This window comes from Denticeps clupeoides, chromosome 14, assembly GCF_900700375.1.
Source record: "Denticeps clupeoides chromosome 14, fDenClu1.1, whole genome shotgun sequence".
Taxonomy (NCBI): Eukaryota; Metazoa; Chordata; class Actinopteri; order Clupeiformes; family Denticipitidae; genus Denticeps; species Denticeps clupeoides.
This window is the reverse complement of record NC_041720.1, coordinates 3,034,528-3,105,557: the sequence shown is the minus strand read 5'-3', so window position 1 is coordinate 3,105,557 and position 71,030 is coordinate 3,034,528. Positions and strand designations below refer to the sequence as shown.

General features: G+C 44.6%; 4 protein-coding genes and 1 pseudogene across 10 annotated transcripts; 2 read left to right on the top strand and 3 right to left on the bottom strand.

Annotated features, from left to right (window-relative positions):
* Positions 1-11,667: 11,667 nt before the first annotated feature.
* Positions 11,668-13,778, bottom strand: LOC114763644 (zinc finger protein 345-like; annotated as a pseudogene).
* A 7,427-nt stretch (positions 13,779-21,205) lies between these two features.
* ndufaf4 (NADH:ubiquinone oxidoreductase complex assembly factor 4) lies at positions 21,206-25,126 on the top strand. Of its 2 annotated transcripts, XM_028953239.1 has the most exons (4): positions 21,206-21,405; positions 22,575-22,663; positions 23,938-24,238; positions 24,392-25,126. In XM_028953239.1, the coding sequence occupies exons 1-4, from the start codon at positions 21,273-21,275 to the stop codon at positions 24,424-24,426; spliced, it is 558 nt and encodes a 185-aa protein (XP_028809072.1). In that variant the 5' UTR covers positions 21,206-21,272; the 3' UTR covers positions 24,427-25,126. The 2 variants fall into 2 exon arrangements, with proteins under 2 accessions (XP_028809072.1, XP_028809073.1); XM_028953240.1 differs by lacking the exon at positions 24,392-25,126 and having other exon boundaries at positions 23,938-24,363.
* Positions 25,127-27,569: 2,443 nt separating this feature from the next.
* Positions 27,570-32,547, top strand: gpr63 (G protein-coupled receptor 63). Of its 2 annotated transcripts, none has more exons than XM_028953069.1 (2): positions 27,570-28,169; positions 31,186-32,547. In XM_028953069.1, the coding sequence occupies exon 2, from the start codon at positions 31,288-31,290 to the stop codon at positions 32,515-32,517; it is 1,230 nt and encodes a 409-aa protein (XP_028808902.1). In that variant the 5' UTR covers positions 27,570-28,169; positions 31,186-31,287; the 3' UTR covers positions 32,518-32,547. The 2 variants fall into 2 exon arrangements, with proteins under 2 accessions (XP_028808902.1, XP_028808901.1); XM_028953068.1 differs by having other exon boundaries at positions 27,571-28,190.
* Positions 32,548-36,418: 3,871 nt separating this feature from the next.
* Positions 36,419-46,245, bottom strand: ufl1 (UFM1-specific ligase 1). The gene is made up of 19 exons (XM_029002951.1): positions 46,027-46,245; positions 44,985-45,130; positions 44,861-44,889; positions 43,254-43,351; positions 43,021-43,135; positions 42,427-42,557; positions 42,249-42,307; positions 42,037-42,183; positions 41,246-41,421; positions 40,906-41,085; positions 40,575-40,698; positions 40,191-40,316; positions 39,962-40,082; positions 39,722-39,888; positions 39,256-39,386; positions 39,100-39,180; positions 38,938-39,023; positions 37,675-37,855; positions 36,419-36,955 (listed from the first exon to the last, which is right to left on the bottom strand). The coding sequence occupies exons 1-19, from the start codon at positions 46,101-46,103 to the stop codon at positions 36,752-36,754; spliced, it is 2,379 nt and encodes a 792-aa protein (XP_028858784.1). The 5' UTR covers positions 46,104-46,245; the 3' UTR covers positions 36,419-36,751.
* A 693-nt stretch (positions 46,246-46,938) lies between these two features.
* On the bottom strand, positions 46,939-50,567 carry LOC114803282 (alpha-(1,3)-fucosyltransferase 9-like). 5 transcript variants are annotated; one of them, XM_029002752.1, is made up of 3 exons: positions 50,494-50,567; positions 49,386-49,438; positions 46,939-48,743 (listed from the first exon to the last, which is right to left on the bottom strand). In XM_029002752.1, exon 3 carries the CDS (start codon positions 48,733-48,735, stop codon positions 47,653-47,655), a length of 1,083 nt encoding a protein of 360 aa, XP_028858585.1. In that variant the 5' UTR covers positions 48,736-48,743; positions 49,386-49,438; positions 50,494-50,567; the 3' UTR covers positions 46,939-47,652. The 5 variants fall into 5 exon arrangements, with proteins under 5 accessions (XP_028858585.1, XP_028858586.1, XP_028858588.1 ...); XM_029002753.1 differs by lacking the exon at positions 50,494-50,567 and adding an exon at positions 50,286-50,305; XM_029002755.1 differs by lacking the exon at positions 50,494-50,567 and adding an exon at positions 50,096-50,264 and having other exon boundaries at positions 46,939-48,786.
* Between the last annotated feature and the right edge of the window lie 20,463 nt (positions 50,568-71,030).

Here is a 71,030-nt window from a genome sequence, read left to right as displayed (position 1 = left end):
AGATTCATATTTAAAAAAAGTACATGAATTATTACAAAAGTTATATAACATAGATTGATACAATTTATATACACAGCATGTGAGAAAACCAGATCTAACGTGTGGCGTCAATTCTTCTTCACTAGGTGTATCAATACTTTTATAACACCCCTAATATTAAGTCTCGTTTTTATTCGACAACAATACTACACCAAAATATTTTGTTATAGCTAATGATATTTATGTCACATCTCACCCGTCACGTCACGTTTAATGGACTAGGATATTTAGTCATAAATTTTGTTCAAGAAATCACCTGAAATATGCACAAAGAACATGCCGTGCACTAAACTAATGAAGATTAGCTTTTAGTGGAAATGTAAAACATTTTGCACACTCAACACACCTTTACAGCTTCTCTCCAGTATGTATCCTCTGGTGTTTTTTAAGGTGTGATGACTGTGTAAAACTCTTCCCACACTCCACACACTGGTAGGGCTTCTCTCCAGTATGTATCTTCTGATGTTTTTTAAGGTGTGGTGATTGTGTAAAACTCTTCCCACACTCCACACAGTGGTAGGGCTTCTCTCCAGTATGTATCCTCTGATGAATTTTAAGGCTAGATGGTTCTGTAAAATGCTTCCCACACTCCACACACTGGTAGGGCTTCTCTCCAGTATGTATCTTCTGGTGCATTTGAAGGTGTGATGCTCGTGTGAAACTCTTCCCACACCCCACACACTGGTAGGGCTTCTCTCCAGTATGTATCCTCTGGTGTTTTTTAAGGCCAGATTGTTCTGTAAAACTCTTCCCACACTCCACACACTGGTAGGGCTTCTCTCCAGTATGTATCCTCTGATGTATTTTAAGGCTAGATGGTTCTGTAAAATGCTTCCCACACTCCACACACTGGTAGGGCTTCTCTCCAGTATGTATCTTCTGGTGTTTTTTAAGGCCAAATTTTTCTGTAAAATACTTCCCACACTCCACACACTGGTAGGGCTTCTCTCCAGTATGTATCCTCTGATGTTTTTTAAAGCTTGATGCTTGTGTAAAACTCTTCCCACACTCCACACACTGGTAGAGCTTCTCTCCAGTGTGTATCCTCTGGTGTATTTTAAGATTCCATACTTGTGTAAAACTCTTCCCACACTCCACACACTGGTAGGGCTTCTCTCCAGTATGTATCCTTTGGTGTATTTTAAGGTGTGATGATTGTGTAAAACTCTTCGCACACTCCACACACTGGTAGAGCTTCTCTCCAGTATGTATCTTCTGGTGTATTTTAAGATTCCATACTTGTGTAAAACTCTTCCCACACTCCACACACTGGTAGGGCTTCTCTCCAGTATGTATCTTCTGGTGTTTTTTAAAGCTTGATGCTTGTGTAAAACTCTTCCCACACTCCACACACTGGTGGGTCTTCCCTTCAGAAAGGATTCTCTGTTGTGTTTGAAGGTTCTTCTCTTGTCTTGAACTGTAGACACAAGTGTTGAACTGGTGCATCTTTTGTTCAGCTTCCATTTTACATGTTTGATCCATGAATGTGTTCCCACTTCCTGCAAATATAGGAACATTTTTAAAGGTTTTATTTATACTTCATAAAGTGCACTAAATTACATTACAATACTATAATTTAAACTATAACGATGACATAGCAACAGCAAATCGCTGTTGCCAATTTACTTTGTAAATCTACTGATCTACGTGTGTATGTGTGTATTTGTGTGTCACCAAACAACAAAATTAGTCCGTGGAACAGATACATAACAGATTTTTTCTCTAGAAGCCTCACAGAAAGAGCTTCATTTTCATACATGAACATAGTCTATTTCACCTTTCAAAATGTCTAATTCTCAACCTCTTTATTAATAATCAAACTAAAAACTTGTAATAAAATGTAATTTATTTAAACAATGTGGAGTTGATTGTATTCCTTTCTTAAAAAATAAATTCCATTTGTTGCAAGACTATTTGAAAGGATTGTGCTTCACGGAGCAGTGGTGGCCAGTGGTTAAGGAAAGTAAAGGAAGCGGCTAAGCAGCTACGGTTAAAATCCTGATCCACTTGTTGCAAGACTATTTGAAAGGATTGTACTTCATGTGTTTTTAATCTTCACACAGCCATCTGATTCTTGGCATATTGAGAAAGCTAAAATTCCTTCTAAAATCCACGGAGCAGTGGTGGCCAGTGGTTAAGGAAAGTTAAGGAAGCGGCTAAGCAGCTACGGTTCAAATCCTGATCCACCAAGGTGCCACTAAGCAAAGCACCGTCCCCACACACTGCTCCCCAGACGCCTGTCATGGCTGCTCACTGCTCACTAAGGGTGATAGTTAAATACAGAGAACACATTTTGTTGTGTCACTGTGTGCTGTGCTGCAGTGTTTCACAATGACAATCACTTCACTTTCACTGATATCACTATAACGCCCTCCAATCTTTTTAAATCCACTCACCTGAATAGTCTTCATCATCTGACTCTTTCTTCACATGAATTCCCGTTGGTTCCAGTGTTTCACCACAGTTCAGAAAAATATAATAAAATTGACAAAACAGTTTTCTGGGAATAAAAAGTCACACAAAGACACGCAGTCACCTTTAGAAATGTTTCCCGGAGATTCCTCAGTTCCAGCTAATTTTACACTGAGCACAACAAACTCCAACTTCTCTCTGTTCGCATATAAAGGCTTGTAGAACACGTGAGCTGCTGCAGTCTTTTACAGCCAATCACAGCAGAGTTTTTTCTTATTTAAATTTGATTGGGGGAAGTGGGCTGGACAAAGAATAGTGAAGAATTCGGCATTAAAAGTGAGAATGATCCCAGACATCAGTCTGAATGAGCATTTAGCTGCTATTTAGCATAACTGTATCTGTGATAATGTGTAGAAAGGAGAATCACTCACAGAAAACAAATTCGAGATTAAAATAAATATTTTAAAAAATCCTGAATTATTACAAAAGTTATATCACATAGATTAATACAATTTACATACACAGCATGTCAGGACGTGTGTCCTGGATCTAACGTGTGGCCTGCCGTACTGGTAGGACGAGAGACATGTTGCATAATGTTCATATTTACATTTACAGCATTTATCAGACGCCCTTACCCAGAGCGACTTACAACCAGTAGTTACAGGGACAGTCTCCCTGGAGCAATTTAGGGTTAAGTGTCTTGCTCAGGGACACAATGGTAGTAAGTGGGATTCGAACCCAGGTCTTCTGGTTCATAGGCGAGTGTGTTACCCGCTAGGCTACTACCACCCTATGTGTCATGTGTCATATGTGTTCAAAAATGTCAGATGATGCACTACAAGAAGTGTCATATGCATGAATATTAAAATACACTGTGATTATGGCTCTTTTCAGGTTAATAATGGAAGACAAAAAAAATCTGCAAGAAATGTAGCAGGATGGACTTATGGATTTACAGTCGGTTTGCGCACCCTTGTTTAATAGTCTGTTGATCAAGAGATGAGTAAGAGGTAGTGTTTGTGACATAAAGAAGAACTGCAGCGCTCCAACCGCCATGACATTTACAGCATTTATCAGAGAGCCAAAGAGCCATGGTACAAACTTCCTTCTCCAGGTGGACAGAATAAGACTAAAAGAGGGGAAAGCACACAAATCCCTCACGTCCAGGAAAACTGCCAAGTGTTTAAGAAAAATGTACTATTCTGATGTGGGCGGGTGGGGCCCACATCAGAATAGTCTGTCAGCTGTCTTTTTGGTTTCATTTACAGAATTTTTTTATCAGACGCCCTTTCGCTGCACTAGAATGTCTGGTCTTTAGAAGTCTTATATAGAATATCTGGTCTGTAGAGATGGCATTGTCGCGTTAGTGAGCTCACCATTAACATTTACATTTACAGCATTTATCAGACGCCCTTATCCAGAGCGACTTACAATCAGTAGTTACAGGGACAGTCCCCCTGGAGCAACTTAAGGTTAAGTGTCTTGCTCAGGGACCACAGACATCAGGCACCACAGACATCAAACTCTTGGCAGCCTCCCTCCTCAGAGAATTTCCACAACTCTTCCTCATCCTGGTCCACATCCACCCCAGATACTGCCAATAATGCCACTGCTACTGAGCATAACACACTTAAATAAATTCAAACAGTTATCACCGGACTCGCCCAAATTCATTTTGGGTCACTTCAACCACTGCTCTCCTGATAAGTCACTGAAAGGATTTCAGCAGTACGTCACATGCCCCACCCACATGGGGAAGATTCTGGACAAATGCTTTGGTTCAGCCCCTGATGCATACAGATCTCTACCCCTCCCCCCTCTCGGCTTGGCTGATCATTTTACAGCATTTATCAGACCATCATACCATCCTGATCATCATACCATCCTGTTTGCACCAGCATACACACCAATCATCAAAAGCACAAAGAAGATTGTTAAAAACGTCAAACAGTGTCCTGAAGAAAGCATGCAGCGGTGTTTTGAATCCACAGACTGGGACAACCTGCTTTCCTCCAACAATATTTGTGAACAGGCAGACACAGTCTCATCATACATCTCCTTCTGAGTTGACAACATCATCCCATCCAAAACAGTCACCATCTTTCCTAACAATAAACCGTGGATCACCAAAGAACTCAAGGGTATCCTAAACAAAAAGAAAAGGATCTTCTTTACTGGCTCAGAATCCACAGAGAAATCAAGCTTGGAATTAAAACAGCAAAACTAAAAAACAAAAACAAAGCGGAAAAGAATTTTTCTGAGGGGAACCTCGGCTCTGCCTGGCAGGGACTGAAAACCATGGCCCCCGCAAACACAGTAGACTCCAGCCCCAGAAACATACATGTGGAGAGCATCCCTGACTGATGACCTCAACTCATTTCACAGCAGCTCCAGAGTTTTAGATCCTCACTCAAACCAGGCAACTCTTCAATCGTCTTCACCACACTGGAGGTAGTGAGAGCCCTCAAGAGCACTAGAGAGAGAAGCTCACCCGACCCAGACCACATCTGCGGCCGAGTTCTGCGACACTGTGCTCAGCAACTAGGTGGCGTATTTCCAGTCCACAGTCATCCCCATTCCCAAAAAAAGCTAAATCAAAGACCTTACCTCTCTGGTTATAAAAGTCATGGAGAGGGTCGTAAAAAAAAAACACATAATCAGAACCACCAACTCACAGATGGACTCATGTAGATGTAGATTATGCAAACTCTTTCATCATAGACACCATACACAAGTATCTGGAGCAGCCCAACTCCTTAGTAAGACTCCTTTTGACTTCTCCTCAGCTTTCAACACAATGCAAACCCAGATCCTGGCTAACAAACTTTCCTCCAACTTCCATCTGGACAACCAGACAATACCTTCTGACCAACAGACCACAGAGTTCTGGTTAACAACACTATCTCAATCGGATCACCCCAAGGCTGCGTGCTGTCTTCATCTTATCCACGACTGCATGACCAGACAGCCCAACTGTCACCTGGTAAAGTTTGCTAATGACAGAGTTCTCCTGTCCCTGCTGTCAGGTCCCTCTCTCAACCATGGTCCTGTTCTGCAGGAGTTTGTGGACTGGTGTGACACTTCACGTCTGGAACTGAACGTCAGTAAAACCAAAGAGATGGTGGTGACCTTAACCAACAAACAGAGGGACCTGGCTGTGGCAGTTACCTCCTCCATCCACGGGAAACCGTGCATGTCTAACCAACATCTCGTCTTGGATGGCAGCCCATCACCTCAAACTCCATCCCACCAAAACTGAGCTAATATTCATTCCAGCAGATTCTTCACCACATCAGGATCTTACTATTTATCTGGACAACTCACAGCTCTCTCATTCTACAACAGCCCGCAACCTTGGCATAACAATAGACAACCAACTCCTTCTCGACTCACATCAGCAGTGTTTCCCGCTCATGTAGATTCCTTCTCTACAATATCAGATGAATCCTCCCTTATCTGTCGACCCAGGCCACCCAGATACTGGTTCAGTCCTTAGTAATCTCAAGACTGGATTACTGTAACTCCCTTCTAGCTGGTCTACCACTATGCACCATCCGACCTCTACAACTCATACAAAATGCAGCAGCACGACTGATCTTCAACCTTCCCAAATTCTCCCACACTGCCCCTCTGCTACGTTCCCTCCACTGGCTCCCAGTAGCTGCACGAATTAGGTTCAAAATACTGATGCTGGCCTACAAAGCCAAACATGGAGTTACACCATCCTACCTCACAGCCCTTATTACACCTCGCACTGCACCTCGTATACTCAGAGCCTCCAGTACTGCTCGCCTGGTCCCTCCATCTCTGAAGGTAAAAGGAAAACATTCATCTAGACTCTTCTCCGTCTTGGCCCCTCGGTGGTGGAATGAACTTCCCTTTGAGGTCAGAACCTCAAACGACAGCTCAAGACCTTCCTCTTTAAAGAATATTTAGATTAACTTGTAACTTTCTTATTGTCGAACTTGTGTACAGAATCTACAACAGAGTGAATAAAAAGATTGTATTCATAGTTGGGGTCCTAGTGAACCAGAATTGATCTCTTCATCGATGGTAACTTGAAAGCACGTTGTAAGGCGTCTGCCAAATGCCTTAAATGTAAATGTGAACCAGTATCTGGGTGGCCTGTGTTGACAGATAAGGACAGATCCGTCTGCTATTGTAGAGAAGGAATCTACATGAGCGGGAAAGGTTGCTGATGTGAGTCGAGAAGGACAGTTGGTTGTCTATTGTTACTCCAAGGTTGTGGTCTGTTGTAGAAGGAGAGAGCTGTGAGTTGTCCAGGTAGATAGCAAAATCCTGATGTGCTGAAGAATCTGCTGGAATGAATATTAGTTCAGTTTTGGTGGGATTGAGTTTGAGGTGATTGGTTGCCATCAAAGAAGAGATAAGTGTTACATTAAGTACAACTGTGTGTAAACGCTGGGGGCTGAGTGGGAGTGATAAACACCTCCTAAGTTTTGTGGAACGTTTGTAGGTTTTTGAATATTTTTTCATCAGCTGAGGGTCTTCCATGCTTACCAGGGAGGAAAGGGCACTTTGTGGTTGGGAATTCCCCCTAGAAGTAACTTTTACGCTGTCTGGGGTGTATGCACAAGAAGTTTATTATGTGTGTGTGAGCAACAGGGATCCTTGTGGCCTCTTTTATTTTGCCCCCTTCCCCGGATGACCTGGCAGGATTGCATGGATCAGATCCATTCCAAAAGTGGAAGAACTGGAAATTTACCCTGGTTTATATAATACAGTGTGTATTCATCTTGTTTTTTTTATCATTGGATTTTACTTAAATAATCCCTGATGAGAACCAAAATCCAACTCTCTGCTCTGCTTGTTTGTATTGTTTGTGGTTTGAGGTTCCTAGGGGACCTCTCCCCTAGGTGGCGTAGTCACGTTTTTTAGTTTTCCTTGTCCTGACTTAAAGACAGGTTCACAACTATCACAATCAAGATGATAAAATAAAATCTTACATTATGGAGTCACGTGATGCCTTCGACCTAAGTGGCACGGATTTACTGAGCTCCCGCGAACACCGCGCTATTTCCACTTTTTTACGCTGAAATAAGTGGCTATTTTATTGTGGAATTTTCAGCATTACAGCCTTAACCATGTCAGGAGCCGGTCCAGGTTCCTCACAACCAGAAACTAGACGGGGCCACGCGACAAGTCAAGCGGCCGCTAATCAAGCTAACAAAGATGTCGGCTCCCCGGCCGAACAGCCCAGCCTAGCACAGACGGTAACTGATCATTTAAGTTCCTTATTGGATGAGAAATTCACTCGTCTTGAAGCGACGCTAAACTCAATTACAACCCGTCTAGAGGATAATACAAAACGTATCACAGAAGCGGAGAGTCTCTCATACTGAAGACGAAGTAGCGGAACTTCGTAACAAGATTGCGGTGCTGGAAAAAGCTGTACAGTCCCTCTCCGAGAGGGCAGAGGACGCCGAAAACCGCAGCCGGCGAGACAACATCCGCATTGTAGGTCTGAAGGAAGGAGCGGAGGGTGGCAGACCTGTCGAGTTTTTCCAGACTTTTCTGCCGAAACTGCTGGGAATTGAGACCAAACAGGAAGGGTCATCTCACATACGAGGGCAGTAATTTTTTTATCACACAGGATCTGTCTGTGAGGGTCAGGGAGGCGAGACGGGCATTTAACAACGTCTGCGGTCAGCTCATTCAGAGAGGATTCAGTTTCGCGATGCGATACCCTGCCAACCTCCGCTTCAACTTGAACGCATCGGACTACTCCTTTCACTGTGCACAGGATGCACAGACGTTTCTGAGCAGGCTGGACTAATATTGCTCCGTTTACATGGATGAAGGGGAGGAGTATACAAGAGGTAAAAAACGTGGACAGACAGGTACTTTAAAGACACTTCACAGTTCATTCATAGTTGTTCTCATTTTTGTGCCTGTGCTGACTGTTCTATAATGAGCGATCTTAATTTTTTCCTCCCATTCCTGGTTATAGCACATATGCCATAGCCGCTTAGTTACTGTTGTACAAAATTTAGCGCAGTGGGAGCGGGGGGGTAGATAGAGTTTTTTTTACACTGTCTTTCGGTGTGGTGTGGCTACCTTTTTTTTCACGTTCTCCATACTTTGGGATTTGAGTTTGTTTGTGGGGGTGGTAGTAGCCTAGTGGGTAACACACTCGCCTATAAACCAGAAGACCCGGGTTCGAATCCCACTTACTACCATTGTGTCCCTGAGCAAGACACTTAACCCTAAGTTGCTCCAGGGGGGGACTGTCCCTGTAACTACTGATTGTAAGTCGCTCTGGATAAGGGCGTCTGGTAAATGCTGTAAATGTAAATGGTGTTTATCAAAATTCGTTTTTGATAAGGGGGTGGGGTGGTTATGGTTCTGTTTTGTGTGTTTTGTTGTTTTCTATTTTGACCATTCTCTGCTGTTCCAACAACACAAAGCCCTTTCATGCTTGGACTTCTATATTATAAAGTCTATTTCAATATAGTGGTACATTCTGAATATAAGTGACCTTAAATGTATAAGCCTTAATGTAAAAGGTATTAACCATGTTATTAAAAGGCAAAAACTTCTTTCTTTTTTCCAGAAGGAAAAATGTCAAATTGCATTGTTGCAAGAAACTCACCTCTCTGATACAGAGCATATGAAGCTGCAGAGAAACTGGGTTGGCCAGGTTTTTTTTTTCCTCTTATAGGTCTAATAGTAGGGGAGTTGCAATTCTTCTCCATAAAAATCTGTCATTTAAATTTGAAAAATCTATTACAGATAATGAAGGTCGTTATGTATTGCTCTCAGGCATTTTATATGGGGATTATGTTGTGATTGGCTGTATCTATGCTCCCACGGTAATTTTTTTCTAAATTATTGGCTGACATTTCCTCATTCTCATGCTCTCGTATACTCTTGGGAGGTGATTTTAACTGCGTTCTAGAACCATCCATAGATCTTTCCCCTCCAAAAGGAGTTAGGCAAAGGAAAAGTCTTAGGCTCTCAGAATTTTGCAAGGATCTGGAATTGTTTGATGTTTGGAGGTTAACTCATATGAGTGAAAAAGATTATACTTTTTATTCTCAGCCCCATCAAACATTTTCACGCATCGACTTATTCCTAATATCGCAAGAGTTATTGGATAGAGCAGGGGATTGTTCCATCGGGATTAGGACTCTGTCTGACCACTCTCCAATTACAGTGATTGTCTGTCCTCCATATAGAGATCCATATTGTAGACAGTGGCGACTTAACCCCTCATTATTGAGCTGTCCTAAGTTTCTGCAGCTTCTCAAACAACAATGGAATTTCTTTATTGAAACTAATAAATCTCCTGAAGGCACTCCGTCAGTCTTATGGGAGTCAGCAAAAGCTTACTTAAGAGGTATAATTATATCTTACACCTCAGCCAAAAAGAAAGCGGCAATGAAAAATATAGTGGAACTTGAAAAGAAAATTCTGATTCTGGAAGGAGATTTCAAACTGTCACCTTCCAAAGGTGTGTCCCAGCAGCTTACTGCAGCCCGTCTGGCTTTAGATCAGCTATTAACCAAGAAGGTTGAACCATCTCTCTTCTTTGCCAGGCATAGACTCTATGAGACAGGGAATAAACCTGGTCGACTTCTTGCACGTTTGGCTAGAGGGAGGACGAAGACTAATGCAATCTCATCCTTAAAAGATACTTCTGGGACTCATAGGTTTGAAAACAAATACATTAATCAAATTATGAAACAATATTACCAGAATCTTTACTCGTCAGAATGCCACTCGACAGAGCAAAGAATGGATTTTTTTTTTATAAAATTGGACTGCCCTCTCTCACAGCTGAAGAGCAAGCAGACCTCTGTAGGCCAATTACAAAAGAAGAAGTTCTTCATTCTATAAAGTCTCTTAGAGGTGGAAAGGCCCCTGGGCCGGATGGTTATTGTCCAGAATTTTATAAAAAAATGGATAAAGAAATAGCAGGATCACTTACTGAAATGTTTGTAGACTCGTTGAAAAATGGTCGGCTTCCACCCACTTTGAACTTGGCAAATATTTCTTTAATTCTTAAAAAGAATAAACCACCTGACTCATGCAGTTCTTATAGACCTATTAGCCTAATTGGGGTTGATGCTAAGATACTTTCTAAGTTGCTGGCTAAAAGACTTGAGGTGGTTCTTCCTCACCTTATAAACCCAGACCAGACGGGATTTATACAGAAACGTTTTTCTATCACAAATATAAGGAGACTCTTGAATGTCATAAAATATACTAGTCAACAAAACTGTGAGGCAATTTCTGTGTCTCTGGATGCAGAGAAGGCTTTTGACAGAGTTGAATGGGGATACCTGTTTGGGACTTTGCAGAGATTCGGTATAGATGGAGATTTTCTAAGATGTATTCAAACTATCTACCATTCTCCTATGTCTTGTGTTATTACTAATGGCCTATGGTCTGATCCTTTCCCACTTGCCAGGGGCACCAGACAGGGATGCCCGCTGAGCCCTCTCTTGTTTGCGCTGGCTCTGGAACCCCTGGCAGAGGCTATCAGACAGAACACAGATATAAAGGGTATATCGATAAGTGGCCTTCCCTCCATGGAATAGGGAAACAACAAAAACTAGCAAAGAACAAAATGGCTGAAAGCCATTGTTGAGGGCAGCAGCGAAAGTCATGGAGATGATTGGAGAAGTCATTGGCAAAGCACCCACTAGGTAGCGGCCCATGAACCAGAAGACCAAAGTCCCAGGTTCAAACCCCACTTACTACCATTTAGTCATTGACATTGTCAAGTATGAACAGATGTCAATTCCAGATTCATATTCAAGTACATGAATTATTGCAAAAGTTATATCACATAGATTGATACAATTTACATACACCGCATGTGAGAAAACCAGATCTAACGTGTGGCGTCAATTCTTCTTCACTAGGTGTATCGATATTTTTATAACACCCCTAATATTAAGTCTCATTTTTATTCGACAACGATATTACACCAAAATATTTTGTTATAGCTAATGACATTTACGTCACATCTCACCCGTCACGTCAACAATTTTTGTCATAAATTTTGTTCAAGAAAACACCTGAAATATGCACAAAGAACATGCCATGCACTAAACTAATGAAGATTAGCTTTTAGTGGAAATGTAAAACATTTTACCCACTCAACACACCGTTACAGCTTCTCTCCAGTATGTATCCTCTGATGTTTTTTAAGGTGTACTACTTGTGTAAAACTCTTCCCACACTCCACACACTGGTAGGGCTTCTCTCCAGTATGTATCCTCTGGTGTTTTTTAAGGCCAGATTGTTCTGTAAAATACTTCCCACACTCCACACACTGGTAGGGCTTCTCTCCAGTATGTATCCTCTGGTGTTTTTTAAGGCCAGATGGTTCTTTAAAATGCTTCCCACACTCCACACACTGGTAGGGCTTCTCTCCAGTATGTATCTTCTGGTGTATTTTAAGGGTTGATGCTTGTGTAAAACTCTTCCCACACTCCACACACTGGTAGGGCTTCTCTCCAGTATGTATCCTCTGGTGTTGTTTAAAGCTTGATGAGTGTGTAAAACTCTTCCCACACTCCACACACTGGTAGGGCTTCTCTCCATTATGTATCTTCTGGTGTATTTTAAGATTCCATACTTGTGTAAAACTCTTCCCACACTCCACACACTGGTAGGGCTTCTCTCCTGTATGTATCCTCTGATGAATTTTAAGGCTAGATGGTTCTTTAAAATGCTTCCCACACTCCACACACTGGTAGGGCTTCTCTCCAGTATGTATCCTCTGATGAATTTTAAGGCTAGATGGTTCTTTAAAATGCTTCCCACACTCCACACACTGGTAGGGCTTCTCTCCAGTATGTATCTTCTGGTGTATTTTAAGGGTTGATGCTTGTGTAAAACTCTTCCCACACTCCACACACTGGTAGGGCTTCTCTCCAGTATGTATCCTCTGGTGTTTTTTAAGGCCAGATTGTTCTGTAAAATACTTCCCACACTCCACGCACTGGTAGGGATTCTCTCCAGTATGTATCCTCTGGTGATTTTTAAAGCTTGATGCTTGTGTAAAACTCTTCCCACACTCCACACACTGGTAGAGCTTCTCTCCAGTATGTATCATCTGGTGTATTTTAAGATTCCATACTTGTGTAAAACTCTTCCCACACTCCACACACTGGTAGGGCTTCTCTCCAGTATGTATCCTCTGGTGTTGTTTAAAGCTTGATGAGTGTGTAAAACTCTTCCCACACTCCACACACTGGTAGGGCTTCTCTCCATTATGTATCTTCTGGTGTATTTTAAGATTCCATACTTGTGTAAAACTCTTCCCACACTCCACACACTGGTAGGGCTTCTCTCCAGTATGTATCTTCTGGTGTTTTTTAAGGTTTGATAAATTTGTAAAACTCTTCCCACACTCCACACACTGGTGGGTCTTCTCTTCAGAAAGGATTCTCTGTTGTGTTTGAAGGTTCTTCTCTTGTCTTGAACTGTAGACACATGTGTTGAACTGAAGCATCTTTTCTTCAGCTTCCATTTTACATGTTTGATCCATGAATGTGTTCCAAATTCCTGCAAATATAGGAACATTTTTAAAGGTTTTATTTATACTTTATAAAGTACACTAAATTACATTACAATACTATAATTTAAACTATAACGATGACATAGCAAGAAACAGCAAATCGGAGTTGGCAATTTTACTTTGTAAATCTACTGATCTACTTGTGTATATGTGTGTGTTTTTGTGTCACCAAACAACAAAATTAGTCCGTGGAACAGATACATAATACAGATTTTTCCTCTAGAAGCCTCACAGAAACAGTTTCATTTTCATACATGAACATAGTCTATTTCACCTTTCAAAATGTCTCATTCCCAACCTCTTTATTAATAGTTAAACTAATAACTTGTAATAAAATGTAATTTATTTAAACAATGTAGAGTGAATTAATTTTCTTAAGAAATAAATTCCACTTGTTGCAAGACTATTTGAAAGGATTTAATCTTCTGATTCTTGGCATATTGAGAAAGCTAAAATTCCTTCTAAAATCCACGGAGCAGTGGTGGCCAGTGGTTAAGGAAAGTTAAAGAAGCGGCTAAGCAGCTACGGTTCAAATCCTGATCCAACAAGGTGCCACTACGCAAAGCACCGTCCCCACACACTGCTCCCCAGACGCCTGTCATGGCTGCTCACTGCTCACTAGGGGTGATAGTTAAATACAGAGGACACATTTTGTTGTGTCACTGTGTCCTGTGCTGCAGTGTTTCACAATGACAATCACTTCACTTTCACTGATATCACTATAACGCCCTCCAATCTTTTTAACTCCACTCACCTGAATAGTCTTCATCTTCCGACTCTTTCTTCACATGAGTTGCTGTTGGTTCCAGTGTTTCACCACAGTTCAGAGATGTGATGGTATCTGATGATATTTCTGGTTTAACATCTGTGTTGTTCTGTTCTACACTCCATAGATCAGTAGAAAACAGAGACAGACTGGGATCCATCTTGAGACCTTGGAATTAAACAGAACACCTTGAAATCATTCTACATTTATGTCCCCACCAACAACATAATTCTAGAATTATTCCTGAGAGAAAGATATTCTTTGACAAAAAAACAAGTAAAATATAATAAAATCGACAAAACAGGTTTCTGGGAATAAAAAGTCACACAAAGGCACGCAGTCACCTTTAGAAATGTTTCCCCGGAGATTCCTCAGTTCCAGCTAATTTTACACTGAGCACAACAAACTCCAACTTCTCTCTGTTCGCATATAAAGGCTTGTAGAACACGTGAGCTGCTGCAGTCTTTTACAGCCAATCACAGCAGAGTGTTTTCTTATTTAAATTTGATTGGGGGATGTGGGGAAGTGGGCTGGACAAAGAATAGTGAAGAATTCGGCATTAAAAGTGAGAATGATCCCAAACATCAGTGTGAATGAGTATTTAGCTGCTATTTAGCATAACTGTATGTGTGATAATGAGTAGAAAGGAGAATCACTCACAGAAAACAAGTTCCAGATTAAAATAAATATTTTAAAAAAGTTACAAAAATTATTACAAAAGTTATATCACATAGATTAATACAATTTACATACACAGCATGTAAGGACATATGTCCTGGATCTAACGTGTGGCCTGCCGTACTGGTAGGACGAGAGTCATGTTGCATAATGTTCATATGTGTTCAAAAATGTCAGATGATGCACTACAAGAAGTGTCATATGCATGAATATTAAAATACACTGTGATTATGGGTCTTTTCAGGTTAATAATGGAAGACAAAAAATATGCAAGAAATGTAGCAGGATGGATTTATGGATTTACAGTCGGTTTGCGCACCCTTGTTTAATAGTCTGTTGATCAAGAGATGAGTAAGAGGTAGTGTTTGTGACATAAAGAAGAACTGCAGTGATCCAACCGCCATGACATTTACAGCATTTATCAGAGAGCCAGAGAGCCATGGTACAAACTTCCTTCTCCAGGTGGACAGAATAAGCACACAAATCCCTCACATCCAGGAAAACTGCCAAGCGTTTAAGAAAAATGTACTATTCTGATGTGGGCGGGTGGGGCTCTCACAGGCTGTCTTTTTGGTTTCGCTGCACTAGAATGTCTTGTCTTTAGAAGTCTTATATAGAATATCTGGTCTGTAGAGATGACATTGTCGCGTTAGTGAGCTCACCGGGACACAACACGGAGGAGGAGTGTGTCTCTATGTAAACACTCGCTGGTGTTCCACAGTCTGTGCACCACAGACATCAAACTCTTGGCAGCCTCCCTCCCCAGAGAATTTCCACAACTCTTCCTCATCCTGGTCCACGTCCACCCCAGAGCCAATAATGCCACTGCTACTGAGCATAACACACTTAAATAAATTCAAACAGTTATCACCGGACTCGCCCAAATTCATTTTGGGTCACTTCAACCACTGCTCTCCTGATAAGTCACTGAAAGGATTTCAACAGTACGTCACATGCCCCACCCACATGGGGAAGATTCTGGACAAATGCTTTGGTTCAGCCCCTGATGCATACAGATCTCTACCCCTCCCCCTCTCGGCTTGGCTGATCATCATACCATCCTGTTTGCACCAGCATACACACCAATCATCAAAAGCGCAAAGAAGATTGTTAAAAACGTCAAACAGTGGCCTGAAGAAAGCATGCAGTGGTGTTTTGAATCCACAGACTGGGACAACCCACTTCTGAACATTATGTCCACGTGTTCTACAAGACTTTATATGCGAACCGAGAGAAGTTGGAGTTTGTTGTGCTCAGTGTAAAATTAGCTGGAACTGAGGAATCTCCGGGGAAACATTTCTAAAGGTGACTGCGTGTCTTTGTGTGATTTTATTTATTCCCAGAAACCTGTTTTGCAGGTTCAAATCCCGATCCGCCAAGGTGCCACTGAGCAAAGCACCGTCCCCACACACTGCTCCCCGGGCGTCTGTCATGGATGCCCACTGCTCACTCAGGGTGATGGGTTAAATGCAGAGGACAAATTTCACTGTGTGCTGTGTATCACATGTGACAATCACTACACTTTTTTTATTTTATTTCCTTAAGAAGCTAAAGTCCTTGGGAGTCAGGAAAAGCATTTTACCCACCTTTTACTACTCCTTCATAGAGAGTGTCATATCATTCTCCATCATCTGCTGGTCCATTCCAATCCCACTTCTGACAGAAAGCCCTGTTTTACTTGGTTATGTTTGCAATATTTGCATATTGGTTCACTGTTTACTTGCAACATTTGCAATACTGTGGTCTGTAGCAGTTGCAGAAAGCATTTCACTGCACATCATACCGTGTATGACTGTGTATGTGACAAATAAAATTTGAATTTGAATTTGAATTTTGAATTTGACAACCTGCTTTCCTCCAACAATATTTGTGAACAGGCAGACACAGTCTCATCATACATCTCCTTCTGAGTTGACAACATCATCCCATCCAAAACAGTCACCATCTTTCCTAACAATAAACCGTGGATCACCAAAGAACTCAAGGGTATCCTAAACAAAAAGAAAAGGATCTTCTTTACTGGCTCAGAATCCACAGAGAAATCAAGCTTGGAATTAAAACAGCAAAACTAAAAAACTAAAACAAAGCGGAAAAGAAGTTTTCTGAGGGGAACCTCGGCTCTGCCTGGCAGGGACTGAAAACCATGGCCTCCGCAAACACAGTAGACTCCAGCCCCAGAAACATACATGTGGAGAGCAGCAGAACCACATCCCTGACTGATGACCTCAACTCATTTTACAGCAGCTCCAGAGTTTTAGATCCTCACTCAAACCAGGCAACTCTTCAATCGTCTTCACCACACTGGAGGTAGTGAGAGCCCTCAAGAGCACTAGAGAGAGAAGCTCACCCAACCCAGACCACATCTGCGGCCGAGTTCTGCGACACTGTGCTCAGCAACTAGGTGGCGTATTTCCAGTCCACAGTCATCCCCATTCCCAAAAAAAGCTAAATCAAAGATCTTACCTCTCTTGTTATGAACGTCATGGAGAGGGTCGTAAAAAAAAAACACATAATCAGAACCACCAACTCACAGAGGGACTCACTTCAGAGGTGTAGATTATGCAAACTCTTTCATCATAGACACCATACACAAGTATCTGGAGCAGCGCAACTCCTTAGTAAGACTCCTTTTGACTTCTCCTCAGCTTTCAACACAATGCAAACCCACATCCAGGCTAACAAACTTTCCTCCAACTTCCATCTGGACAACCAGACAATACCTTCTGACCAACAGACCACACAGAGTTCTGGTTAACAACACTATCTCAATCGGATCACCCCAAGGCTGCGTGCTGTCTTCATCTTATCCACGACTGCATGACCAGACAGCCCAACTGTCACCTGGTAAAGTTTGCTAATGACAGAGTTCTCCTGTCCCTGCTGTCAGGTCCCTCTCTCAACCATGGTCCTGTTCTGCAGGAGTTTGTGGACTGGTGTGACACTTCACGTCTGGAACTGAACGTCAGTAAAACCAAAGAGATGGTGGTGACCTTAACCAACAAACAGAGGGACCTGGCTGTGGCAGTTACCTCCTCCATCCACAGGAAACCAATAGAGCTAGTCGAGGAGTAAAAATACATATTTGACCACATATTGAAGTTCCCCTTAAACACAATCAGAAAGTGTCATCAGCAGCAATACCTCCTTAGTGGGGCAGTGGTGGAGTGGGGCAGTGGTGGCCTAGCGGTTAAGGAAGTGGCCCCGTAATCAGAAGGTTGCAGGTTCAAATCCCGATCCGCCAAGGTGCCACTGAGCAAAGCACCGTCCCCACACACTGCTCCCCGGGCGCCTGTCATGGATGCCCACTGCTCACTCAGGGTGATGGGTTAAATGCAGAGGACAAATTTCACTGTGTGCTGTGCTGCTGTGTATCACATGTGACAATCACTACACTTTTTTATTTTATTTCCTTAGGAAGCTAAAGTCCTTGGGAGTCAGGAAAAGCATTTTACCCACCTTTTACTACTCCTTCATAGAGAGTGTCATATCATTCTCCATCATCTGCTGGTCCATTCCACCAGTATGCAGACCAGAAATCGGCTACAGAGCACTGTCAGCGTGTGCTCCAAGATTATTGGACCAGCAGACATGCAGACTGGCACTCAAGATCATTGGAGACCCCTCACACCCTCTGAACTCTGCCTTTGAGTGACTGCAGGACACAGAGGAGGAAGGTCACCTTTGTTCCTAAAGCTGTCCTTCTATTGAACTCAAAAAACAACCATTATCATCTCACACACTTTTTAAATGATGCACCTTACTGCTCCTGTTATGTACACATTTATCATTGTTCATAGTGCAATACAAACATTTATTGTGTGTCATATGTTGTTGTAGCAAGTGTTATACGTGAGCTTCTCCACTGTGGCCTCTAAATTGCCCCTTGGGGACAAACAAAAGTTTAAAATCGCTGTGCCCCGTTTGTTTCGAGTTCTGATTTCGTGTCAGCAAGTCAGAGAGACGGATTCGTTCCATCCAACCGGACAACGTTACCGACAGAAGACGGCGCCAAGCACAACGTGTAACTGCAGCAGGGGCCCGGAGTAACGTGGCAGCCGACGGAGCCGCAGATTTACTTGTTTTAAAGTTCTTCAAAATACAAATTTCTCATTGAAATGAATCTTGCAGGGTGTTCGTCGTATTTGAGTGAACCAGATTGCGCTCATACTGCTTAAACAGGTTTATTTCTCGTTTTCGCGAGGTGCACCGGGATGGGGAGACTCCATTTCCCACGAGGCATTGCGTGCCGTACTGTATAGAAGCTCACTGAACAGGCGTGCAAAACGTCAGAAATAAATGCAATATAAGATCTGGGTTTATTATTAGAAATAACGTGTTTTACAAATCAATATACTGTAAAGACATGTTTAAATAAACATCTAATTTTATTTAATGGCTACATGCAAGCTCTTTTAAATAAAATGCAAATTATGTTAAATGAAAAGTGATGCGATTGTCATTGTGAAACACTGCAGCACAGCACACGATGACACAACAAAATGTGTCCTCTGCATTTAACCATCACCCTTGGTGAGCAGTGGGCGGCCATGACAGGCACCCGGGGAGCAGTGTGGGGTGACGGTGCTTTGCTCAGGTGCAGCTTGGAGGCTCGGGATTTGAACCGGCAACCTTCTGATTACGGGGCTGCTTCCTTAACCGCGAGGCCACCCCTGCCCCGTGTTATGTTATGCACCCATGTATAAAATAAATAGTTACAGTTATTTGCAATTGGGGCCACTATCTGTGCAGCATTCAGTAAATGTGTTTTACAGTATTCAGGTCTTCAGTTTTACAGTTGTTCTCAAACAGCCTGTTTTAAGAACTCATGCGTATTCTCAGGCTGCCTTCATCTGTTACCTGGGTCAAGTTCCTCCAGCCCGGACAGGAGAGACAGGCCCGCCCTCAAAAATCAGGTATGTTGTGCTGGCACTTCTGAATCAGAATCACATTTAGTATGTGAGCGGAATTAAATTCTGTCTAATGGTGTCTCTCATGCACATTAGCATAAAGCAACAGCAATATAGTAGAAGAAAATACAGAGATTACAGAAATAATATAACAAGTGTACATAAAGTGCAGCTGCAATGTGACAGTTCAGCTGTTTAGAAGGGTGACGGCGAGAGGAAATAAAACTGTTCCTGTGTCTGCTGGCCCTAGTCTGCAAGCATCTAGATCATCTGCCAGCAGGTCAGAAAGTCTGTGTCCGGGTCGTGAGGGATCTGTGATGATTTTCCCTGCCTTTTTTCCCCCATTTGCATAGTAACTAACTGCCGCAGTAAATGCCAGTGAGAATTGCATGGAAATGCAGGCGAGGTCAGAGATGCTGATGGCCTCTGAGCCTGCGTTTCCAGAGATGTTTGTCTGAAACACATTTGGACTTAATTCTTTTATATTATGGTTATGTTTACTGTGTCTCTATTTGTGTATTTCCAGCCTCCTCCAGACCAGAGGAGACCCAGACCTGGTCAGGGCAATAGTTCAAATAGCAGCTAAATTAATTAAATTCTTAAACTTTCACCCTCATTTTATAATTTCCCCCTCAATACATTTTTCTGTCTTTAGAAGGATGGAAAGGCACAAGGTGGCTTCTATTAAAACCAGGGTGAATTGCAGAGGTCTTGGAAAAAAGGACCAACACTGCAAATATCGACTCTTTGCTGGATGTAAACTGGATGTAATTGTCAGTAAAAGCCTTTGAAACGTATAAAATGCTTGTAATTATACTTCAATACTCCACAGAAACAACTGACAAAAAGATCTATAAACACCAAAGCTACAAACTTCATGAAATCAAGTATTTCTGTCATTCTCAAAGCTTTTGGCCATGACTGTATATGTGAGTAATTTGTATTCATGTAATATTTTTATAACTGATTATATTATTATTATATCAACATAAATATAATAATCAGTAAAATAATTTCTCCACACTGTTTTTTTATGACATTTAATTACGACTATCTGTTGTAAAAACAGCACACTGGGGCCAGTGGTGGCCTAGCAGCTAAGGACGCGTCCATGTAATCAGAAGGTTGCCGGTTCAAATCCCGATACACCAAGGTGCCACTGAGCAAAGCACCGTCCCCACCTGTCATGGCTGCCCGCTGCAGTGTTTCACGATGACAATCAAAGTTTTTAAAGTGAAGTGATTGTCACATTTTACATTTACATTTACAGCCCTTATCCAGAGCGACTTACAATCAATATTTACAGGGACAGTCTCCCTGGAGCAACTCAGGGTTAGGTGTCTTGCTCAGGGACACAATGGCAGTAAGTGGGATTCGAACCCGGGTCTTCTGGTTCATAGGCGAGTGTGTTACCCACTAGGCTACTACCACCCATGTGATACACAGCAGCACAGCACACGGTGCACACAGTGAAATTTGTCCTCTGCATTTAACCCATCACCCTGAGTGAGCAGTGGGCAGCCATGACAGGCGCCCGGGGAGCAGTGTGTGGGGACGGTGCTTTGCTCAGTGGCACCTCAGTGGCACCTTGGCAGATCGGGATTCGAACCGGCAACCTTGTGATTACGGGGCCGCTTCCTTAACCGCTAGGCCACCACTGCCCCCAATCACTTCACTTTCACATTTTTTTCTCGCTGGAAAGGGCCCGCTTCCTCCTACTCCTTCCACGGAGAAGAATGGCCAGCATCTTTGTCATTGTGCTTGGTACATTGTACCCTGTACGTGTATTACTGAACTGTGTACTACTCCGGCCCACCAGGGGGCGCTCGCTGCCGAGCCGCACTGCCTTCGGCGCGGTGCAGGCCGCCGCCGCTCGCCGCATTAGCTGCCAGGCTCGCCCGCCGGAGCGACCATGGGGGCGCGGGTGGGCCGCATGTTCCGAAACTTCAACCTGGAGAACCGGGCTCACCGCGAAGTCGGCAGGGCCAAGCCCGTTCCGGCCCCGCGACACCAGGGCCCGGGGAAGCCCGTCGGCGGCACGGAGGGTACGTTCCGACCCAACGGTTTAACCTCCGAGCTCCGCGCCGGCGCTGGGACGACCCGGCGCCGGCTGCAACGACGGGAAATAATCCCGATAATTTCACGCGAGTGGATTCCTCGACTGTATTAACTGTATATAACCACACAAACACGTTATATAAAGGCTTTAATGTTAAGAAGCTATTTCTCGCAGCTTTTCAGGCAGTTCAAAGCATATGGCCGCTGCTGCTGGTCGCTCTGCACGGCCGTTTTACGACATTTTATTTTACGCCACTGGCAGTAAGACGACAACGTCACGATTGTGCGACACCGCGTCACTATGACCTGCGACCTCGGCCCGGGGCCGAAATACTCCTGCGGGGGGGGACTTTGTAGACTTTCGTTACACAAACACACGTGGAACTGACAAGCATGCATTTATACAACTGAAAACTCGCACACACACATATACATGAAAAACTCCCTTCCTGACGGAAGCCTCTCTGTCTCCCGAGCGCCATGAATATTCTTTTTTTTTTTTTTTTTTTTTTTTTTTTTTTTTAAAAAGCTTATTTCTTGGAGTTTGGGCCAAAGAAGACATGATACCTTTTTCACGAGCACACTGCGATGTATTGAGATGAAAGAGAAGGCAGAGCGCCACACAAGAATCCACAGAACCGCCTTCCGGATACAGTGAAAAGTTTTCTCTCACTTTTTCACCCTTTCTGTGATGTCACCGAGCCAGGTTGACGTGTTAGGGGCAATATTTGTTCCAGCAAGTTTACGTTCATTGTTACGATCCACGCATCCCTAGTTCCCACACAGGAAAAATTAAATATTTATTAGTCACACACACAGTCATGCACGGTATGATATGCAGTGAAATGCGACTGCTATTGCAATATTGCAAATATTGCAAGCATTCAATTGTTTTACACCGCGGTTAGACGTCAAGCTGGTTAGGGTGATAGTAGCCTAGTGGTTAACATACTCGCCTTTGAACCAGAAGACCCAGGTTCAAATCCCGCTTACTTTGATGTGTCCCTGAGCAAGACACTTAACCCTGAGTGTCTCCAGGGGTACTGTCAATGTAACTACTGACTGTAAGTCTCCCTACTACTGACTGCTCTTCACTCATCTACCAATTGTCATGTGGACCTCCATTCCTTCGCTAACGTGTGTGTTCTGTTTGTAGACGTTCCAGAGAAGATTCGCCAGAAGGACGAGTCTCTGGCGTCGCTCTTGAAGTCCGTCTACGTGGAGTCCACGGAGCCCGTCCCTCCGGTAAGTTTGTCCTCTCGTTCGAACTGACGCGACCACTTGCCGGGTGATTTGTGTTGGAACCCAGGCCGTACGTTTACACGCAGCGTTGTTCAAGTCAGTTTTCCCCATCTTCCCTACACTGACTAGTTGCAATAATGTTGATGCTGATGTGTAAAGATGTTCTAGAAGAACTAGGACTTGGTGTCTCCCAAAAAAAAAAACAAATCTGCAGATGGAGAAGCTCTGAGAACAGAGAACATCTGCACCCGTCATGTCATAGTTTCATGATAATAAGGAAATTCTGCGATTAACACTTTATGCAGAATCAGTATTTGATCGGCTTTTGGAAGAAAGTGAAGTGATTGTCGTTGTGAAGCACAGCAACGGTATTTAACCATCGCCTTTAGTGAGCAGTGGGCAGCCACGAGTGGCACCTTGGTGATTCGGGATTCAAACCGGCAACCTTACGGGCCTGTTTCCTAACCCGCCAGGCCACCGCTGCCCCATGGTTTGTTACGTTAACTACGTATGACTTGCGGCTACTGTACAGTATACAGTACCATTCAGAAGTTTTGAAATGTCCTTGTTTTCCATTTAAAAGAAAAAGATTAATATAAATTGACGATTAGATTATATATAAAATGAAAGATTAATATAAACTGCACTCCAGATACTCAACCAGTTTTATTGTGCGTTTAATCAGCGAAACAATTTTTGGGCTCCACTATTATCGTTGCAAAAGGCTTTTTTAATAGATAGATAGTCACTTTATATGCCGTACTTGGCACTATACAAGAACAGCAAGGTAGCTGGGGTTGTTACTGAACATAACCCAGGGGACACATGTGACACACGTGAAAGTAAGGTTATTGTCATTGTGAAACACTGAAGCACAGCACACGGTGACACAACGAAATGTGTCTTCTGTATTGAACCATCACCCTTGGTGAGCAGCCATGACAGGCGCCCGGGGAGCAGTGTGTGGGGACGGTGCTTTGCTCGGTGGCACCATGGCGGATCGGGATTCGAACCCACAACCTTCTGCCACCACTGCCCATCTCTTTGTTTCTCCTCTGTTAGTCAAATACAGAGAAAAAAAAAACTAATTACAACCTCTCTACATGCATGCAGATACTCCATCGTCTACAGACACTTACCGGAGCGATTTACCACGTGAGCACACACGGCGGCACGTCCACGGAACGTCACCTGACCGCCTCAGCGTTTCTGAGCTGCACGGTGCTCCCTGTCGAGTTTGATGTGTTTAATCGTGTCGCTTGTGTTCCGCCCCTCAGACGCCGCTGCCGGCGGCAGCAGAACGTGCAGAGGTTCAGCGACGGCCCCTGAAGGCCGCCCTCCCGGGCGACCCGTATGGCATCTGCGACATCACCGACGTCCCGAAAGGGAAGCTGTCCATCGTGGAGGCTCTTACGGCGCTCAACAACCACAAGCGGGAGCCTCGGACGTGGACGGCCGAGAAGGTGGCCCAGGAATACTCTCTGGACCTGGCCGAGACAAAGGCGCTCGTGCAGTTCTTCATCCCGTTCGACGTCAAAATGATTCCACCCAATTCGGCAGGAGCCAAGCAGATAAAAGGTTCCTAGGACCAATACTCAGCAACATTGATATTCTGTGAATATTGATGAATGTGGTTTATTCTGAGGAAATATGTATAATTATTTATTGATGTGCATTGTCTTTGGATTAAATGTTGCATTTAATCTACGTGCTTTTTTTTTACATTTACAGCGTTTATCAGACACCGTGGAGACACTCAGGGTTAAGTGTCTTGCTCCTTGCTCGGGGACACAATGGTAGTAAAGTGGGGTTTGAACCTGTGTTACCCACTGGGTTACTACCATTTTTTTTTTTTTTAAACTATGCTGATCGAGCATAAACTCATGGTCATGGTTTAGGTCTGGTGTCACTTATCACTGCTTTCAAACTCAAATTTTATTTGTCATGTAAACGGTCATACACTGTATGAAATGCAGCAAAATGCTTTTTTTAAAATGCTTTTTTCATGGAGAAACCCAGCATGAACAGACCGTATAAAATGTATAAGATGTTCGTGTGCTTTTAAAGATCCATGTACACACAAACTTTTTAACAATTTACAACAGCCACGTCACAGGACGTGCAACGCAAACGAACTTGTGGTATCGTACATCCCTTTAGCTAGTTACTCTGCATAAAGTGAAAGTGAAGTGATTGTCATTGTGAAACGCTGCGGCACAGCACACGGTGACACGTGTCCTCTGCTTTTAACCATCACCCTTGGTGAGCGGTGACAGGGGACAGTGTGTGGGGACGCTACCTTCGTCAAGGGAACCTCAGTGGCAGATCGGAAATCGTACCGGCAACCTTCCTATTACGGACAAACCACTGCCTGTAATCACTCGTGATAACCAAATCACGTTAAGACGATGATTTATTTTCAAATGGAGCTTGATTATAAAATGACAGTATGTTACATTTCTCAGGGAAGCTGGTGTGTCCATTTATTTATTTACGTTTTTGCATCCCACGACGTACCTGCAAATTTATTGACCGCGTTAGGTTCGGTACATTTTACTTTACTTTACTTTATTTAGCAGACGCTTTTATCCCAAGCGACTTACAAGAGGAAGACACCAGCAATTCTCGTTCGATTTCTATAGAATATTGAGTTTACAAACTAAGAGCCCTGATAAGGCTCAGACTTGTCAGTGAAGAGCATGCTCGGAGATTGTTGGGTGCTAAGAAAAATTATAATGTATTTATACATTTTGTATTTGTTTGTTCAATGTGTACGCATGTGCTTGTGTAAGTGTTAGATTTGTCTGTAATATTTTTTGAACAAGAGGGTTTTCACCTGCTTCTTAAAAGTGGTGATAGTCTCGGCTAGTCGTGTGGAGGAGGGCAGGTTGTTCCACCAGCCAGGGACAACAACGGAGAACAGACATGATTGGAATCGGAGACCCCGTGAAGAAGGAATTTTTAGTCTCCTTTCGTATGCAGATCTGAGAGAGCGTGCAGGAGTGTAGCTAGGTAGTAGTGTGTTGATGTAGGAGGTAGTATTGTAGCTTCTGTGCAGGGGTGTAGCTAGGTAGTAGTGTGTTGATGTAGGAGGTAGTATTGTAGCTTCTGTGCAGGAGTGTAGCTAGGTAGTAGTGTGTTGATGTAGGAGGTAGTATTGTAGCTTCTGTGCAGGAGTGTAGCTAGGTAGTATTGTGTTGATGTAGGAGGTAGTATTGTAGCTTCTGTGCAGGAGTGTAGCTAGGTAGTAGTGTGTTGATGTAGGAGGTAGTATTGTAGCTTCTGTGCAGGGGTGTAGCTAGGTAGTATTGTGTTGATGTAGGAGGGCGCAGTTCCATTTACAGCCCTGTAGCAAGCATCAAGGATTTGAACTCAATGCGAGCAGCTACCGGGAGCCAGTGGAGGGAGGTAAGAAGAGGTGTAACATGGGTGTATTTTGGCTGATTGAAGATGAGACGAGCTGCCATATTTTGGATCATCTGGAGTGGTTTTATGGTGACTGCAGAGGCTCCAGCCAGGAGAGAGTTACAATAGTCGAGTTTGGAGATGACCATTGCCTGGACAAGGAGCTGCGTAGCCTGTTGTGAGAGAAAAGGCCGAATCTTGCGAATGTTGTAGAGAGTGAACCTGCAGGATCTGGAGATCGCAGCAACATGATGGTTCAAACTCAGTTTGTCATCTATCCAAACTCCAAGGCTTTTTGCAGATGCCGTGGGTGTTAACAGTAGCGAGCCAATTTGAATTGAAAGGTTTTGCTGAGGGGAATTGTTACCCGGAAAGATCAGAATCTCGGTTTTGGATAAGTTGAGTTGGAGGTGTCGCTCAGACATCCATGCCCGCAGGCTGTCCAAGCTCTCAACAACAGTACATAGAACTCATGCACTTTCACCTCCAATCACTCCGGACTCTTTTGCACAAAACCACTTTGCACAAAATGACTCTGCGCTTTTTAGGTCCTTACTGCTCTTTCTTTTATGGCTCTTTCTCTCTTTCTTTAAACATTGTAAAAACTGTAACTCATTTGCACACCTTCACCCTACCAGTTACACATATTTTATGTTAAAGACGTAAAAGTGTAATACTTGGTTATGTTTGCAATATTTGCATACTGGTTCATTGTTTACTTGCAACATTTGCAATACTGTGGTCTGTAGCAGTTGCAGAAAGCATTTCACTGCACATCATACCGTGTATGACTGTGTATGTGACAAATAAAATTTGAATTTGAATTTGATATGTCTGAGAGGCAGGCCGAAATTTTTGTTGCTATAGTAGCATCTTTTGGTGGGAATGACAGATAGAGCTGGGTGTCATCAGCATAAGAGTGATAGGAGAAGCCATGTGATTGGATGATGTGACCAAGTGAGCGAGTGTATATTGAGAATAGAAGGGGGCCAAGGACAGAGCCTTGTGGAACCCCTGTGGTTACCCTAGAGAGGACAGATGTCTCACCTCCCCATGATACCTTGAAGGACCTGTCGTGAAGATAAGAGGTGAACCAATCTAGTACGGTTCCTGTAACTCCTAAATCAGAGAGTGTGGTGAGAAGAATTTCATGGTTAACTGTATCGAAGATAGCAGATAGATCAAGTAGGACAAGGACAGATGGGCAGTGGTGGTGGTGGCCTAGCGGTTAAATAAGCGGCCCCGTAATCAGAAGGTTGCCGGTTCGAATCCCGATCTGCCAAGGTGCCACTGAGGTGCCACTGAGCAAAGCACCGTCCCCACACACTGCTCCCCGGGCGCCTGTCATGGCTGCCCACTGCTCACTCAGGGTGATGGGTTAAATGCAGAGGACAAATTTCACTGTGTGCACCGTGTGCTGTGCTGCTGTGTATCACATGTGACAATCAGTTCAATGCCCTTTCCTGAAACCAGACTGAAAAGGGTCGAGAAGATCATGCTTGTGGAGAAATGAGGAAAGTTGAGCCAGGACTGCTCTTTCAAGAATTTTTGAAAGAAAAGGAAGGTTGGAGACTGGGCGGTAGCTATCCAAAGTGTTCCAAGTCTATAAATAAAACTAGAATATTTTTTATATATTTATGTGTGTGTGTGTATGTAAATATATATAGATATGTTTGTGTGTGTATGTAAAAATAAATGAAATCAGAGTCGAATTTGCAAGTGGACGCGCGTTCCCGGAGAGGGGGCGGAGCCAGAGCTGCTCCCTGATTGGTTGTTCGCGCGTCCGGAACGACGTCGGTTCACGCGACGCGTCCACGGCGTCTCGGATCTCGAAGGCGGGCGGTTCATCTTCCGTCTCCGCGTCTACCGTTTTGCCCGCGACGGCGTCGAGAAGCTCCGGTGCTCGACCAGGCGCGCCGCGTAACGCGGGCAGCGGCGCCGGTGTTACGTCGCCCAGCGCGGAGGCGGCGGCGGCGACGACGACGACGACGATGATGATGATGATGATGATGATGTCGGCCGGAGAACTTCCGCCCTCCGCGAGCTACTGAGATGCCCGCTCCGGACGCCGCCTCGACCACCGGATCCCCGCGGGAGAGAGAAGGTGACCGAACGCGGACGCGACGTAGGTGTCCTCCCTCCTCCTTCTGTCCTAGTGACGATGTCCCCGCAGTGGTGACAGTAATGTCGCGGTAAACACCAAGTTGTCTTCAACGTAGGACCCGAACGTCACGTTCGGCGTAACGGGGATCCGGATCCAAGGTTCGGCTTCCGTTCTGGAGCCGCGGCGTCGGCTCTTTAAACCAAAAAAAGGTTCTCGGGTTCTTCTCAGAAGAACCATTTCATGGCGGAGCTTCGTTAACTGCGGTTGTCCTGCTCCTGAGAAGAAAGGTTCTCTGGCCTCATCCACCACTTTTAAATAAAAGTCCTCGTCCTTATCCAGAGCGACTTACAACCAGTAGTTACAGGGACAGTCCCCCCCTGGAGACACTCAGGGTTACGTGTCTTGCTCAGGGACACGATGGTAGCAAGTGGGGTTTGAACCTGGGTCTTCTGGTTCATAGGCGAGTGTGTTACCCGCCAGGCTAGTACCACCCTTGGTTCCATAGAGCTCGTTACATCACGTGATGCCACCATCCGTGCCTCCATAACATTTGAAAATGGCTTCAGTAGCTCGTGTGTAACCACTGTGTAGCATGGAACCTAGAGCAGTAGACGGTGAACGGTGACACGCAGCCATCGTCTTATCGAGTTTGAGAACCCGAGCTGTCAAGTTGCTGTGACGTCCCCTGACGCGTCTTGTTTTTTCGCGTTTGTGATTGTGTTTGTAATGTCATGAGGAGGAAGTGAAGTATGTTTGATGAATCCGTTTTTTCCTCCTTTTACCTTCAAGGCGGCTTTGTTCACTGTTGTCAACATCAAAAGCCGCTTGATGAGACGCTCATTAACACGAGTGAATGATAAGAAAGTGTTCGGCATAATAAACCTTCAGGACGGTTGGAAACTGTCCCTGCGGTGGAGAGAAGGCAAGAGAAGACGGCAAAAGCGGCCTGATTTGGAGAGACTATATGTGTACACGTACAGTACAGGCAAGAGGTTTGGACCCACCTTCTCATTCAACGTGTTTTCTTTAATTTCATGACCATTTACGTTGGTAGATTCTCACTGAAGGCATCAAAACTATGAATGAACACATGTGGAGTTATGTACTTAAGAAAAAGTGGAGACCTGACCTCCACAGTCACCGGACCTGAACCCAATCCAGATGGTTTGGGGTGAGCTGGAACAACAAGTGCTAAACACCTCTGGGAACTCCTTCAAGACTGTTGGAGAAGCATTTCAGGTGACGACCTCTTGAAGCTCATCGAGAGAATGCCAAGAGTGTGCAAAGCAGTAATCAGAGCGAAGAAACTAGAATATAAAACATGTTTTCACTTATTTCACCTTTTTTTGTTAAGTACATAACTCCACATGTGGTCATTCATAGTTTTGATGCCTTCAGTGAGAATCTACCAACGTAAATGGTCATGAAGATAAAGAAAACACGTTGAATGAGAAGGTGTGTCCAAACTTTTGGCCTGTACTGTATACAGGATGTTGCGATCGTGCCGATTAGCACGTTGTTGGTTTGCCACCAACCGTTTCACTACTTCAGAACTGGAGTCCGAGCGAATCCTGATTAGTTCCTCTCGGCAATGAGGAGATGTTGTGTTGCCGTCAGCAGTAATGGATGGACTGTTTGACTGGACGGCGGGGTGAAGCGGTCCGGAGACCGCCCGCCGCGCCGCAGGTCCCTGGGCCTTGTTGCTAGGCTCCCCGAGGACTCGGCACACAGTGTTATCGCCGACTCTGGAGGTGCCTTGCGGACCTCACTCGCGCGCCAGGTCCCTTTTTCCTCTGGTTACTATGGTTTCAGCTGATATATTTTCGATCTTGGAAGCATCCTCGGTCCCTTGTTCCCCCTTCGTAAACTTTATTCTCGAGTCTCTTCGGTGGAAAAAGCCATTCCGTCCATGTCCAGCTGGCTTTTCTCACGATTCCCAGGAGGCTGGTGTTGAGGAAGCCAGTATTTATAGCCCACAACCGGGCGCTGTGCTTGAGGACATGGCGCAGTCATGTCACTACTTCCTACATATGATTATAACCATAATACATTCCTGTTATTTCATTAAAAAAAAGCCAGACTCAGACAGAATTGAGTTGGGGCAGTGGTGGCCTAGCGGTTAAGGAAGCAGCCTCGTATACAGAAGGTGCCCGTAATGCCACTGAGCAAAGCGCCGTCCCCACACACTGCTCCCCGGGCGCCTGTCATGGCCGCCCACTGCTCACTCAGGGTGATGGGTTAAATGCAGCGGACACATTTCACTGTGTGCACCGTGTGCTGTGCTGCTGTATCACAAGTGACGATCACTTCACTTTGAGTGTCTAAAATCGTCCATTTTCAGATGTTTTCTTGAATACGTTGCTTTGCCTAAATATGCACGCTGTACGTGGCAGAGCAGCTGAAGGTACGTGTGAGGAGCGGGCGGCGTCGGACGATATTCAGCTGTAGTTGCCGTAAATGCCACAACAACGAGCAAATGTTTTAGTCGGTTTTTCATTGCAGCCACGTGTCCTCGTGGGAATGTTCACGTTACATGTGGTACTGCTCTGTACGAAGGTGAAGCAATGCATTAGGTGCATGAAGATAAGAGTGAAAGTGAAGTGATTGTCATTGTGAGACACTGCAGCGCAGCACAGCACACGGTGGCGCAACAAAATGTGTCCTCTGTATTTAACCATCACCCTTGGTGAGCAGTGGGCAGCCATGACAGGCGCCCGGGGAGCAGTGTGTGGGGACGGTGTTTTGCTCAGTGGCACCTCGGCGGATCGGGATTCGAACCGACAACCTTCTGATTACGGGGCCACCGCTGCCTGAAGAGGCCCTAAATGTGACCTAAAGGAACAGGTAGGGTTGAAAATGGCCCATTTAACATCATTTCATCATTTTAAAATCATTTTTTCCACTTGATACATCTACCGACAGCTATAATATTTGAGTTTCTGATCTCGGAGGGGCAGGGTGGTGGGTTCCAAACCATTCGTATAAATGACCTTGTTCTCCTTCATCCCCTCCCCAGGACTCGTCTTGCGTTCCAGGATGGGGCCTTGAGCTCCAGCCTGTCGGATGAAGGACCACCAGCCACCATGCATCCATCCAGGCAACCCTGTCATGAGAAGGAATGGTTTACGCCACTGATTCGCCCCCCGCAGATGCAGGGGAGCCCAACGGTACCCTCTCCTGCCTGGTCAGGGTTGGGCTGCTGAACCTCACGGTGCAGAACATGGAGGGGGCGGGCCTGGAGAACGCTTCTCTGGGCTACCGGTCCCTCGACGCAGCCACTCAGTCCACGGCGTCACCGGCCCCCGAGCGCGGCCTCGGCCTTCCTCTCCAGATCTTCTTCTGCGTGTCCATCGTCGCCGTCATGCTGGTGGCGTTCCTGGGGAACGTGGTGGTCTGCCTGATGGTCTACCAGCGTTCCGCCATGCGCTCCGCCATCAACATCCTGCTGGCCAGCCTGGCGTTCGCCGACATGATGCTGGCCGTGCTCAACATGCCCTTTGCCCTCGTGACCGCCGTGACCACGCGCTGGATTTTTGGTGACTCCTTCTGTAGGGTTTCGGCCATGTTCTTCTGGCTGTTTGTCATCGAGGGCGTGGCCATCTTGCTGATTATTAGCATTGACCGTTTCCTCATCATTGTACAAAAACAGGACAAGTTGAGTCCGCGCAGGGCCAAAGTGCTGGTCGGGATGTCCTGGGGTTTTTCCTTCTGCTTCTCCTTCCCTCTGGCCATCGGCTGTCCGGCGCTCCAGATCCCATCAAAGGCGCCGCAGTGCGTCTTCGGCTACACCAGCGACCCTGGGTACCATGCCTACGTGGTGCTCATCATGCTCATTTTCTTCTTCGCGCCCTTCATGGTCATGCTCTACACCTTCATGGGCATTCTGAACACCATACGGCACAACGCCGTCCGCATCCACAGCCACCCGGACACCATCTGCCTGAGCCAGGCCAGCAAGCTCGGCCTCATGAGCCTGCAGAAGCCCTTCCCGATGAACATCGACATGAGCTTCAAGACGCGTGCCTTCACCACCATCCTCATCCTCTTCTCCATCTTCACCGTGTGCTGGGCGCCCTTCGCCACGTACAGCCTGGTCTCCACCTTCAGCAGCGACTTCTACGGCAAGGCCAGCTTCTTCGAGGTCAGCACGTGGTTCCTGTGGCTGTGCTACCTCAAGTCGGCCCTCAACCCCCTCATCTACTACTGGCGCATCAAGAAGTTCCGCGACGCCTGCCTCGACCTGATGCCCAAGTACTTCAAGTTCCTCCCCCAGTTGCCGGGCCACACGAAGAGGCGCATCCGTCCCAGTGCCGTCTACGTGTGCGGTGAGCATCGTTCTGTGGTGTAGTAGGGACGAAAAAAAAATAAAAAAAAGAACCCCTCAAATTTTTTCATTCCATTGACTGGTGAGGGGAAAATTGACCTTTTTTTTTTTTTTTTTTTTTTTTTTTTTATGGGAGTAGCGTCCTGGCTGTATGATTGTGAATTTTATTATTAATATTATTGTTGTTATTACTGTACATTTTAAGTGCTTATATGATGGTAATAACTTTGTCGTCTTTGATATTAGGACATTTTGTCTGATTTCTGTGAGCGCCAAAGAGAATGCTGCTATACCTGGCGAAAAATGTGCAATTTCAGTGTACTGTACCTTTATCTTGAATGTCATGGAAAAGAACTTTAGACAATGTTTTATATTGTTTTCATAATTGTGTTTTTCCTTTTTTTTTATATCCCGGTTCCATTCGTGTAAATACAAGTTTATATTTATATCTTGCTCCGCTAGCAAAAAAAAAAAAAAAAAAAGATAATATCTGCGCTGATGTGATGTGAATTGATAATTTGAACACTGGATTAGCAATTTCTGTAGACAATTTTGAAAGTTTTTACCTCCAAATCAGCACCACTGTCCACCGAGGACATGCTGGTATTGACAAAATTACCTAGTGTTGGCCAACCATGAATTTTTGTGCGTTTTTGATTTATATAAAAAAAAAAAAGTTCTACACAATTTTTTACAGAACATTGTAGGCAGGGGGGGAAAATCAAGATGGGGGGGCCGATGGGGGGTTCATACGGGCCGATGTGAGCGTATGGACGTCGAATTAAAACGTTTTTTAAAATAATGAGCCCAGTGTTTGTAGCCTTTAATAAGGACGCCTGGAAAGATATTTTCTGCCAGTTTTTCTTTTCCTTTGACTTGTACATTCGGATGTTTAGGTGAAAACGTCTCATACTTGTTTCTATATGTATTCGATGCATTTGAACATATATATGTATATAAAAGCAGGTTTGTAATATTCCAAGGGTCTCCTGAACGTTAACGTGAAATCTTCTGGCAGCGCGTCGGCTTATTTTTGTCCGAGTTCTCGTGTGTAGGAGCCGATTTGAAATGTAAATTGGCTCCGGGGGAGTGCGAGGCCACGAAAGGTCAGCGAAATTGGCTCCGGGACGCCTTTGTGGCTCGGCCACGTCCCATTTGGACCAGGTTATTCCTCTCCCGCTTTGTAAATGCAGAAGGGTGATTTCTCTTAATCAGCTCCCCCCGCGGAATTCATTATTCCGCCTGCCGGTGACTAATGGGCGCGTCCGGGGCTTTGAAGCTTCGCGGCTCTGAGCGTGATTACTAAGCAACAGGAACTTGGGGGGGGGGCGTCTCAGGAGAAGAGACGTTGGAAACGATTTGACGAAAGAGGCTGCTTTCCTCCCGGCTTTGAGGGGGCGCCCGCTGCTGTCGCCTCATTGAATCCAATCAGTTACTTCGTCCCCTCAATGAGCAGAACCATCTAAGTCTGGTCGTGGCCTAGTGGGTAACACACTCGCCTATGAACCAGAAGACCCAGGTTCAAATCCCACTTATTATCATTGTGTCCCTGAGCAAGACAGTTAACCCATAATTGCTCCAGGGGGGGACTGTCCCTGTAACTACTGATTGTAAGTCGCTCTGGATAAGGGCGTCTGATAAATGCCGTAAATGTAAGTGTGCGCCCCTACCCTTAGGAGAACCTCCCCAGACGTCAGTCACCTCTCTTGTTTGTCTAGACGTCCAGCAGTCTTTCCACTCTTTCTTACCCACCAGAGACCATGTCCTGCAACGGCCCTGTGGGCTTCGCTTTCCGTTCGCCGCCTTCCCGTTTATTCTTATTGACACATCGACGTTCTCCAGGGTGCCTATGGTGACGCAGACATCCTCTGCATGGGTTAATGAGAGGAAGCTCGTCCTTAATTGCGTCCCCGTGGACTCTCAGTGTGTCTCAGAGCAGGTAACGAAGCCCCCGAACCAACCGTCGGTTCTTCCCAACCGTCACGCATTTCCACAAACTTCATTAGTCGACCGTCACCCAGAGATAACCGCGTTCATTCATTCATTTACGTCTATGAACAATTCAGAGTTGGTCAAGATTATCGTTTGATAACCATCAATTTTCTCGTTTCAGCCTTTCGCGATATCGTGTAGTTTTATTGATCGAGTTAAAAGGAGATCTTATTACAACATCGGGATCACTTGTACACAGGTGTGGCCCTGCCTTCCTCTGTTTTTATGCAACAGGCCCCTTGTGTTTTCCGTATCCGACAGTCATCCTCCGTAATCTGCATACGACAGGACCACTTCTCGCCTTGGGGGAGAGAAAAAAAAATGAAATGCAGCATCTTCTCTTGCCTGTTTCCATGGCAATGGGCAAGTGTCTATGGAGGCTTGCGTGAGCGTGTGCATCGCATCTCACAGCGCTGCGGCGGCGGCATCTGCCCGTGGTTCCCCCGACACCCCCGTGTCAGATCCGCTCGGTCGCCCCACGTCCCCCAGTCCCCTCCGCCGCCACAGCAACAGAACTCTACTCTGACTGAGAAGCTCTCGGTTCAGGGCCCTTGGTTTGATGTAGGCAGCCATTTACAGAACACACACACTCTCTCTCTCACACACACACTTATAGAGCAGTGAATCATACAAGGCAGGGCAATTTCATACAATACGCCTATTATTTACGTCCGTAGACTACAATTAATATAAATTCTATACATTAACAGTATATATAATGTATCAGAGGATTATTAATATTAAGTTAAAAAAGCCTGACAAAAATGCATTTATATGATGTATGTACAGTACAGGCCAAAAGTTTGGACGCACCTTCTCATTCAATGTGTTTTCTTTGTCTTCATGATGATCACTGAAGGCATCAAAACTATGAATGAACACATGTGGAGTTCTGTACTTAACAAAAAAAGGTGAAATAAGTGAAAACATGTTTTATATTCTAGTTTCTTTGCTCTGATTACTGCTTTGCACACTCTTGGCATTCTCTCGATGAGCTTCAAGAGGTCGTCACCTGAAATGCTTCTCCAACAGTCTTGAAGGAGTTCCCAGAGGTGTTTGGCACATGTTAGTCCAGCTCACCCCAAACCATCTGGATTGGGTTCAGGTCCGGTGACTGTGGAGTCCAGGTCTCCACTTTTTGTTAAGTACATAACTCCACATGTGTTCATTCATAGTTTTGATGCCTTCAGTGAGAATCTACCAACGTAAATGATCATGAAATTAAAGAAAACACATTGAATGAGAAGGTGGGTCCAAACATTTGGCCGGTACTGTATATTATATGTAACCAGTATGAATAATGTTTGTATACAATTTTGTGTGGAACTGGATTGCTTGAGTGGCACATATTGATTAATAGTAATAATTGTGTAAATTGCAAGAAAAGCAACCTGCATATATTAGTTTGACATAGCAGGTGACAATAATAATAATATTATTTAAAAAAGCAGTTTTTTAAGGCGCCACTTGTTCTTATAACGACGTATGCACGTGAAGAATTATGGACGATGGCTTTTACTCCGTAGCCACTGCAGCTGTTGACATGGAAACGCCACTCCGGGAGGAACCAAACGATGCAATCATTATTTAAAAGACGTCTTCCTAAATGATTCTAGTCAATGCTCCATTCTAACACCAGACCGGAATTCGACCAACAAAATCTACCAAATTCAACCCCGGAGTCACGGGCAACGGCTCAGCAGTGAAACAGGCCCGGTCACGGTGGCAGAAGGAATGTGGAGTTGATCCATCTGGTGATAATCATTTTACGAGAGGACAATCTACTCATATCTCCTCGGCCATGTCTAATCAGTTCCTACTGAATGAAGAACCTCAGAAACCAGAGCAGCAGAACGCTGACAGACATTCTATCTCTGCTAGATCACACACACAAACTCAACACATCAAGATGTTACTGGCATTAAATCCTGAATTACAAATATAACGTCTTTTATTATTAATCGCCAAAGCAGTTTTAAATATTAATGTTTACACAATTAACAGTTTGAATTTTGTGTATTTTGCACTACAGAAAAATTGCAATATTGTTAAAAAGCCCCGCTGAACCAAGATTTATTATTATTTTTCCCCTAAGCAGTTGCAGTGGACGTATACGGGCGTACGTACACATAATGCCGAACCGATGCGTGACCTCGCTGAGGACTTTCAACATCCATTAGACGCTTGCATTCAGACATTTTCAAACTATTTTCTCAGCGCTATCTGAAGGATCAGGGTGGGTTTTCTCAGTGGTAAACTCTATATTTCACTCTTCGGTCACTGAGTGTTTCTTCTGTGAAAGGACAAGGTCCTTCACCTCGGCGGTCAGCGTGTGCAGCTCCCTCTGGACGGCCTCCACCTCCTCTCCGTCGGCGGGGTCTTCGGCCTCTCCGGCCTTCTTCGCCTGGCTCTGGCCCACCAGCTGCTTCACCACTAGAGCCTGGTAGCGCGAGAGCAGTCGGTGTTGTTCCTGCACGAGCACATCATCACCAACATCATCATCTGGTCAGAATACAGACCCTGTATAACAGGTTGGCAGCAATATGTAATGGAAATTAAATATGCATATTTTCATAAGGCCACCAATTTCAATGTAGAGGCTGTAATCACACTTCAATTTTTACACCAGTTCTGATGTCATAAATAAACAACTGCTAATACCTAATACCATAAAAAGTGATCTCATTCACATCAACAACAACAACACAACATTTATTTCTTATATAATTATTTTAAATGGGTGCAAAATAAAGGAAACTATTATTAATACTAATAAAGAATGAATATTAGTATTATATTTAAAATAAGTTTCAATGCTTTATTTCAGTATTAGTATAAAACAATGATTGACATTTATATATATATATATATTTCACACACACACACACACACACACACATACACACATTTTATTTTGTACATTTTTTAAAAATAAAATAAGGATACTAATATTAATGCAATTAAGTTAGCTCAATAAACAGCTGTTTGTTTTTACTTTAGACCAGTTTACAACTGGCATAGTTCTTTATGCTCATCATTTTCCATATCTTGTCCACCATGTTACATAAAAGGTGGTTTAAGCAACTATAACCAGATATAACTGCTGTCAGAATATTGTAGTGATGCACAAACGAAGAAAACACGAGGACATTTCAGATGAAACGGATGAGTAAGCCGAGGCTGCGCTACCTCCGAGATTTTCCCCACCAGACTGCCGATGACCTGGGGCACGCAGCGGCCCGGTGCGTGCAGCATGCAGTGCGTGGCGGCCTGGAACAGCAGCACGCTGGTCAGGTGGAGCACCAGGGCGGGGTCCTCGGTCAGCTTTAGCTGCTCAGTCAGGGCCTGCCGGTGCTGAAACAGTGCCTGTCTGGGAGAAGCCACAAAAAACTGAATATGAGATGAGCCATCGCCTAAGTCACATGGTACAGAACCACTATAATACCACCAATTACAGTCTACAGTCTAATAATTATTTATGGTGGCCACAGCAAATAAACGTTGCCTAATGTTCCCTAAGCAACGAGTCAGGGCACATGACCAGGAAGAAAGTGGAGTTTTTGGCAGCCTGTCTGCATTTTAGGGTCTGGTGTTTGCGTCAAGCTGTCATTTCAGTCTTAGTTACGTCCAGACTCGTATTAGTCTAGGGTGGTAGTAGCCTAGTGGGTAACACACTCGCCTATGAACCAGAAGACCCGGGTTCGTATCCCACTAACCACCACTGTGTCCCTGAGCAAGACACTTAACCCTAAATTGCTCCAGGGGGGGACTGTCCCTGTAATACTGATTGTAAGTCGCTCTGGATAAGGGCGTCTGGTAAATGCTGTAAATGTAAATGTAGTCTAGTTAAGTTTCAGTCGACTAAAAGTCTGAGCATTTCAGTCCTATTTTAGTCAGAATTATCCATGACTATTTTAGTCAAGTTTCAGTAAATGGAACAAATTACATGTCAGTCACCTTTTTTTTTACGAAATAACGAAATGCTATTAAATCCCATCAATTTAGTACAAGTACCAAGTAGAACAGACAAAAACGGTCAAAACAACTTCATATTTAAAACAAGGTTAGGTGAGGGGACGGTGGGGACGGAAAAAAAACAAACACGGAAGACGTTCTGATTTGTTCCGTGATTATTAAAAAGCGCACATTTTTTTCTTTTCCACTTCACTGTAAAGAAAGTGCAAAGATCGCTTTATCATGTTTCGTTAGTCACACGAACAGCATTTGTGTCCCGCCTCGTCCATGTCTTCCCAAAAAGGTATTTAGTCAAAGATTTCGTAGACGAAAACGACAATAGTAACAAGGTGGAACGATATTTAAATAAATGCATTCAATGATTACCAATCATGCTCAGGGAGGGTCGATAATAATTCATTGTCTCAAGATTTCTGATGAACGTCTAAAAGTGCGTGTAGAATAAGTCAGAGCATATGGTGATTTTAGTTCTTGTACCTTTCTCTTTTCTTGTCTCCTTTCTTCAGCAGGAGGCCACAGACTTCGGCAGAGGTTTCCAAGTTGCCCGTGAACTCCTCGATGCTCTGGAGAGGCGAAGGACATGCAGTCTTACCGCAGTGATTTAGTGATGCGCAGACCTGGACATCGCACGCGATTTACCTTCCCATTCAGAGAATTGTGAAGCTTCATGAGGGGGGTCCGGGTTTCGTCCGGGAGCTTTTCCAAAATCTTCACTCTGACCTGATGGGAAATGCGGCTTGTAAAATTTGTTTCGCACGGGAACAAACGCGCACAGAAATGCAAGCGTGAGCCGACCTCGCTGGTGAGGGACCCCAAACAGTCGGCGGATATCATGCTGTCAGACGCCGCAAAGGTCACCAGGCTGTTGGTCACGTCTGTGCACACCGTCTTCAGCACGTGCTTGGCGATGTTGGCTTGGGTTTCATCTGAAAATGAACCAGTGAAACATCTACATGTATTGGTCCATAATAATAAATAACAATAATGGACTGTGTCTGTAATGTAACAGATCTACAATAACTACATGGTAAACATTTAAATGGCTCATGTCTATAACTATAGATCTATAATATAGACAGAATGGATGTTTCAATAACAGCTAACATATTGAATGGGTCATAAATCTATAAATGTAGATGTAGATCCTTAGATCTGAACAGATCTGTATAACTATACATCTGTAGTTGTAAAATAATATGTAATTCTACAATTATAACAGTAAAGATGAAAAAAGAAGAGTACAGATCTGTGAAATAGATACCTGAGAAGAGTTTAGTGCCTTTCTCAAAGAGCCTGATGTTGTTGTACAGGTTGGTTATCTCCTCCTGAAGATCCTTCACGTTCTGCTTCCGTTTGCTCCCCGAACTGGAGGCGCTGGAGCTGAGGAAGGCGCTGCGCACCACTTCCTGGTACGCCTTGGTCAGCGGCCTGACGGGTGGGGCGGGCGGAGCGATGTAATACCAGGTTGTCGGCTTTTTTTTGATGTTGTGAGTTTCCTCACCTCATTAACTGCTCGGCCAGTTCGGACAGGACGTCCTCTGGACAGTCGCACACCTTCTGCTCCAAGGCGGCCACGACCTCGTCGACGGCCAGGAAGGGGATCTCCGCCTGTTTACTGCGGCCTTTCGTAGAAGAGGACAGGCGAGCGTTTACCACAACAGGTGAGCTTTCCAGTTTCCTGCCGTAAAAACCAGTTTATTCTGGTAAGCACAGACGGCGAGCGGGTGCACCTTGTGCGGTGGATGCAGCGTCCTCGTCACTGTCCTCGTCCCTCCGGCCGCCCTTCTTCTTGGTTTTGCGGATTCTTATCTCTCTGGCGTTACCCAGTCCACCTCCTTTGACGCTGCCACCCCCCTCTGGAGAGGAAACGAGAGGAACACCGATCATGGCGTCTCAAGATCTTTATTCGCCATGCGCACAGTCATAACTGTACAACACACATATTGATATTCAAGGTATAAAGTAAAAAGGAAGGTAAATATTCATGTTTAAAGAGAACATCACTGGGTAGTGGCTATGGATGCTGCGCTGGCCCAGCGTGTAGCAGGATGTGGTTCCAACTAAATTGGACCGGATGGCAGGGTAGTGATGAAATGAACATTCAGAACGCTCACCTGAAGCCTTCTTCCTCCGTTCCTCTCTCTTGTCCTTCCTGGACGCGCTCGTGTTCTCGGGCAAGGCGGCGGCTTGCTTCGCATCGTCTTCGCTGATCAGGAACACCGGATTGTTCTTGATCTCCTGATAAAAACGCGCCAGCTTCAAGGGAACGCTCCCAAAGCCACTTCAGCGAAATATCTGATCGCAGGGACTGTTCATACTTCAAAAACCATGTGCAAAATCTGGGAAACTGGGCACGGCCCCTATATGTCGAGTATCAGTAGAGCGAGTGATCATTTGGACATTATAGAAGGTTTATAATATAAAAAAAAAAAAAAAAACCTTCACCTTCTGAGCCCTCAGCTGCATGGTCTCCTCGAACAGAGCCAGGCAGTTGCTGACGAACTTCTCGCTGACCACCACCGCGTCACACAGCACCCTGGCGACCGACTGCACGTTGGTGGTCCTCATGACCTGGTTAATCAGGATGCCGATGTCCTCGGTGCTCAGGCAGCTGGGTAAGATTGGCTGGGGGACGTGGGGGACAGTTTCATTACTAATTAACATGCCCCGACTGCAGCATCATTATTATTATTATTATTAACGTTCAACATAAATTGTATTAAATTAGTTAACAGCTGGGCTGTTCGTGTGTAATACAGTTAACCCGGGAGAGCAAAAGCTTCACCTGCACATCGGCCCACGTGGCGGAGCTCACCACCTCCTCCACCGATGCCTCTACCTGGTCCACGATGGCCTGACCCACGCAGGCCGTGCGGAGGAAGAGCAGCTTGTTGGACTTGAACCGTCTTTTGATGTAACTTACGGGATCGGGGATGCCCAGCCGGGTCAGGGCTTCAAATTCTGAAAAAGCAAAACCAGAGATTTCACACGGCAGCAAACGACATGAACGTGCAAAGTTAGTGAGGAATGGGTGTGGAATCGGCTTATCAGATGTCTGTGTTAAATCTGAGAGTTGACAGAGGGGAAATAAAGCTTTGGTATTTTTATGTCTATTTTTGGGACCAGCACGATCCAATGCAGATTATTTTACGCGTATTCTGACATTTACATTAAACACCCACGTCACGTTTTGGTTTAAAAGACAAAACCCTGCCACCTACTGGCCAATGTCTGTTATTCCTCACAGTGTGACCAGAAAAGGGGGCAGTGGTGGCTTAGCGGTTAAGGAAGCACCCGGTAATCAGAAGGTTGCCGGTTCGAATCCCGATCCCAAAGAACCGTCCCCACACACTGCTCCCCGGGCGCCTGTCATGGCTTCCCACTGCTGACTCAGGGTTAAATGCAGAGGACAAATTTCACTGTGTGCACCGTGTGCTGTGCTGCTGTGTATCACAAGTGACAATCACTTCACTTTTTTTTATTTTATTTATTTATTTAAAAAAAGAAAAAGAAAACTGGAGTCGTGCAGGACGGCGCGATTAGAACAGCGTATTTTTTCGAGGGACCCCCTCTTACCCAGGTATCCGTTCTGCCTGAGGAAGGAGTCGACCCAGTTACTCTGCGTCCTGGAGTAGATGTCGGGAATATAAATCGCCTTGTCCTGCCGGCCGCCCACCACCGTGCCTTTCAGACGGCCGCCGTTCACCAACTCCTCCAGGACGGCTGAGGAAAAATAATTCGCGCTCTGACGCAGAAACGACCACTTCGGTTTTATAAAAGCAACTTACAGTACAGAAGGTGTTCCTGAAACCCATGCAGGCCGATGAGGCTGCTGACGGGCGTCGGCCTGAACACACAAAATAAACAAGTAAATAAGAGGCGAGCCAAAAATCCCATTAGGGTTGTGAGGCGAGCATAGCTGCAGGGATGGTGGGAAAGAAGGTCACCAGAGGAACTGGAGCGTACCGAGTCACGGCGCTGAAGAGACCTCGTATGCGCGCTTTGTGCCGGGACAGAAACGCTTCGGTGAAAATCACCCCCCTGTCGTACTGGTCCATCTGGCCCTGGATGACCTTTCCAAGGCGGCTGGACAGCTCCTGCCAGACGAGGGGGACAATGCAGTCAGACGTACAGGGAAAAAAACGCAAAGAATATCATTAATGAACAAAACACCACATAAACATTATTTCTAGATCATGTTTCCCTTTAATAAAACTGAGAGGTGAGAACCATATGGTAGTAACAATTTGCCAATTTTATAAAGCAGACAAAAAAACATCTAGTTTTGAGCATAGAGTATTTTATCATAATTTATTTACTCCAAAAAAATTTTTTTTTTTAAATATTCACATTTTGGCACCCAAATTTGATAACATTTATTTATTTATTTTTTTAATCCTTATTGGAACCAACTTTTTGTTTTTTGTTAAAATCATTATTCATATCTTTCCCCCCCTTCTCCAGATATTCCACATCTGTTCAGCTGTCTTCGAGATGATCTGCATTACATCGCACTGCATGTCGTTTCATCGCTGACCCGTGCATGGCTCCTAAACTAACCTGAGTGAGAAAGTCTCCCGGCAGGTCATAATTTTTGCAAACTTCAGCGATGTTAACTTGGCCGGCCTCCTGCAGTTTATCGTTCACCTCTTCGGCAAGCCCATTAAGATACTTCCTTCACAGTGAAAACAGACACAGAGAAGTATTAACTTTGCACATTTATCTGACATGTTATAAAAATAAAAAACAGATTTGCATACAGGTTGCAGACCATTTTTATTAATGTGGCTTACTCATCAATCAGCTGACCCAGAACCAACTGAGTGGCTCGGTCCGATCGAGCAATTTCATTCGCTCTCGCTTCTATATGGACCAAGTCGACGTTGATGATCTGAATGTAAGAATGAAGCACAATCAATAAGAATCACTCTGTACTATATGAGTCAAGGTCAGGGGTCGGCAAGTGGGGCAGTGGTGGCCTATAGGTTAAGGAAGTGGCCTTGTAATCAGAAGGTTGCCGGTTCGAATCCCGATCCGCCAAGGTGCCACTGAGCAAAACACCGTTCCCACACACTGCTCCCCGGGCGCCTGTCATGGCTGCCCACTGCTCACTCAGGGTGATGGGTTAATTGCAGAGGACAAATTTCACTGTGTGCACCGTGTGCTGTGCTGCTGTGTATCACATGTGACAAACACTTCACTTTCACACTTTAACACTTCAAGAGCCATATAGACCCGGTTTTTGGAGAAAACACCAATGTTTACATGTAAAATGAAGATAACAGTGAATGCATTATTTTTACTTTTAAGCTATTTATATAAGTGTGTTGCTTGTGAAATTGTTTTCATGCGAAGAAAATAATTGGGGGTGGTTTGTAAAGATTGCGACGGATGTTCAGATGGGTGAATGCTGCCAGAGCGGCATTTAAATAAATAAATAAATAAATAAAAGCACGAACATGCATGTAAACGCAGATGAAGCGACAAATGTTTAATCACCCAGACGAGTCTAAAAACCCGGCAGGACGCATTCGGGGGTAAAGAAGAGATCTGGTCACCCAACTTAACAGCTTACTTATAAACTTAAAGTCAAGATATGCAAATCATTAAACACTAAATATTACAAACAACTGTTTACTCACTTCAAGAGGAGTCACATTTTGAAATGTGACTAATTGAACGAACCGATTAACAGCTCTGGTGGGGCTGGAGGGTTTATACGCATATACAAAACGAAGCAATTTCAAACTACAATAAAATAAAAAGCAGCTAATCTATTTTCCAAAGACAAAGGGAGGCGGAGTGTAAGGATGAAGTTGCCGACCCCTGGTCTACACAGCAGTTAACAATAGGCAACCAAAAATTACCGAGAGAGAGAGAGAGAGAGAGAGAGAGACAGAGAGAGAGAGAGAGAGAGAGAGAGAGAGAGAGAGAGAGAGAGAGAGAGAGAGAGAGAGAGAGAGAGAGAGAGAGAGAGAGAGAGAGACTTGCTTAGAAAGTTTCCCATTGATTAAGTCTAGACCAACACTAAGAGAGAAATTCTCCATGGAAGTAAAGTTCTCCATTAAAAAAAACGTCTTAGTCTAGGACTAAGCTTAATGCATGAAGGGGAAGCCGACCCATATTAATTCAGAAACCACATCAGATAAATCTTCAATGTTTGGGGGCTAAGTCATTAATTACGAGATTGTAAGACACCACGTGAGAACCTGCTGAATGAGGAACTGGCGTCAGTTTATCGCCGATGAACTGGAAGGGTTGGAACTTTGTCTGTCGAGATGCAATCAGGACGATACAGAAGGACCACAGAGCCGCCATTCACGTGACATGACAACTTCATTATTCTTGATCATCAGTGACCCCAAACAATTTCACATGTTTCAGTTATAAGCCCACATACCTTCTGCAGGTCCACAATGTTGATACGACCTAAAAAAATAGATAAAAAAGAAAAAACTTAAATGTTTCCTCATCGTAAAATTGAGTGTCGTGGAACAACGTCCATGCGACGACGAGGAACCGACCTCCGTGCACGTACAGCTCGTCCCGGATCTCCCTGCAGATCTGGCCGGGCGTCACATACTCCTTCCCGTCCAGCGTGTGCACCACGTCCACCTTCTTCTCCGCCACCAGCTTGGCGACGATCTCGATGCAGTTCCTCTCGGACAGCCTGGTGTGGCAAGCGGATTGAACTTTTAAGAGGTGGGCAGGATTTAAAAAAAACTTCCGGCTAGTCAAACACGTCGTTTTAAATATCTAGTCAAAATGTAGTCAGAATGTCACGTTAACTTGAATGGGAAAACTATTTTAAAGTTTCGAAAGAATCCGAAATGTGAATTCCACACATCTCAAACTATGTTGACTAGTCGGAATTCTAATAGCAGATATCTATAAAGAAATTGCGACTATTCAGAATTCTAATAACAGATATCTATAAAGGAACTGACACTAGTCGGAATTCTACTAGCAGATATCTATAAAGGAATTGCGACTAGTCGGAATTCTAATAGCAGGTATCTACAAAAGAATTGCGACTTTTTGGAATTCTAATAGCAGATATCTACAAAAGAATTGTGACTATTCGGAATTCTAATAGCAGATATCTACAAAAGAAATGTGACTATTTGGAATTCTAATAGCAGATATCTATAAAGGAATTGCGACTAGTCGGAATTCTAATAGCAGTTATCTATAAAGAAATTGTAACTAGTTAGAATCGTAATAGTAGGTATCTAAAGAGGAATTGCGACTAGTCAGAATTCCACTTCAAGATCTCATGTAAATGACAACGTATTTATCTTTTTAGATGTCTCAAAGTACGATATAACTAGTCACAATTCAATGGCATATATCTTAAATGTGAGCTCTGAATAGTCAGATATAATTAACTATGTTATTTTTGACCAGTTTTAAAGCCTTTCTGGACATCTGAAGTATAGTCCCGGATACTGAGGTAAAACTGATTAAATGTTAAATCCTGGAGGCAGCAGGAAGCTGCCGCGAATCCTGCGTCTTTCCCACCACAATAACTTTATTGTGTTAAAAAAAAAATGCGACGCCGCTAACCTCTGCACCGTGTCGGCGAACTGGGCTCTCTGGAAATCGGCGGCCAGGCGCCGTATCTCTTCCCAGCCCGCGTCCATGTCGGCAGCCGACTTCGCCCGAGGCGGTTCCCAGACTTCACGACCGGCCGCTCGAAAATTCTGCAGGTTCCACGGCAGAGAGGGGACGCCGCTTCCTCTGCGCCGATAACAGGCACGGAGACCCACGTCAGCCCAGGAGGAAGCCAACTACGGCAAGCCGACGCGCTCACGAAACCCTCTATGAAAAACGCGTTTTTAAAATTCAACTTAATGCGTAGCTCTTGTAACCTATCAATAAGTGATACCTGGACAATAAGTATACAAAAAATATTAATTTGCAAATGTTTAGTCTGCGACTAAAATCGTCTGAAACCACGCCCACTTCCATGCAAATTAGCTCTAGCTACTGACTAGTCGTGGGATGGAAGTGAAAGGGCAGTGATTGCCATTGTTTAAAGTGAAGTGATTGTCACATGTGATACACAGCAGCACAGCACATGGTGCACACAGTGAAATGTGCCATCTGCATTTAACCCACCACCCTTAGTGAGCAGTGGGCAGCAGGCTCCGGGTAACAGTGTGTGGGGACGGTGCTTTGCTCAGTGGCACCTTGGCGGATCGGGATTCGAACCGGCAACCTTCTGATTACGGGCCCGCTTCCTTAACCGCTGCGCACTGGAGGTGACCGATGTGGCTCCACTCGCCAATAAGTACACTTAGCAGTAAGTGTGGATTTTCCGTGCATGGAAGATGACTGACCAAGTGATGAATTTAAGTTCTGCACGTAAAGTCCTAAACACAACGGTCGTTAATAGTCCACTTTACATTTTAATGTAAAAAAAAGTAAAAAACTTTACATTTTAAACAATAATCATGCTGTGTGACGAACATCCATTTTTTGAACATACACATTTTATTGGGAAACATAATTTAAATCTTTTTTTTTTTTATGAAAACAACGCGTGTATTTCATCCTGTGTGGACAAGTGAGATGGTTAGTATTTTAGAAGAAATAATTTACTCTTCTTTGCAGGACAGCACATCAACGTATCAAAAAAATGGTCGACTGTGGCTTTTGAAAATGAGCCGTGAACCTCTGTAGACGATGACCTATAAAAATATAAATTGTAATAAGACACTGTATCTGTACATTTGACACAATAATCAAAAGATCTGTGAAGCGGGGATCGAAGCGGAAGAAACATTGCTAGTTCTAACCACACAATGACGTTTGTCATTAAAAGCAAAGGCCACTAGTTCAGTGGGAATAAACCAGCAGCGTTATTAATGGTTTCAGACATCACCACAAAACATCTACCGTTCTATTTAAAGTTATTAAGAGTTAAAACGGCTCCTTAGGTTACTGGCAGATGTGCTAAAAAATAATTTAAAATACACAAGAACGCGTGGACACATTTAGTTTGGCACGTTCACCACGAGAAACCAGGAGGCGAGTGCTACGACTGGCCAAACTCGCCAGAGATTACACATATTGGTCAAGTTTGGCAGTTATTGGCACGAAGCCGAAAGGTGAGTTTTGCGTCAGCGGTTGAAATCCTGGACGGGCCGTTTCGCTGTTTTTTAACGGCAATTAATGGGAGACGGGCTCTCAGTCCCAGAACCAGGAGTCCAGGTTGTTACACACTTTGTACTCTCTGTGGCTCTTGATGTAGTCGCAGGCCCGGCACGTGTGCTCCGCCCAGAAATAGGACATCTTCACCTTCAACTGCTTCCGCCAGTCAAAGTACCTCAAATAGGCATCTTGGTTTCGGTCCAGGAACAGCAGGTGCTCGGCCAGCTCTTTCGGGGACAGGAAGTCGTCCACGTGTATGAAGGCGTCTCCAGGCACAAAGTTCTCGTAGTTCTGCCTGGACGGCCCGAGAGCGACGGGCACCGCCCAGACGGACAGCGGGTTGTAGAGCTTCTCGGTGATGTAGTCCTTGTGGATGGAGTTCTCGAACGCCAGGTAGAATTTACAGCTGGAGATGGTGGGGAAGAAGTCCTTGTCGACCACGTACTCGCCGAAGGCCTGTCCGTACGTGTGTATCTCGATGTGCTTGCACAGCTCGTTGTAGTACTTCACTCGGGCGTGGTCCGGGTTCCAGTTGCTCACGATCCAGCACACCGTCTTGGTCTTGCTCGGCGGCGTAAGTTCCTCGTCCTCCTGGAATTTGGGCAAGACGGACCCGTAAGGCACCTGGATGTCGGCGTCTTGCCGGTAATTGAGGGTCAGGTTGAACAGCCGCTCAATGCCGGAGATCTTCTGGGAGTGGGACGGCGACTCCAGGTTCATCCACACCCACTTCTGGAAGGCCGGGCGCGGCAGCGGCGGGAGGTTGGACAGGTCCTTGCTGATGTCCCTGTGGTGAATGATCACGCCGCTGGACCGGTTGTACAGGCCGCGGTCGGCGGTGAGGTGGCAGCCCTCGATGTTGAACATGGCGCCGCACGAGTCCAGGTCGTACGTCTGGCCGAACGGCCACAGCCATACCAGCACGATGGTCTGGTTCGCCTCTTTCTTGAACGCGGACAGATTTTTGCCCTTGAGAGACGACGCCGCCGACTCAATGGGGCCCGAAAGCCAGTTATTCGGTGGCTTGAAGTACATAAAGAACACCGTCACGAAGCAGCCCAGCAGGAGGACGGCGATCACAAGTGGCCTCAGGGTTGCGTTGAAGGATGCTGATGGCATACTTCGTGCTGTGAGGAGAAGGAAATGGACAATGACTGCGGCTGGAAATGTCTGCACACATGCACAGAGGAACACTTAGTCAGTCACTTTAAAAACTTCATTCAATATAACAAAGAAATAAAAGATTAAAGAAGCAATGAAACTGGACAGTATCTAGTGCATCATATTTACACCATTTATCAGACGCCCTTATCCAGAGCGACTTACAATCAGTAGTGACAGGGACAGTCCCCCCCTGGAGACACTCAGGGTTAAGTGTCTTGCTCAGGGACACGATGGTAGTAAGTGGGGTTTGAACCTGGGTCTTCTGGTCCATAGGCGAGTGTGTTACACGCTAGGCTATTCTATTCAATTTCTATTTCTATTCAAACCCCTTTCACCTTTTGAACTGACGTTTGAATGTTAGCGTGTATGTGTGTCGCACAATAATAAATGTATCGTAATGTGATGCACAAATCCAGACTATGGGATGTTTTCACTGAGCTACGTGAGACGCCTGGTGTGTCCGTGAGTTAACTTGCTGACAATTAATATGCATGTGGCGGAAGTAGCTGTCCTGATGCTTCATCATCGCTTTAATTCCAGTGGTATTGAATACCACTGAATAATAATGGTATTGAAGTGCGGTCGCGGTTCAGCGGTTTTGTCACCTTCGGGTCCTTGGTCCTCAGAATGAGACCCCGCTTCGATTGGTTTGGCCTCCCTTTAAAACAGAATAAGAATAATCGTGTTTGAAATGATCTTTAAGCGCGAGGGCGGCCTTCAGGCATGAGAACGCAGGTATACATCATTCGTTATTTGTAGTAATAATCGGACATAATGTGTGTGTGTATATATATATATATATATATATATATATATATGTGTGTGTGTGTGTGTGTGTATGTGTGTGTGTGTGTGTATATATATACATACACACACACACACACACACACACACTATGAGAGAGAGAGAGAGAGAGAGAGAACATGATGGATGGTCTTCTGGACCAGGGAGCATTAAAACGTGCGTGAAATGGAGATGATTGGTCGGTGGGCGTCAACTGCGTCCACATGAACCCACGCGGCGACGAGGAGGAAGAGTGGCCTTCATCACGTAATGCGGAGGCCGTCGAACCCCGCCACACACGGGTCGCCGCAGACCCGCCGGCCGCGCGCGCTGCGGTAATATCGGTGCGCGCTCCCGAGGGTTAGCGGGAGCGCGCAGGTTACGCGCTGCGGCGGCGGACGCTCCGCGTGACGGTCCGAGTGCGATAAAAAAACAAAACCAATAAAAACGAGCGAATAATAACGACGAGTTCATAATTCACCCCCGTCCCCTGTCAGGGTTTACACGCCTGTCGCGCAGCAGGAACACTCACCGTCCCCCCGTCCGCACCGCGATACATCATGTCGCCTGTTGTCGCGCTCCGAGACTCCATTCGTCCCGGCTTGTCGCGACACCCCGCGCGTCCTTCCAGCTCTCCGCGGGTCTCCCCCCCCCTCTCTCTCTCTCTCACACACACACACACACACACACACACACACACACTCACACCCGCCGCGACGCACCAATCATCCTGCAGCGCCTCGATCCGTTCGCGGGTTTTCCTCCACGCACCGCGATCTGCGTCCGTGGTGACGCGGGGTGGTTATTAATAGGTCGAGGGTCGCAGCTCTCGTTCTTTAAACCATATTCTGCACCCCGCGTATTAATATTAAGTAACGACAACGCCGATCGAATATTCATTTTCCCCCCTCATTTACGCCGGTTCCTTACTGATCATGCCGGGAAATGAACCTCGAACGAGGTTTATTGTCAGGGATCTCCGGCCAGGGATCTCTCTGCCAGCAGGAACCCTGCTCATGAATGAGAAGAGCTTTGGCTGGCAGGGAGATGGCGTCTGATGGTATAATAAAATATAGCAGCACAGCACACGGTGCACACAGTGAAATGTGTCCTCTGCATTTAACCCATCACCCTTGGTGAGCAGTGAGCAGCCATGACAGGCGCCCGGGGAGCAGTGTGTGGGGACGGTGCTTTGCTCAGTGGCACCTCAGTGGTGGATCGGGATTCGAACCGGCAACCTTCTGATTGCGGGGCCGCTTCCTTAACCGCTAGGCCACCACTGCCCATAATGGTGGTCTTGGAGGCCCAGTTGATGTCCACTTTTTCCATATTCTGTAGCATGATGGGTGAACGTTCCTTACAACTCGGATCCAAATTCTGCTCATCGCCTCCCAGCGACTCCTGCAGGTTTTCTGAAACTGGGTGGTGCTTTTATGCTCTAGTTTAAAGGCTGGTGTTGACTTGATGGTTTCAGGCAGGAGCTGGTTTCTGAAGCTGGGGATCAGCAGAATCAGCACCAATCAAAATGTGACGTTTGTCTCCATCTGTTGGCAGAAAGTCTTCACCAGACACCAAAAATACTGAGATTCTTCACAACATATCCACGTTAAATATCAGAAATACGTTTTTCTATGCAGTCGCTCTGTGTATAAAGACATCGCATAAGAGGTCCCAGGTTCAAAGGCCACCTACTGTCGTTGTGTCCCTGAGCAGGACACTTAACCCTGAGTGTCCCTGTAAGTCGCTCTGCTTAAGGTCGTGTGCTAAATGGCATTAATGTAACTTGCTGCGATGGACATCTGACCTAGACAGACCACCGGGTCCTTGCTGCTGTTTTTTATCTTCATTTTTTTGCAGACTCCCGAGCCCATTGAGGTATATTCATTATAATAAATAAATGTTGTTCATTTTCTGTTATGTGCTGTGTGTGCGTATGTTTGTGTGTGTGTGTGTGTGTGTGTGCAACAGCACCATCTTCCCCCTCGTCTCCTGTGTATATTACATGCCATTTAAATAAAACACCGGACGCAGTGAAACTGAACCTATGTATTTTATTAGGACTATAAAAAAAATGAAAATAAATGGAGCTAACGTCAGCATGCCGGCAGTGATTATAGCACTGCAGTATAATGAAAACGAAACGTGTTTGTTTCCTTGCTGTTTTATAGCATTGCATGATGGGCTTGTGCCATAAAGACATTGGCGCCACCGAGCACTGCATTCTGACATGGCTGAAAAATACACCTAAAAATGCAGAAACGTGCTGAATGACACAAATGTCACTCAACATCGGCGGCACCACATAACAAGCCTGCACCGTTGCTGAACATGAGCAATGTCTGATATACAACACACCGTTTATGCAATAAAAATATAAGCTATAGTGCCCCAGTACAATGAAAATAATTTTTTTTAGCACATTTTTACAATTGATTTAACTACAAAATTATATAAATATTTTAACAATTATTAGTTTGAATGTAATCATTACTTTGTTAGTAGTTGTGATTCAAGTGGGCCATTTCATTTTTTTTTTTCACTAAACGACTCTCAAGCGCTTGACTTTTGGCGAAGACGCTGCAACGCGCCAGACCGCCAGTAGGTGTCAGTAAAGACCGCGAAATGCGCAACACGGCGCTGTCCACCAACGCTCCATTTATCATACGGTGTGTCTATAAATCACCCAAATGACTCTATAAAACTATCAAATAAAATAATTTCTAAACCTGCACGCCCATTATGTGGCGTGGTAGCGTTTTTCAGTCGACCGCACATTTAGAATCGATGAGAGGCGCCACCTGCTGGTCGTGTCAGATCGGTGCACTTGCAGCAGAAAAGAATGCGAGGGAATGAGTGCAATGACGTTACAGGCAATTCATTTGTATATTGAAATAATCAGAATATGAATTTTATTAATGGACTATTTTCTCTAAGCCTAAATCACAATACTTGATGTAACCAAACCTAATAATTGCATAACAAAATCTTTGTCCTAGTTTGTTAAATAGATTGTTTTAAAGCATGTCTCCGCATGAAAGCTGCAAGGCCAAAGTCTCTTTCACAGCAGCAGTATGTTCCACGATCAGTCAAATTAAAGCTAAAAACAATTTAATAAACACAATAAAATCAGTTCAATTTCAATGTTGCCACTATAACCAGAACTCGGCCAGGCGCACAGGCGCCTCAGTTGAAAAGAGCTGCTCTTTAAAACCCGAAAGGGTCGTGCCATCATGATGGAGCTCGCCGGCTTTCTGATTAACCCCCGCGTCCTGCTGTGCCCAGTGGCAGGCCGCGTCTCTGGCTGAGCCATTTCATTTTCACTCGCACTCTTTCATTCCCCTCCTCTATCACCTCAGAAGTGGATGAAATGAAACCCTGAGCATCATAAGAACTCTGAAGTGTGGAAGATAGAAACGTGGAGCACCTCAAAATGAATTTCCGACACCCCTATTATAAGGGTCAGGGGTCAGGTGCTCCTGATTTACAAATATTTATATATGTGTGTTGTATTTATATATATATTTATATGTATATGCTGTTGTTATTCTGAGGCATTATGGACAATGCTGCAACTGTCGGCGGAGACTGCGTCAAAAATTTGTCCAAAGTTCTACCGGCCTATAAAACAGCTGGAGGGTATAATGCGAAGCGGGAACCTTGTCAGGGCTGCTGTATCCGTCTAGCAACAGCATGCATTAGTCAGCAGCCGCGCTGGTGAACCGCGGCCGGTGCTGCATGCTAAATAATTCACGGTGCACCGCCGCCTCTGGAGATCAATACGGCGCCGCTGCATTGTGCAACAGCTTTCTGCGGTGCCACGGCGCCCCGGGGCCCAGACTTTTAACACACAGTATGTATTAGTCAGTTGCATTGTTGACCGATAGCACCTCGCAAGTTCTTTAATCCAGGAGATGGTTTCTGTGCAGACTGGGTTGCCAGAAGCGACCACAGCCTGGAGGACGGGTTGCGGAAAGACTAGATTCCAACCGACTTACATAGAAAATACTAGCGCATCTCCACAACTTACAACATTTAACTGGAAACAAGGTAAAGCTTCATATATGCTATATTTAAAATGAAATATCAAGAAATTTCTTCTCTTATAGAGCCTGTACTTGGTTGGGGGTGAAGGCCTTTTTGAAAAACATTATTAAATTTTGGAGATTCACTGCTGCATTAAAAAAGTCAATACACTGGAACTTTAGGTCTTGGGAAAAATGTCACCCCTTGCATGTAAAATGGGATCCAGACAAAAAGAAGACATTAATAGCTGTGATTAATTAGAAATATTTAACATGCAGAATTATATTAAACACACAGCGCTAATATACAGAAGACACCGGGTCACAATAGGGCACAGTGTTAGATCACTAGCACAAACAAGGACTTTTCCTGTGTGCAACCAACCACAATCAGTGGGCAGCATAAAGAAGATGTGGATGCACCATTAAATCCAGGTTTCGCCTCGTGCATTCGCCTTCAATTCGACTCTTGGAAACAAATGCAGCTACAGCTATCTTGTATGGTGAACTTCACCTCACTTTAGAGTCTAAATTTGAATTGTCATTGGATTCGAAGAATGAAACCGGACGCGGTCCCCTTCATTGCAAAAATATTTCTGTATACAAGATAAAGTAGAATACATAAGAATATATGTACTGGCATGCACTGGATGTCTGACAGATATTGCACTCTGGTCCTTGCTGCACATGGAGTGGTAATATATAATGCAACTGAATGCAGAACAATCTGAAACAAGAGAAAATGCACCTTATATTTGAAGGGAATTGCACAGTGGTCCATATTGCAAATGCAGCTGAAAAAAAGGCACTGGACAGCCGCATTTCAGATCGAATAACATAGTGTAACATAGTTTAGGAAAACCAGAGTATACAAAGAGTATGCATGGCTTTCATTAATTTAATTAATATGCAAATTATATGATAATAAAGTGCAACAGTCCAGTGTAAGCACCACTGCTCACCAAGGGTGATGGTTAAAAGCAGAGGACACATTTTGTTGTGTGCACCGTGTGCTGTGTTTCACAATGAAAATCACGTCACTTTAAAACACAATTTCTTTCAGTTTTTTTTTTTTTGTGCCTTTCGTTTTTTTTCACATAGTTCCCCTCATGAAAAATCGCGATGTCGTGGCGATGAGACAAAACTCCAGCCCTGCATGAGAGCATGTGTGAAAGTGCTCTGTGGTGAGTAATACGCTTATTACGCGTCCAATTACACAAATGATATTTACCCAATTGTGCCGGGCTGAAGACGGGCCCTTTGGAACAGCGTGAAATGAGGACGCTTTCTTTTCACGGCGCCGGAGTCCGTAGAAATCTGCTGTTTGCTGAAAGTTATTAGCTGTGATGGGATCACGAAGAGAATAAAAGGCAGGCCCCTTTTCATCTCTGACAAAAGAAAAACTTGCAGCGGTGTCAAACGGCGTCTTTAAATTCCGGTGCCAGGCATTAAGAGCATGTCGAGAATATAAAAGTAGTTTGTTGGCGATCAAACGCATCAAAAACACCTCAAATGCCGGCCGTCTGAATATTTCATAAGCCAGACATACGGTTGATAAGCTGTCTTCCACCAAAGGGGGAGAGCAAGAGTTCACACGTCTAATTCCCGGGACTTCAAAGCGCCTCTCTTTTTCTGTTAAACAACTCTTTCAAGAAATTAGGCCAAGCCTCCCTAGCAATTTCAAAATTAGGGGACAGCCTCTTTGATAAATATATATTTAAAAAAAAAGGAGTAAACATTGAATTTTCAGCAATTACAGACTCTCTTATCTCCAGATACGCGTTTCATTCGCGAGTCTGTGAATTTAAATCAGGGGAACTCTAAATTTGAAAGCGGTGGCACTGCCAGTACGTCTGTATGGGATGAAAATGGCATGAAAAGTGACCTTTGGCCCACGATGCGTCATCAATGCAAATTCAGTGGCGTACTGCCTTGCATTTATTGGCCACAGAGAAGCGAGATGGGAGTTGTATTGGTCTGTGTTAGTCACACGGTCAAGGAAAGTCACTCGCCAAAGGAAAGTTTAAGGAAAGTCAACTAAAGTGTACTTAATGTAAAAAAAAGAATTAAATGCACCAGGCCAAAACTGTGTAGAATTAAGATAAGTATGCCAGTTAAACATCTACAAACCAAATGTTTTCGAATCTTATGCCTGAGAGGAGAGTACATGAGCAGCAGTTTTTCAGCTAATTTATTCTGGCAGATGTGTAGTACTGACAAATACTCTGCAGGCTGTGATGCAGCATATTTAAATGTTTGAGTCATGCATGCATGCATTCATGAGGCCCTGCATGCACGTGGCCTCCTTGTATGACTTCATTCATCTGCCCTGGGGCACGCACGGTCCGTATTTTATTAAACCGCAGGCATAGCGCCCCACCTCTACGGGAGATTATTACGCTTGGTGAGATATTACCATCACCGGGGCCTCTTCACTCATTGCACTGGGTTACTTGTGGACCATTTTAATCACATGAGAAATTCTATGGTTTTGTCTTCTCCTCATTTAGAATTTTTTTTTTGTGCTGTTGGTATCCCAGTTGATAAGGTTTTAATCGTTTCGCGTCTGGGAAGAGATGGATGTGCCAAACTTTGTCACAGAAGCAACTTGTACTATCAGCAGGACGCCTGCGAACATCAAATACCACGCTTCCCCCGGCATGCTGTGTTGCCCTGGCAACGCTCAAAATTCACAGTGTACATAAAAAAATAAAAGGAAAAAAGTGAAGTGGCCGACCTCAGGCGCCAGTCCTCAAAACCCAGTTCAGGACAATTCACGCTTTTCATCTCGAGGAGTGCTTTATGCATGTCTGCTATATTGATTATTTTACCAATTACCAGATTTGCCATGAATCAAAAACAAAACTCTTTGATCAATGAAGGGTCCAGCATATAAGAAAACAGTAGAATATTTAACCCGAAGCTTTTAGCTACCCCCCCCCAACCACCACCACCACCACCACCAATTACTTTTATTTTGTGTTCTTTAATATCCAGAATTTCTGTCAGACTCCATAAAAAAATGAGCCATCACACTCGGCTCCTAACGGAAGTGTAGTGGATATATCAGCATTAAACAACCCCGGAGCGCAAAAAACGAAACAGCAATAAACCGGGAAAGAACAATTGAAATCTGCACCGTATCAACACCACCCGTGGGCTTCCGTGGTGAGAAAATCAAGCTTGCTTTCATGAACGGGGAGTGCGGCATAAAAAACAAAAAAAAAAAACGTGTGAGCACACACTAGAGGCCCTGGTGACCGACACGACTATCAGCCTGTTTTGAGATGATTTCGTTTTGTCACATAAGCGTCACACAACGCATAATTAGACAGCCAACAGTGTATTATTGTTTTGTTGTTTTCAGCCTTGCTTCACACCTTCGCTGCTTCGGATGCATATGTGAATGTGTAATAAGCAATTCCAGTTATGTGAGCACCTCAAACTCACAGACATTGTTTGTTTAGTGGTGAAAGAGAATTGCATTAGAGTCCACCAAGCATGCAAAGCAATTAGCCAGTAATCCTGGGGATTGGAGCCTGTTTCATGCACCAAAAATCCCAAAGTCTCACAGATGTTTGTCACTAAAAATAGCCCCAAATTATCAAAGATGAGAAGGTCTACTGTTAATATGTGTCATTATAGGAAACACCACTAGATGGCCCCAGAGACATAAAAAATACAACCGCCAACCAGCTTTCACCTGTAGAATATGCGTTTTTGGTCCCAGCACATGATTACATTTTGCCTGTCTATGGATCTGATGTGCTGTTACAAAACCAAATGTTTTCACAAAATTAGAAGACCATGCAAGCCATACTCATTTTCATCAGAAGACTAGTGGTAGCCCAGTGAGAAAGATTGACAAGTTCTGTTTGAAAAAGTTGACTTAGATTGACAAAGATTCTGTGGATGCAGGATGAAACGTTTCTGCCTTAAAGCAAGGAGTCCAGTTGCCATGACTCAACCTTCAGACAATTTCACCTGGATGACTGAGAATCTTCACAGACTAGCGAGCAAAGTGCCGTCCCCTCACACTGCTTCTTGGGCGCCTGTCATGGCTGCCCACTGCTCACCGAGGGTGATGGTTAAATACAGAGGACACATTTCGTTGTGTCACCGTGTGCTGTGCTGTGTATCACAATGACAATCTCTTCACTTTCATCTTTTCATTGTCACGAAGGAGAGCTGCAGCATAGCATGAAAGGTCGAACTGTAACTATCTTTGGAATTGTTTGCATGGGCCTTGTCACTGTTGCAGTGGAATACGAACGTAAACTATTCCCGGCGAATGTGCTGTCAGTCTTGACACCGTGGCCGGCAGGCTCGATTCAGCTTGACGCGCACGTGCTTGTCCGTCATCCGGTGGCGGCGCGAAGGATGAGTCATCATGTACCCACGCTCCTCCGCCGCCCGCTGTCTGCCTTTCGGCGCCGCGCGTTGCCAGGTTTAACAAATTGCTCGCGCGCTGCAGCTTTATTCGGGCACCTTGGCCTGCAGAGCGTCGCGCAGATCATTACTGATGAACTCGGAGGTGCACCAACAACACAGGCCTTAACCTTTTATTTTTTTCTGGAACATCAGATCATAACTGTGACAAACACCTGGAATCCTGCCTCTCAAACCACTGTGCCAGCCTGGCTATATAAAAAAAAACATTTACATTTACAGCATTTACTAGACGCCCTTATCCAGTGCGACTTACAGTCAGTAGTGACAGGGACAGTCCCCCCTGAAGACACTCAGGGTTAAGTGTCTTGCTCAGGGACACGATGGTAGTAAGCGGGATTTGAACCTGGGTCTTCTGGTTCATAGGCGAGTGTGTTACCCACTAGGCTACTACCACCCCAATGTATTCCCCAATGAAGCAGATATTACATATACATCCATTATCTGCAACCATTTATTGAAGGTCACGCAGATACAGGGAAGGTTCGACCCCCAGGCATACATTCCAACAGCACATTGTGCAACATTCACAGAAAAATACAGATTTATTGAAAACGGTTCAAACACTCAAATACATATTCAAATACAAAATGATTGCATTTACACAAAACACAGTCTTTGCTTCAGTCTTGTTTCTTGCAGGGCCAAATTCGACATGGGCCACCAGGACCTGCTACCGGAACATAATAATATTAGTAATAATAATAACAATATTACAGTGTGCTACATGATTTCTTGCATATAAACACCCTACACGCCTTCTAAATTATTTAACTAATTAAACATGCAAATGAAAACCAATTTTAAACCGCACTAAAGGAAATTACACTCGTGAAATGGACCATTGGTTGCTGCTGGTGGCCTAAATATGAAGTAATAATTGAACTAATAACACTGGTATGGTCGAGCACATAATGGGAAGAAATTGCAAGATGCAAGGTGCGTTGCAAACTCGCTTGTCTGGCATTGGGTTGGAGCCTAATGTGAACTGGAGGGAAATGTTCCGCATTCATTTTGCCCCCCCCCCCCCCCCCCCCCCCCCTGTGATTATTATGTGTAGACAGTATAGGTCACCCAGACACCAGTGCACACATTCGCCGAGAGACGACGCTGCGTTTATTATTCCGTGCATGGTTTTGTACTGTCACCTCTTTTACCTCCTCCCCTTGCTCTCTGCCTGTATGAAGTGGGGCTTAATTGCTTTTATGAAGGTCACAATGAGACACTAATTGCATAATCAGTCAGACCACTACGCCACTCCAGTGCCTATGGGGACCCCTCCAGGATTTGAGTTGTAATATACAAGTTAAAATCCCTGAAGGTGATCTAATGAGACGCTTCTTACATTGGATGACGGAACAGCCGCTGATTAACACATAATTGTCGGTCTAAACCACACCCCTTCAAACCTGTGCGAACTGAAAAAAGCGACCACAAAACTAAATAAGATCTTTTTAAAAATCCAGCAAAAATGAACAAACTATAAACAAAATGAAACACTGCCAGATAATAATCTGCAAAATCTGCCGTTTCACATCTGGACAGATGACTTAAGTATTAATGTGAGAATTTAATCAATTCACAAGGCCTGATTTTGCATTATTTTCTTGCATTTATTCCTTAGACTATTAAAAAAAAAAAAACACCCACTTTCAATGAGTTGGTTGAGCATCTTTTTTTATCAGATAACATGACAGCTGTAACTGTAAGTAGCCGCTTCAGCATTTGAAACGGCCCGAAAGCGAACCGCCAGTGACTTTCCATAATTGTGCTGGATGAAGAATTAGGCCGGTGGAGAATTCCTCTCGTCCCTGTGGTTCTACTGAGGGCGGCTGATGTGGCCCTCCATCTCACTCTGTTTCCTTTTCTGTCACCAGAGGGGAACATATGTGCATGTAATCGAGTCGGGGATTTTTTTTTTTTTTTTGAGGGGTGGCACATCCTCGAGATGCTTGTCACTGTCACATGGCCATCCGCCCCTGGGAAAAAAACCTGGTGTAAACAGTAAACAGGAGAACAAGCCCATGCTTGCTGCTTCACAAAGTCTTTAAAGCATTATGGTGCTAAGTTGAGTGGGAAAACAAAGCCGAGGACATGAGAAATAAAGGGACAAAAGGAGACTCAGAGAAAGTGCTGCATCGTAGGCCTTTGATATGATACATCAATTACCTCCTGATAGCTCTTTCATACCAGTGAGAAAAAAAAAAATTGGTGTGAACGCAAACAAGCTTTTCATGCCTCCTGGAGTGCAGTTTTGTCTGAATTAAACGCGTGATAAAATCTTTTGAGAAATACACGTCTGTCCAGTGTGAATTTTTAGGTTTTTATTCTCGAAAGACATTATAATGACCTCCAGACATCTACCCTCAGACATGAAGCTGCCTTTTTTTATATAATTTTGTATTCACATTTGAAATCCGATCCCGACTGCTCTTACTGCTCTTTCTTTTATGGCTCTTTCTCTCTTTCATTAAACATTAACTCATTTGCACACCTTCACCCTACCAGTTCCACATATTTTATGTTAAAGACGTAAAAGTGTAATACTTGGTTATGTTTGCAATATTTGCATATTGGTTCATTGTTTACTTGCAACATTTGCAATACTGTGGTCTGTAGCAGTTGCAGAAAGCATTTCACTGCACATCATATCGTGTATGACTGTGTATGTGACAAAGAAAATTTGAATTTGACTGAAATTGTGTAATGGAAAAACACAGCCATTTGAGTACCATGTGGATGCACTAAATCTTGCCCATGTTTGCCACTGTTGGTTACTCCAAGAGTTGTGAGATCGTAAGAGCAAAACCTGTGGAAAACACAATGGAATACATGTAACGGCACCGTGACCGCCTACAAGGGTGCAACTAGCATCCTGCTTTCTCTGACTCCATCCATCACTATCCATCACCACTCATTGGTAATCAGGGTCGTAGGTGGGCGTGGTCTCACCCAATAGATAGTTAGATGCCTTTATTGTTACTGCACAAGTACAGCAATATATATATAAGGTTTGCCGCAAATTCGCAGATGCACATTTGACTGCGCAGAAAAGAGGTGTAATAGTGCACAACAGTTAAAGTGTTTTCTGCGAAAACTTAAAATAAAAGTAAAGGTACGAATTTTTTTTGTTCTACACAAATCGATACTATATAAACAAACAGTACAAATATGCATTTATTTGTATAATTAGAACTTTTTTAAGGCCTTTCCTATTCTTTAAAACAGCCACATTTGCTTCATATTGCTTTTCTTTTCTTTTCTTTTCTTTCTGTCTGTCCAGTTTTGGCCTGCAAACGTGAAGCCAGCCCACCCAGCGAACGCGTCTCTGGGCTCTAAAGGTTCGGCAGCAGCCGAGGAGCCCGGTGCCACACATTTCATCTGCCAGCTCCCCCTATAGGGATATGGCTGCAGTCTGGTACAGCAGCAGACGGGAGGGGTTTTAGCAAAGCCGACACGTTCTGCCAAGCTGGACTTTCTCAAATTTCACGTTGAGTTCCTTTCTTTCTTCCTTTTTTTTTTTTATTCGTCACCTCGGTGAGAACTGCCTGTCTGCGGCGCGCCGGCGGTGCTGTGCGAATCCACGCAGGGATTAGATTGCCCACAGCAGGGGCCGTGTGCTGTTGTTTATCTTTCCATTCCCTGTCAAGGCAAAGGGGGACCAAAAAAAAAAAAGAACGTCCCCCCGGTCCCAGGTATCACCCCTCGAACCCAAGAGCGCCCAGGGGGCTACTGCTGGCCGGCAAGCGTGAGGACTTCGGCGGCTGATTTAGTGACACGGCCCTGCGATGGGCTTCGATTCCGCCTCGAGTGTTAAAGTGACCCCTGAAAGTCACCGCTGCTCGTAAAAAAAAAAAAAAAAAAAAGTTCCGGCCTTTGATCCCCCCTTCTTACCACGAACAAGAGCTCTTTCGTGTAGCGGCGGCACCCTTGAAAGGCTGGACGTGGAGATATGGCTCTCTCCCAGCGTGTCGCTGTCAGTCCACAGAGCCTCCGCTGAGGGATCCCCTTGACTGGCCATCTGAATCCAAGGAAACGTGAAGCTCGGCTCCCACCGCTTGACAGACATCTACTCTTTACCACCCATGCAACGAGACTCTCCAAAAAGGATTTGGAAAAAAAAAAAATATATATATACGTTTTTTTCAGGTGGTTTTGGCTTTTTCTTTGCCAGAGACCCCACGTCTACGGAAATTTCAGCGAGCTACATAGAAATCTGCTGTGCCATGCACAGTTAACTGTTCTACTATAGAAACCTGCCGGTTCCAGTTTAACCACCTTCTAGCCCTGCCAGTACACACACGACAACCGTGCGAAATTGGTAGCGCTTATACGAAAAATCCAGAAGAAAACACACAGATGCTAGTAACAGCACTGGGTTCACTCAATACAATTCTTGATTATGCGTATGTCCCATATCAGTGTACCATATCACTTTTTTTTAGCAAGAATGAAAGTTGTTCATTTTTTGTCTTTTTTTTGCGTTAAAATGTATGCATACAAATGAAGCCCATAATAAATATGTGCAATCTGAATCATGTCACAGGTTGTGAACAGGAGCCTGGAGACAATCAAATACTTAAATTTTTAAGCGTTCCTAAAGGGCCGTACCTTCGGAGCGTTATCTACGCCCCTTGGATGGATTCAGGAAAGTCGGACTAGTTCGCTGGTCAGAATTCTCCAATAAAAGTCTGTCTGCAGGTATGTTTTGGTGACCATAACAGACATGATGGTTTGTGGAGGTAAAAACAGGAGAAGGGAGGTGCTCAGTGTTGCCAGGCTGGGAGAGGCTGTAGTTGATGTTTCGATACAAGAATTGAGAATCTCAATTCTCATTTAACTACGTCATGTAGTCGCGGCAGTCAAACGCTCACCAGATGGTTTCAGCTGATGTCCACGAATAGCAAAAGAAAGCAACAGGGCGGGTTTACAAGATTTACTTGACCAGAGAAGGACAGGGTACTACGGAGCAGAAGCGACTGAAGCCTGGGTGTTCATCTTAGCCTGTGGCACAAGCCCGTAAATCAGGACAAATGCACGGCGACATAAAAGAGAGCAAAACGACTGTCGTCAAACGCACGGTGAGCCAGACAATATTATTGGCTCTTGGGGCTATATTTAACACTGACAGCAAATCCATAGATGGGCCATCATCGCGTTGACTTCGCTGTTACGTAAACGGGCCCCACACGGGGGGCCGAAATGTGTGAGACGGAGACCGCGCCGTACGTAAATTAACTGTGCGTAACCAGGAAAATCTGTAAACAAGTGACCCAATTTCCCGGCAAAATTGCCAGGCCACCCGGTTTGTGTGGCGAAAATAAAAAAAATATCTAAACAAAGCAATCACTGACGGGCAATTTAATGCATGGAAATGAATGGAAATATTATCGGTAATTCGCCTGGGACGGCTGCGGCAGGAAATTGCGCGCAGGACAGTAGAGGCCCGTCGCAGATGAATCATTAGCATGCCGGAGCTCAGTGCGCCGCAGAGACGAAAATGAACTCTGACGCACAATTAATAAGAAGCGAGCTATGTGTGCGACACGATCTAGGCTTATGAAGGTTACTTCTCCGCAGCCTCGGTTCTCGGACCTGCAGCTGGCCAATATTGGGACTTGCGTTATTTCGGCAATACATTTTCATTATTGCTCCCTCTTTCTTCATGGATCATGTCCCGTGGCCACTTCTGTCACCTGGTTAGTGCATTCAGAGCATTTATGGCCCTAAAACATCAGTGATCCGGTCCATATTCCAGCAGAAAAAACTGATTTCCATAATTATAATTTCTCATCAGAATGGCTTCCCTTTAAAAAGCCTTTCTATGGGTGTCTTTTCAGGCATCTTATTAATAGTCTGTTTTAACTTATCATTTTCCATAAAAGCATGCTTCGCTCTGTTAAAGTAACCTTTTGTTGTGTTTTACGATGTTCCACCATGGTGATCAAAACCCCCAAACCAGTCTTTTAACGGTACCATAGTGACGTCAAGAACATTTCTTTCCCATGCAGCCGTCTTGTTATCCCGCCGTTTGAGGTTTGGAGTATAATTTTATCCATGCACGACTCATATCGAATTACAGGCTTGGATCGCCAAGTACTTTAAGTTATGTGGACTTGAAGCCAGAACATCGAATGGCAGTGACCACGCCCCTTTCCCTAATAATTAGCTGTAAGTAGTCACACTTGATTTGTGAGCGCATAATTGCTTTTGGTATTGTTTGTGATTTAACTGTACATAAATCAGAGCACGCCGCCGAACAGCGATAGAAAAATTCCTGAATTGCGGTCATTTTTGTTGGCTAATTAAACGGCTGCCTCATCCATAACATTCAAGTCATCCAGCATTAAGCATCTCTTACTCCAGGAGTCAGCACTCACATCACTATTATTCAGTAAGAGCATGAAATAAAGACCGTAATTCATGCAAGGTGACTTTATTTCTTTATTTTTCCAATCTAGACCACCTTAGTCACTCGCAGAAAATATAATAATTTATCATTGGATAAACACCTAAGGTCAAAGTTCATGGTATATAAGCCCCAACCTCAGGGTCACCTTGAGGGACTATTAGATGAACCCTATGATGTCCTAAATCCAAGGTTATGTCTTGTTAAAACGATGAATCGATCTGACAGGCTCAGTGGCAAAGATCACAGATGGTTGTCTACAGTTGTTAATCAGTTATTGTAATGACCAGAAAGTGAGTGTTAATATAAATATATGTTTTAGTATTAGTAGTACAGCATTGGCCCCATGTTAGGGGGTCACTGCATTAATTGTGATTCCGGAGCTGTCAGTCAAGCAAGTGGAGCAGAACAGCAAACAGGCTGAAATGTATGAGCTCCATATGATCCCATTAATCACTGGCACCCTCACTGCCCCGTACCAGCGGCCGAGCACCCGAGTTCCCGAGATTCCCACCACCATGACATTTAACATATTAAACTATTTGAAACATGTGAACAGTAAAAGTGTAAAAAATACGTGGGGCGCTAGGCGAGCACATTTTGTATTCTGTACTGTTTTCCAAATCACTATAAGATGCTAGTGCGGCTTCACACTCGCGGACAGGTTAAATTTCAGGGCGGAGACACACGGCAGGGCTTTTAGCTGAATATTTTTTTTTTTGGGAAACACGAGAAAGACGAGGTTAAAAAAAACGCCTCTGAGGGGGCTTTTTTTTTTTTTTTTACAAAGTGAAGTGATTGTCACATGTGATACACAGCAGCACAGCACACGATGCACACACTGAAATTTGCCCTCTGCATTTAACCCATCACCCTGAGTGAGCAGCGGGCAGCCATGACAGGCGCCCGGGGAGCAGTGTGTGGGGACGGTTCTTTGCTCAGTGGCACCTCAGTGGCACCTTGGCGGACCGGGATTCGAACCGGCAACCTTCTGATTACGGGGCAGCTTCCTTAACCGCTAGGCCACCACTGCCCCTTTGGCAGACCCACCCGGAAGGATCGAGAGTCCAAAGCCACGAGGATGCCTGACTCACATTAAAGCCATTATCTCCCAGTTGTCCACTCGCTCTGCCGCCTCTCGGGCACAACAGAGCATCGGGAGGGAGATTCCGTGATTTACAGCCATTGACTATCAACGGCTTCGTCGCAACGGGCTTTTGACGCAATTACGGCAGTGCAAAGTGTGCAAATTTACAAGCTCCTTAATGACACTAATGTGTGGCAACGCTGAACACGGCCTTCGTTTCAATCCAATTTGTTTAGAACTACTCTCGGTTGCCTCGTTAGCGGCGGCTAGATGCTAATCGGGGGGGTTTCGTACTCGGCGCATTCAATCCACTTTATTTCATCCGGTGTATCTGCCAACGTTATTATGCGGGCGTGTCGGCTTCCCCGCTCTGCAGCTAGCAGGAACAGCAGAGGGGGTGTGAAGAGTTCATTTAGACTTATCGGCAAGCGCAACTCCGGAACAAAGGATAATGCAACACATTTCTCATCGGGGACGGGCATTTGCATGAGGGCCCGCACATCAAAAGCAGCGCGCCGGCCTTTTTAAATATATTAATGTGCGCCCTCTTCCAGACTCCCACAATGCTTTGCTGAGTCTTCTATCGAAGGCGGGGGAAAAAAAAGAGAAAAAAGTTCCTCTTCAGTGTCCCACTTTCCCTCCTTTTTTTTTTTTTTTATTGGCCAGCTTGTCACTTCCTCTGCCTTCGGTTGACAGGCTGTTTTTCAAACTCACTTAGCCGTCCGCCATTTCCTTATCTCGCTGGTGAAAATTACACACAGACGGGCAAAAATGTTGTGTAAGCACAAATGCATTGACGCCTTGCACACACACACACACACACACACAAAAAAAAATAGATGTTTCTCTCTCCAGACCTAGACTACCGCCGCGGTGAAGATCTCCCATTCAACCGAGGGAGAAATGCTGCGGGTGCAGCTTCGCCTGCGGCAACAGCGCGCCGGGTATGGGGCTCCAGCTCCAGCTACCCTCCGCCCATCGACTTAGACGCAATTCTTCGCGAATTTATTCCACCTAATTTATTTTCTCTCTCTCTCTCTCTCTCTCTGTGTGTGTGTACGTCCATAAGTGTGAATTATGTTTTTTTTTTCTCCCCCTGCATATGCTCAGTGGAAATGGCAATAAATCAAATTAAAAAGTAATTCCTCCCAGAGTGTTCCTCACCAAAGGCACTCCCGCGTGATTTATCATTAGCCCGCACGGGCCATTCATCAAGTGTTATTGTGGGCCAGACAATATTGTGCAGTTAAGCGTTATGAGGGTGTGTTCTGAAGTCTGATTGGGAGGAGTGCGTTATTAAATATCGTAATGCCGCTTTATCGTTCCCCATTCTCCCCAGATGTGATATTTGTGGCAAAAGAGTGCGGCCATTTTTTTGAGTCTTCCCACACTTGTTTCAAGAAGTAGGTTTAATTTTGTAGCGCTGCATACAAATGAATAATAATTAGGAAAACTGCGTACATGCATATTATTGATAGAATGGCACTGAGCATATTTTCAGTTTTGGTAAAGATTGACAGGGAGGACAGTCTGCGCTACTTAAGGGAACTAGCAACCAGCGGCATTCCTCCTATATCCTTTCCTCTGTCCCTAGATCACACGTTGTGTCGAGAAGAAGGGCACTGACTTAAAACTTGGCGACTCATCCAGCTTTAAAACCGAAACTGTGAACATACAGTTGTTACCAGTTCCTGCGGTGTTAAAAAGCCAAAAAGGGGCGAACTTTGGCGAATAATACAAGGTCTACTAACTGTGAAATAGTTCCTCCAGTGAGAGAGGAGCTCAGAAGTCTTAATTGAACAGTCGTAAACTGATAGCTACTCCATTAGCGTTTCTGCTATTTTACTACAATTGTACTTTGCGAACGGGAGAAAAATCTTTCCATCTAGTGTCATTATCCATCTTCCTCAGATGTGGCTACAGAGGGTTTTAGGGCCTCTGGCGTACCACCTGTGACTTTAAAGGGACATTTGACCCATGGCCTTTTAAGAAAGACTATTTCGAAAAACGCATACAGCGCAATGTTCCAACGTGCAGGTATGGTGTGCATGTACATAAAGGAACTCTTGAAATAAAAAAAGACAGTGCGTTAAGAGAGACATGCGACATCGTCATGCAGGATTTGCAAAAAACAGGACCAAAAGGCTTGCGTGTCTGGCTGTACAATTACCACTGGCCTTGGTTGCATTGGTTATGCAAGTGTAATCGCGGTAATATGTTATCGACTTTCTTTCCTTTTGTGTGTGTGTGTGTGTGTGTGTCTGTTCTTGTCTCAGTCTGCCTTTGTGCTTCAGGCTTGAATGAACCTGAACAGTCAGTAACACAAGCTATGCTATGCCGAGCGCCGTGTCAGTTGTAATGACCTAATTAACTGCATGATAAACAACCGCTTCTGGTCATTTTTCACAAGCCGCGCGAACGTGACAGATGCACCCTGGGCCGCTTTGCGACGGGAGAGCGAGTCGCATCATCGTCTACAGATAGGTTCATACCAAAGTGGCAGGCAGCTAATTATAAACAGCCAACCTGCCGCGGCGGTGTCGGAACCCCCCGGTAAAAAAAGCGCGACGTTTTGTGACACTCTTCTCCACGCGTGCGGATTTCCTCTCGTTCTTCCATGGAAACGGGGTACCATGGCGCCAGCTAATCATCACTCCTTGCCGAACGACATTGTAGGTTGGGAAACTATGAGAAATGAATTTCATCGCATTAAAAAAATTGCCGTGTTTGTATGTGCGTGGGTCCGAAGAGTGTCGAATTCAGAGAAAAATTCTCAAACCCGGGCGCGTGTAGGTTTCTACCAAAAGGGGGCGTAATCTACGTGCAAGACTTCAAAAAAAATCCGAGCCTGCTCAGGCCAATTCCTACGAGGTTCCTAATCATAGCTGGGAGTACGGAATCGGGGTCAGGGAACGCGAAGGGGAGCCCGATGCGACTGAAGTCACGGGGTTTACCGAGCAGGTTTGCAGCGCCGCACCGTGCCTTCGTGTCATCGTGTTCAATGCCGAACACGGCATCTCATCTTAGCCGAATTACCACAGTTTCCGGCCCTGTTCCCAATCGGACAAACGCGTTCCGGCGGCCAACTTCACTCTTGTCTCAATTAAGAGGCTTTTCCAACTCCGGGACTCAACGGGAATTGGCTGTAGCCGCACGCCTAGCAACCCATTCCAGATGACTTCCCTTTAATCCAACGCAATGGAATCCAGCATCACGGCTCTCCACTTGAAAGCCTTGGACGTGGCGTGCAATTTGTGGCACTTCCTCTTGGAGCAAAAAGTCCGTCTTGGGAGTTTGCAAGGTAGCAATTACAGAGGAAGTATGTAAACACAGGCGATGTCAAATTAGAGCGTAGGAACGCGGGCAGAGATGCGTCGTTCAGGGGGAGCCGATTCGTTCAGGGTCAGATAACAGCGCAAGCAAACGCTGTCAGGATGTACTTGGCTTTTCTGGACAGAGGCTAAACGTTAATGGAGTCTGCAGAAGAGGTTTGGAGCTCCTTGGTTCTCCAGACAAGTGTTCTTTCAAAACATCTTCCCTCGATTTGGGTCTTATGAGGCCTTTACAATCCAAATGGTGGAATTTGTGGGAATTTCACATTCAGTGACTCACAACATTATGAAAATTTTATACGAACATCATTGAACAAAAAGCACCTCCTCTCCAACATACAGATGAACAGTAATCAATCCATACTAGTCTTTATCCTTCACGTTAATGAACACTCCAAGGACTTTTATTCCTTGATTTTTAACCTTCAACTAGCCTTTTTGGGCCAGTGGTGGCCTAGCGGTTAAGGAAGCGCCCCTGTAATCAGAAGGTCTGCCAAGGTGCCACTGAGGTGCCACTGAGCAAAGCGCCATCCCCACACACTGCTCCCTGGGCGCCTGTCATGGCTGCCCACTGCTCACTCAGGGTGATGGGTTAAATGCAGAGGAAAAATTTCACTGTGTGCACCGTGTGCTGTGCTGCTGTGTATCACATGTGACAATCACTACACTTAAATGAATACACTAGAATTACTAAATAAATGCTAAACTTCAACTCTGGAACTATATACGTACAGTTAAATTAAGAAAGGTGTAAATTATTAAAACTGTGACTAAAAATAAATACATTTGTTCATCTGAAACAATAACTAAATCCAAAGCAGCTGCAAAAACTGGTTGGGTTTGTGAGGGGGTGCCAAGTGTCAAGCGCTTACTTCCATGTAGAAAACACAAACTTACTACCACAAATTACTACGTTTTGTGCCTTACGATATTTCATCCTCCAAATCAAGAAGTTCTCGTTTAATTTTCTTCTCAGAAATGGAAAAGGAGGGAGAGGAGATTCATTCCCGGTACCCAATTTGCCACCAGCACCTTCCACTTTGTGGACAAAAGGCCGGGTGCGTCTGTATTTGGTGAACGACAGAAAGTCTTTAAGTTTTTGTAAACCACAGAAAATCGTATCCTGCTCATAATCAGAGACAGAGACAGACTGGATAATTTTATATCTGTTATGTCTGTATTTACTGTATAAACGCTTTGGTGAATTGGCCGAAAAAAACAAGAAAAACAATAGCAGAAGTATTCTCCTTCTCCGGAATATTTCTACCCCGAGGGCACATGGCAGGTTATGTTAGGTGGACAAGGTCATGGTGAAACATGAACACGGCGCACAAGGTCTTATGAAACGGTGCTCCTGAGGTTTGCCGCTTGCAGAACCTTTGTCCTGGAGGCACATATTGTTCCTTGACCTGACCCATCCCTGCGGAGGGACGTGGTTTTTAGGGCAACCTCACTCCATAAGCCCTTCCCCCTTCTGAGAGGTTGACAGCATGACACACAACCTCTGCAATGTTTTTTTTTCTTTCTTTTCCAATGTCCAGGCAGCAAGAAAATAAAAATTACAGCAAAAAAAAAAATAAAAAATCAGGGACACACACACACATATATATATATATATATATATATATTCCTTCCAAAATGTTTGTTCTCATAATGGTAAAACACACCTTTCACTATTCTGAAATATATTAGCCATAAATTTTAAAGTATGCAATTTTTTTTTGCATAATCATATCAGATTTTGCATAATCAGACAATTTTAAAAAATCTTCTTAAAATAAATACAAGGACTGGAGCAACTGAAGCTACGCCGGTTTGGGCCTGGCCAGTACTGGGATGGATGACCTCCTGGTTGCTGCTGGAAAAGGTGACTATATGGCCAACAGGGGGCGCCACACTATAGCCTGGGTGACTCCAAAATGGTCCTATACAGGATTTTGAGGACACTGTGAAAAAAAAAGAAGAGAGAACCTTGCGTTTTCTCATTTTAATATTTATCCCTAATAATCCTGTTTATTGATCTTCGTAATGTCCTTCACCCCCTGATGGGTGGTGAGGAGGTTCTCCCTGTGTCAATATGGCATGCATTTAACAAGTATTATTGTTATTATATTAGCAGAAGGCATTTGAACTAAGACAAGTGACTGAGAACATTTAAAATGCAGTTC

Excerpts from the sequence above, each read along its gene's own strand:
- ndufaf4 (XM_028953239.1), top strand. The coding sequence starts at position 21,273 with ATGGGGGCGCGGGTGGGCCGCATGTTCCGAAACTTCAACCTGGAGAAC. Across the intron at positions 22,664-23,937 it reads CCACGGAGCCCGTCCCTCCG|ACGCCGCTGCCGGCGGCAGC; the intron begins GTAAGTTTGTCC and ends TCCGCCCCTCAG. Across the intron at positions 24,239-24,391 it reads AGGAGCCAAGCAGATAAAAG|CGTTTATCAGACACCGTGGA; the intron begins GTTCCTAGGACC and ends TTACATTTACAG.
- gpr63 (XM_028953069.1), top strand. The coding sequence starts at position 31,288 with ATGGTTTACGCCACTGATTCGCCCCCCGCAGATGCAGGGGAGCCCAAC.
- ufl1 (XM_029002951.1), bottom strand. The coding sequence starts at position 46,103 with ATGGACGCGGGCTGGGAAGAGATACGGCGCCTGGCCGCCGATTTCCAG. Across the intron at positions 41,086-41,245 it reads CCACGTGGGCCGATGTGCAG|CCAATCTTACCCAGCTGCCT; the intron begins GTGAAGCTTTTG and ends CACGTCCCCCAG. Across the intron at positions 39,181-39,255 it reads TGGGGTCCCTCACCAGCGAG|GTCAGAGTGAAGATTTTGGA; the intron begins GTCGGCTCACGC and ends ATTTCCCATCAG.
- LOC114803282 (XM_029002752.1), bottom strand. The coding sequence starts at position 48,735 with ATGCCATCAGCATCCTTCAACGCAACCCTGAGGCCACTTGTGATCGCC.